This window comes from Monopterus albus, unplaced genomic scaffold (genome assembly GCF_001952655.1).
Source record: "Monopterus albus unplaced genomic scaffold, M_albus_1.0 scaffold546.1, whole genome shotgun sequence".
In the NCBI taxonomy this organism is placed as follows: domain Eukaryota; kingdom Metazoa; phylum Chordata; class Actinopteri; order Synbranchiformes; family Synbranchidae; genus Monopterus; species Monopterus albus.
In genome coordinates, this window is record NW_018128426.1 from 40,110 (window position 1) to 91,969 (window position 51,860).

General features: G+C 40.1%; 2 protein-coding genes across 4 annotated transcripts; both read left to right on the forward strand.

The window, feature by feature from the left end:
- Positions 1-8,238: 8,238 nt before the first annotated feature.
- cldn19 (claudin 19) lies at positions 8,239-19,818 on the forward strand. 3 transcript variants are annotated; one of them, XM_020588507.1, is made up of 5 exons: positions 8,239-8,949; positions 14,192-14,356; positions 14,706-14,790; positions 16,029-16,175; positions 19,089-19,818. In XM_020588507.1, the coding sequence occupies exons 1-5, from the start codon at positions 8,727-8,729 to the stop codon at positions 19,123-19,125; spliced, it is 657 nt and encodes a 218-aa protein (XP_020444163.1). In that variant the 5' UTR covers positions 8,239-8,726; the 3' UTR covers positions 19,126-19,818. The 3 variants fall into 3 exon arrangements, with proteins under 3 accessions (XP_020444163.1, XP_020444161.1, XP_020444164.1); XM_020588505.1 differs by having other exon boundaries at positions 19,605-19,818; XM_020588508.1 differs by lacking the exon at positions 19,089-19,818 and having other exon boundaries at positions 16,029-17,333.
- A 4,256-nt stretch (positions 19,819-24,074) lies between these two features.
- LOC109953105 (prolyl 3-hydroxylase 1-like) lies at positions 24,075-48,211 on the forward strand. Its single transcript, XM_020588504.1, has 12 exons — positions 24,075-24,194; positions 38,563-38,652; positions 38,765-38,817; positions 38,908-38,972; positions 39,050-39,112; positions 40,987-41,114; positions 41,626-41,721; positions 41,923-42,073; positions 44,050-44,167; positions 44,252-44,327; positions 44,442-44,582; positions 45,331-48,211. Exons 1-12 carry the CDS (start codon positions 24,075-24,077, stop codon positions 45,805-45,807), a joined length of 1,578 nt encoding a protein of 525 aa, XP_020444160.1. The 3' UTR covers positions 45,808-48,211.
- The last annotated feature ends 3,649 nt before the right edge of the window (positions 48,212-51,860 follow it).

The following is a 51,860-nucleotide window of genomic DNA, read 5'->3' on the forward strand; positions in this document are numbered from 1 at the left end:
ATATATGTATATATATATATGTATATTGTCCCACTTATCTTTGCTTAAGTTTATTTGGCCCAATGTGGTTCTTCTGCAGTGAAGGTTCAGTAGAGCTTTTTGAAATAGAGCAACTTGAAATATAACTTTTGAATATTAGACACATACATTTTCTGTCTGACTTTTGAAACCCTAACATAAATCTGAAATATGTTTTGAAATTGTTCAAATGAGAATTTCACAAAGTGAAATTCAGACTACATACACTCAGAAAGATATTTTTCAAAGTCAAGATTTTTAGCACATTGATTTCAGTGGTAAGTTCAACACTTACTGTTGCTGATGTAATTTAAATGACTATGTCAGTGATTTATTTGCCTCCATAAATATTTATGTCATGGAATGAAAGGTGAGCCAGCTCTGTGAAACTTCATTTGTGGGGGAACACAATGAGATGTGTTTGAAAAAGCTATTAAATAGACTTAATTTTAAGACAATTATTTATTTATTTTTCAAAAAGAAAAAAATGGTTTATGGTGTGATGCCCCTTTTTGAATAATTCAATAATATCTAAATTTTCCTATGTTAACAGTGCTTCAGATTTCAGAACACAGTACAATTATAATCTTCTACACTTGACTAAAAGATGCACCTCAAAAGGAGTTTGGCCTATATACTACCAATCAACTGTGTATATCATTATTTATTGTATATAGCACTTATCAAAACCATATTTGATTGTTGTTTGCTTGACTGCTACCTGCATTGAACATGCAAAAAACAAACAAACAAAAAACAACACTGCACTTGAACTTATGATAATACTGTGCTTGTGACATAACTGTGGAGTGGCAGCTGAGGAGGAGGTGAAAGAGAGCAGAAGGTTGAGGGCGAAGATAGCAAGAGTGTGATGGGTTTCAAGGGGCAGAGGGCTGGAGTGAATTGGGGTCTAGGGGCTGTTCAGTGTTTGTTTAAGGCCAGATGGCAGGAGAATGGCGTCTGTAGCCCCTGGTCTATGGATTGTGTGGCAAGGGGTTGGAGGAATGTGCATCCTTTCTTTGGTCTTTCTCAGCAAGTGGAGACTCAAAGGACTGCAGTAGATTAAGTTCCACATTCCCTTTTTAATCTCTCTGTAGCCACCCTCAGCTGTTCACCCTGAGGCCTCTGCTCCTACCTCCCACTGCCTATCTGTTGATGTTGGGCTGGCATATGCACACATACCATGACCACAGACACACACCCATCATTTAGGTGAATTTCTCACCAATTGTGATTGAAGTTTAAATCAACAAAACATTTGCCACAAAACAAAACTTGAACTTATTTTAAAGAAAAAGAATGCTATACATCTGCATGATTATGATTTGGCGTTACTAGTCAGCTGATAGACATATGCTACGTAGCTAAAGAAATATCCACTGATGAACGACACAGCTAACATCGATCTCCTAATGCATATGAAGGTTCAGAGCTCTGCCTGAACTAACACCATGCTTCATCTGAACATAGTGTTTCTGTACAACGCATATTAATGACATTTCAGATGTGCTCACTTTGTGTCTAACTCCTCCTGAACTGGTTAAAGTAACCTGGCTAAACAGTTCAACAGTTTTTGATCATCTGGCTGCTTGTGTTGTTTTAAGACTATGCTGTAGTAATTCCAGTTGCAATGATGAACAGTTTTACACATCAGATTATTCAATTCTTTTTATTATGCAAAGCCTATGTAATCGTTTATTTAGCTAAACAATTTCAGTTGATGTGTATTGTGTCATTTCTTCATTAAATATATTTCCACCTAAAGAGAATAAAGATAATCTTAGAAAATGTGGCAATTTTTTATAATTTAATACGCCACAATTTGTATTGAAATCCTTAGACCAAAACCCAATATGCTCCTAGATTGCTCAGACTTTATAACCTGTGTGGGCCTACTCCAGGGTTAGAGAGAGCTGTACTGCTACAGTGAAACAAGGATCTCGGAGGCCCCACTCCAGACCAGAGAGGGCTTTTCTGAGGGCCCCCTAAAAGCCATCATTTTCCTGAACCCAGGTGAACCTTATAATAAAGCTTCTTCTGGCTCCATATAAATGCACACCCATAAGAGGAGCCCTCCCCACAGTCACCCTCACTGCAGCACCATTAATAGGGTTCCTGGTCTCCTCTACATCCCTCCTACTTTTTATCTTCCCCCACATCCCTGATTTACTTTTAGGGTCAGATCAGTACAGTCCTTTTAGGAATTCAGGGCCACACCGAAGCATGAAGATAACAAAACACAGGAAAACTTTGACATTGAGAGTTTTCAAGTGTAGAAATTACAATCGTGGTGCATTCTGATGCCTCTGTTACTCCACATGTAACCGCATATGTATGTGTAAAGAGGTTAACAGCATGATTAGCAGTGTTAGGCTACTACTCTTACTAGTTTGACTATGGTAAACAGTCTTATACTTGTACAGCACTTTTCTATGCTTTACAACACACTCAAAGCGCTTTCACACTACTTGGCCATTCACCCATTCACAATCCCAAATGCTCACATGTTCATCACCGGGGGTTCAGTGTCTTGCTCAAGGACACTTCAACATGTTGACTGGATAAGCTAGGAATCAAACCGCTAATCTTGTGATTAGAAGATGACTTGCTCTACCTCCTGAGCCACAGCTGCCCCCAATGCCACTGCACAATATTGCCTGATAAACAAAAGACTTAACATCACACACTGAGATCTAGCAAATGAGAGTGCAGCACACACTCATGTGACCAGCCAAAAATGCAGTTTTCCCTGTCCACACAACAACACTGAAAATGGTTTTCTAAAAATCTTCACCCTGGCTGGAATTTTCCAAAAGCTCAGTTTTCAGTGACCTAAAACCCCATTTGTGTGTGGACAAAAGGCCAAAAGGCATAGGAAGAGCTTTAAAAAAATACCAGTGTACGTGTGGACAGGGCCTTCATCTTGCTGCACTTCCTCCCTGTGGCTGTACCTGCCACTGCTATATCCATGAAGTCTGACAGAGTCATCTCCAATCTAGCTTTTGTACATTTAATCTCCTCTGTTTAACTGGAGCTCCAGAATCTCTTTGCATACAAGGTCACACTGCTGAGGCAGCTTAGGGTTTCCCAGTCACTTTCTAGAGTAAGTGCTCAACTGGCTCTAATTTTCTTCATTCTCTACTTTGAAATACTGTGGATGCATCATACACGATCAGTAGCCATGACAGCCCAGAGGTTAATGTGAGGAGAAGAGAGAGAGAGAAACAAGGGCATGGGGGTGGCGGTAGGGAGGAGGTTGTGAAAGTACCTGGGCCTTCCTCATTCTATGGGGATGTTGAGTAATGGAGGGTAGATGGCTCTTTCTCACTGGCAAAATGTCTCATGGACCTGGGATCAACCTCTATGGGACAAATACATTTTCTCAGGAAAACCACCAGCCATCTGTGTACACCTACCATACAACTATTCAAACTGTCATGCAGGCACTGTGCATAATCTGCTTGCATCCCTCCATGTCATTTCTAGTTACACTAGGTCTATGGAAACCCCTGGGAGGTCCTGTGTCGTTGGGAACTCTCGCCTCTTGTTTGCCACTACATGGTTATGGTCTTTGATCAGCTCAGCTGACTTTTAAGCTCAGCTTAGTGCAGCAGGGGTCTGGAAAATCTGGGGAGAGAGGGAGAGAGGTGGGGAGAGACGACAGAGAGGCAGTATGGCACCCTCTGAGCCATGTATCCTCTGGTGAGGAGTTGTAAGGAAGAGGAGGAAGAAAAGAGGGAAAAGTGATGGAGAGATTAACAGGTTGCAGGGTAAATGGGTGGAGAGGATGGAAAAAGGAAGGGCCTCCTTTTATTCCTCCCCACGTCACTGTAAGACTCACCACCAAAGAATATGCTTACCCAACAGCTGAACAGTCATGAAAGCAAGGTCCATCATATTGAGTTTAGGAAACAGAGGATGAAAAGAATTCATATATCATCCATTTGAAACATTTCTGGAAAGTTCTTCCATCAACTGCTCACAGAAATTTTAAGATTTAAGCACCCAAAATGACATAATCAAAGCAATTAGGAGAACAGTCAACAACAATGACTTTGCCAAACTCTTAAACAGCATTTCTCCTCCACATTCTTAAAGTTGCTTTTTTCTGTCAGAGCACTCAGTGCTGCTGTCTACTTTGGGGAAAAGACGTCCTGTTCAACTCGGTAATGAGCAGAGCCAACAGTCTCTTCAGGGGCACTTGAGCTTGACCAGAGGATCTCTCCTTAGGATGCAGACATACATTATTCATTTCTGTGCTTAGTTAGCATTCATTCAGACACCACCTTCTTATGTTGGCTCTCTGGGTGAAAAACATTAACAGGAAAGGCTTGACATAGTGTAATTATAGTGTACTGGAGAGCACTGCAAGGTCTCTGGGAATACTGCTAACTTGTGTACACACTCACATCCAAAGTGATATCAGTTATATGGTGTAGTATTTTCCAGATGTATGACTGCCTTCTGAATTTGCTTCATGTGACATCAAAGTGAAGCTGGTTCACTGAATAATCCCTACGTGATACTTCAAACAGATGAATCCATAACCTGCCTATTGTGTTATATAACTTTTCACTAGTACTGTTTACATGTCCACATTGTGTCTGATGGTAACCCTGACAACAGGGGCTAATCTGATGGGTGCCTAAAGTCTTAACAGTGTGTGCATGGGTACGAGGCTATGCTAAGCACATGTCTTGGGACATGCTGAGGAAAGTCATATCAAAAAAATAAGAGCTGCAAGAAGCAAAGGGGGGGTATCCACATTGGTAATGGGGGTGGAGCACAGACTGACAGTGCTGGGCAAGAGTCAGAGATGATGATGGACTTCTTCAGTTATTTTAGAAACAAGGTTTACACTTTCTTTTAGCCAATGGAGATTACAGCTGTATTGAACCAGTAAAGTGAAAGAAACATGACAATGGAGAAACATTTTTTTTTACCAACAGTGAAATTTTTGTTTCACCTAAAAAGAATGGTTTACTCAAACATTCAGTACTTACTAAAAAGGCAGTCTATATGAAAACAGTTGACAAAGTCTGTATGCAGAGATCGAGATGTTGAATATATGTAATTTCTCAGCAATGTGAGCAGCTTGAACAAAATTACATTCACATCCATTCAACAAAGTCAGAGAACTATCAGTGAATTGCCTTAAAATCTAGACTAATAAAAAATAACTAGGTATCCCATAAAAGGTATTACAGTGTTAATATAAACCTCCACCACAGCATCATCTACTTCACTGCTCACCATGTTTCAAACTGTCATATTTTTGCCAAAATACTTTTAATACACAGCTTACATTAATGTTTAGCTAAGACAATTTTGCATTCGTAGTTCATTATTACTTTCGACACATATGCCTAGAATTATAGCAACTTGTAATTTTTGACTTAGAATCTTATAAATAAAATTGCTGTTCAAGGCTATGATTCAAACAAAAAAAGAAACTTGTAAATAATATGAAATATGATGTGCTGGACAGGAATGAAACCTTTGGTTTCACCTAAAAATTACTATTTATATTTAAGCAATCCATACAATTGATTTGTTGCTGAAGATACATTTGAATTGGAAATAATAATTTAATAATTAATTATTCCTGATCTCATGTGAATCTCAGATTATGATATTAAACAGGATGCAGTTTATTTTACACTATAATATACTGTAGTATCTTTACCTTTCTTTTAGCTTGCATAGCATAAACTTCCTCTGTGTTGTATAGCCTTTGTATTTTGCCACCTCAGGATTTTCAATGGCCTCATCTGGCCCCCAACTTTATATATTCTAGGTCACTAATGGGCTCATACAGTTTTTATACAAAAAGCTTATTTGTACCATTGCCTCCTTCTCAGAACTGTTTGCAAACCATTGCTCTTTTGCTGCACAATTAACACTCTGATGGAGGAGGTTAGGAAAAGTGGATGGTGCAACACAGCAGCAACAGCCTCCTCCATTTTCAACTCTGATGCTGGAGCTGGGCTATGAAGTCATTTTGTGCACATGCCAAAAACACCAAAACATGGATGTATCAAGGAGAACTGGATATTGGATTAAAATATGGTGTTCAGTTCATTTCTTTGAAAGCTGCTATTGGTGCATTCTCTGAAAAAATTCATCATGCTTCCAAATTCACTATTCTGCACACTTTGAGTTTTTGGGCCCACAGAGCATGTGCACTAGTGCCTCGTCAGCTGACTTTGTATTGGTTTCCCGCACACATTTTTCAAATGATATTTTATCCAGTAGATAAAATTCTGATAATAAAAAGATTAATTTCACTGAGTTTATGATGCTCAGAAAAAATATTCATCATTTAACAATTGTTCTTCTTCTTACTACAGAAACCTCTTTGGGAAAAGTGCTTTTTGGCCAGTGTGAATCATGTGATGAAAGCAGAAGTTGCAGTAACAGTCTGACCACTACTTCAAAACTGCTTCACGGTTGTTCCTGTGGGTTGGGAGGAAGCCTTTGTGAACATGGTATACACTTTTTGGAGTGTGCACAACATGAGGAATTTTCAGAGAAATGAGCGGGGTGCCATCTTTTAATGCATCGTCCATTTCTCCTTAATACATTCACAGTCAGCACTATCAAGCTGAAAAGTTTGTCTGTGTTCATTTGGCCTTTGTGTACAAATCCATTGGCAGTGATCCCATTGGAAGGAAGTTCTACATCTTGCAGAGCCACATTTCAAGGAGACTACCCTCACCTGAAAACCATTTGGTGACAAGCCTATCTTTTTATCAAAAATGAATTGAGGAGGAGAGTTTCTTTTTAAAACTTGGACTCACACCACTTTAATCCTACCAATAGCAGTGTGTTGTTATGGTTCAAGATCAGAAAGACCTCTAGAAACCTTGATAAACCCCCCACCCCTCCACCAGGCCTGCACGCTTGTTTTGCCTCTCTTTCATCTCTTTTCGCCTCTCAGGCCCAGCTGACTTCTGTGCGCTGGTTACAACTCACCCAATATCTCAAGCCCCTCATTAAACACACAGTGGCATTGGTCATACAAACTCTGACTATTTAAAAGACAAATGTGGCTTGGATTAGACCTAGACCTGCATGTATACTTCTTTCTAGTTATATTTCTGCAGATTTGTGTGTGTAACTTGGTGCTGGAAAATTGAGATCACAAGATCACATACATGGTCACCTGTTTTCTTGATGTTACAGAAAATCAAGTTGAAGTTCAAGTTCAAGGTTGAATGGAGGTAAGAAAAGGAACAAAAGGGCAAACCGAAAATACAAAGGACTCAAGTGAGAAAAATAGGTGAGGATAAATGTATGTTCATTAAAATAGAACAATTGTTTTTCATCGTGTTTCTGCTGTTTCTTTTTACATAACTTCACATTTTTACAGCTCAAGTCCACTGAAGACAACTGTGGGAGTGTGGGCAAAAACATGCTTGGTGAGTAGACAGGGTGTGAGCGTGTGTTTGAGTGAGACATGTCTCTTACAGATGTGAGAAAATGGCCGTGTCTCTGGGAGCCAGTGTGTTGACAGTCTAATTGGCAGAATAGAATTACTGAGTTAGTCTGTGAATTGAAAGTAATTTAATGAGTCAAGTTGAAGGAGAGCTGATAGGGTGCGCAACTGTGGGAAAACAGGTTTCTGCTCTCTCCACAGACACAAAAGACTGGAGTGTGTCTGCAGCTTGTAAGGATGCACAGTACGGTGAACTCCCGCTTGCTGTCTCTTTCTCTCTCTTCATTTGTCAGAGTTGCCATGGTGATGAGGGAGGTTTGCCTTGGTAGCCCATAATTTTTAGAGAGCCTGTCTGGATGTGACATGTCCTTTTCAGCCTGGCATTGTTTAAATGCTGATTTACGTGTGTTTGTTGCACTTTACCACCACCTTCTACACACCCCCAACAGCTGAGGCAAGCTTTTAAAGGAGTAACGTGTCCTATACCTGGTAAAAGAGCACCATGAAGTTTTGTTGATTTTACCAGTGTTTAAATTTTTGTTATGAACTTGTCTTTCTGAATTCACCTCTGTTTTTTCTTCTTTTTCTTTTTTCTAACCAACCCGGCCATCTTCCCTCCCAGTGGGCGTTCCTACAACACAGAGGAGTCCAATCACAGGCCAGCCCTTTGCCCCATCCCTTTGTGGTCAGCCTGTTAAGGACTTTTGTGTTCACGTGTTTTCGTTTTTTTTTTTTTTTTTTTTTTTTAACTTTTTTTTGCTACCCCTCATTGAACCACTTGAGCTGAGAGCAGATGGAAAGATTGTAGTGTGTGTGGGGGGAGTAAGCAAGCAGCAGAGAGAGAGAGAGGTGGAAGAAGCCATGCAGAGAGTGAGGCAGCCCAGCGACGATGCTTGATGAACTGTACCACTGACCACCAGAAAGCCTTTCTTCCATTTTGACTGAGCCCCAAGGAATCAGACAGGACAGGGGAAACATTAACTTATCGTCCCAGCTGACGGGCCAAACAAGCCCAGGACGTGGACAGAAACAGAAAGAAAGAGTTAGAGGCGTGAAGAAAGAGGGGAGTTTTACAGATGAGAGTTAAAGTAGAGGGGCAGAAGGAGATGCTCAGAGGGACCAGAGAGTGAAGAGAACAGTGAAACACATAACAGGATTGCTACAGGTGTGTCTACACAGCCTGCTCGAAGAAAGGGCGATAAACCGGGGTCACCTGAACAGAGACAAAGAGCAAGCTCAGACAAAATTAGATAGACAGAACTAGATACGGATGGCCAACTCAGGTCTACAGCTGCTGGGCTATTTCCTGGCTTTGGGTGGCTGGATTGGCATCATCTCCACCACCGCCTTGCCCCAGTGGAAGCAGTCGTCATACGCTGGTGATGCCATCATCACGGCTGTAGGTCTGTACGAGGGGCTGTGGATGAGCTGCGCCTCGCAGAGTACAGGACAGGTGCAGTGCAAGATCTTTGACTCCATGCTTTCACTGGATAGTGAGTACAATGTTTGACTTTGCTTCGACAAAACCTTACACTTCTATTGCCTTGTGCTGTCTGTGCTCACACTTGTGTCCCCACACTTGGAATATATTGATAAAATTAAAACATCTTTTAAAGAGATTATATTGGGATTTTGTGAGTTGAATGTTAACATACTTGAAGCATAATATAACTAAGAAAATATGCAGACTCCTTAGAGATTTGATTAAAGACATTATGGGGCTGATTAACTGATATCCATTGGATAATTTGTCAGATGATGGAAAAGCACAATTAAAATTCAAGTAAGCCAGTAATCTGCTCGTAATACATCACCAAGAAAGGCTTCTCTAATCCTTAATTAGCCTCTATTCTTCCCACTGTATTCTTTCATGCTCAAATTACTTTCTTGACTGCCCTCATTTAATTTTCTTTGAAATTTGTCTTTTTGATAAGACAGTTCTGTTTGAGAAAGACCCTGTGAAAACACTTGCCTTCACTTTGTCTTCCCAAGTGTTCTAAAGAAATAACTAATGTGTTGCATTACAAATCACAGTTATAAAAGTGGTCTCATTCTTTTGACCACATGTATTAATCAGCAGCAAAAACAGAAAGAACCCCTCCCCAGCCCTCTCTATCTGGGACATATTAAATTGCAAAGCTGTAAATCTTACTTAAAACACTGCTGTTTGCTTCTATCATAAAGTTTAATTAGGTCTTAAAACTCTAAAACATCCTGAAACATAATGTGTAAGGAGTGGGAGGCAGTGAGGAATGTAGGGTTCAGACATAAATTAGCTCAGAATATGAGGCTGCTGTTGTCTCCAATCCTGTAAGCAGGATCTGGGGACTCATAATTAATAGCACACAGATTATATGATTCCACCCCTCTACTGTCTGCTTAAATCATCCTAGCAGAGATTCTAATGAAAGACTACGAGGGATGGGGGTAGGCTCAGATAGAAGTTGTTTTCACTAAACACCTGAACACTTTGAGCTTGTTTATCTCTGTGGTTATGATCTTGGCTGGTCCATACTCGCACTGGAGCAACAAACCAGGCACTTTGTAAACATTTTGGTGTTTTGGTGAATCATTATATCAAAAGCTTTTCTGTGGCATGCTGTGTGATGGGGTGTCCGAGCTGATCTCCCATCTCCTTTGGTTAATTGCAGCAATAAAAACAACGTATTGTCCTCATGGATGAATAGGGGCTGTTAGGAGAAGAAAAGGGCAGTGTTGAGCCGAACACCAGAGATATTCTCAGAATGTGCTCTGTCTCCCCCCCCCCCACACACACATTGTTCCATTTGTCCATTAACACACCCAGTGAATGCAGATTTAGACTGAAGATAAACACTGAAGACAATTTTTACAAGAGCTAGCTATATGTTACTCTGAAATGAAAAGTTGAGACCAAGCATTCTTTATCAGCCACGGGTTTGTTCAGGTGCTTGTTCAGATTGTGAAACGGAGCAGATCGACATCCAATCATGTGTCCGAGGTCAGGTCTGAATCCTGATGAAACACCCCTCTGGTGTTGGTTTGATCCACTGGTAAAAATTACGAGTGAAATGTTCTCTGTGGTAGATTTGCAGCAGGCGCAGCATGTGACGGTGGCTGTAACTGTTCACCAGACTGTGCTGTGCTCCATGACGCGGCCAAGCAAGTGAAAACTGTTGGATCTGCTGCAGGTTTATTGAGCACTCTGCTAAAAAAGGAGCCAGTGATTAACATAACACACAGCTGAGAAGGTTGGCTATTATAATCAGAAAGGTAGGTGGTGGTGGTGCTGAGAGGACAGGTGTTTGAGACCAGAAACACCTGAGTATGATACTAAAGACACACTGAACTGGCCCTACCAATTTGTCTGTAACATGACATCATTTCCTTTTATTCATTTAAAACATATCTTATGCTGTTTCTTGTAGACAAATGTAGTTCTCATTCTGCAGTGTACATTCATGTAAAACTGCAACTCTGCTTGCTGAAGGCAGCTTGAGATTCAGTAGATGAGGACACTTCACATTGTAAAACTGTCATGGTTATTAGTGTTTCTCTCAGTTTACACTCCCTACAGTTGATTTAACAGTTTAACTACTTTGGATCAGCTGATGCTCAATAACTGGAAAAGAAACTACCTAATAAATTCAATCAATCAATTCAAACTCCCACGAATTGTTTCTTATTAACGGATAAGTGGTGTTATTCAATATCTTTTTATAGTCGTTAAAAAACAAATAACAATAAAATCAAAACCAACAATCTGTTAGCTAACTGTCTAATACTTTCTGACTTTCCCATCTCATCTGTGGCACTCTACCCCAACTCCTTAAAAAAGGCTCAGTAAGTTCCAAAAACAGCTGGGTACTGTAGTTTTCAGCAAATGTTACTGAAGCTGGAACAAACTGTGCATTTGGTGACTGTTTTCACCTGCAGATTAATACACATTTGATGTGCTACTGAGTACGACAGCCAGATGACTGGATGTGCTTTTTATTTTTTGGACAACACTGGAGCTCTATGACACAGCAGAATAAGATACTGCATATCAGGCTAGGTATACACATGCATTGCTAGTAGGATCAAGGCACTGTTGGTTTTATTATTTTTATAGGATTTGATGACAGTAACAATATATAGATTGAGCCAGACCTAATCCTTTAATACTGGAAAATGATTTGTGAAGGGTTGGTGTAGTGTTGCCACAACGATAAATATAAAGTGTGAGGTTATACCACATGCCAGTGAGGTGGTGTGATGTTCATCAGCCCACAGAGCATTCATTCCACTTTCACTGGAAGAAATCCTTGTATCATTCATTAGCTTTAAGAGTTTGGTGAGTTACGATAACTGAGATACTACCCTGTATACTTAAAACTGAACTAAACAAAGGGAGATTGGTTAAGGAAAATGTAGTTGTCGCCAAATAAAAATAAAATAAAAGTTTACAATTTCAGTTTGAGGCAAAACTGGATTTGAAAAGGTCAACAGTGGTCACATACTGCATGAATTTAGTTTTATAATTGAGTAGTAAGTGAGCAAAGAAGTATTATGTATGAAAGAGTCACAAGTGACCTCACAATGGGACTTTACATAGCCTACACACACAACAGAAAGCACATGCACTCACTGAAAGCTTGTGGCTGGCACTGCCAACCTTGGTACTGGAAAGAAAGGGCCGGTGAGCCAGGCTACTCCCACTTCCCTCCTTCCTTTTACCCTCTCTATCACCTCCGAACACCCTGAATGCCCTTCTGATTTGTCACTGACCGAAACTGGTCAGAGTGGTAGCTTTTAGAATTGGCCTTAAACCCCACACACCCTCAGAAGAAAAGCAGAATGTCCAAAGTAGATGAAAGAAGGAACAAAATCAAACCACTCTCACTATTCAGACACTCCATCAAAAGCTGCAGAGGAGCCATAAATCAGACTTCAAAGATTGCTCCATCCTCTTCCCCCCCCATCATAAGTCCCCTCAGATGAGCCTCTGAAATGCTACTTCACTGCTGCACTGTGAATGATGGTGTGTGTGTATTCCTGCCACAATGAAAAATGATGACTTTATGTTCCTGCTCAGGCTGTTGCTCAACAGCTCTTTCTGAAGCAGTTTTATGTATTTTTTCTAAAACAGTCACATTCTATTTTATTCTAATTTCTAATCTGTTCAGTATAAATTTTTATTTGTCACTGAATATTTTTTATTATAACAGTAGTTAGAAAAACATAATAATAATAATAATAATAATCATAAGAAGAAAAAGAGGAAGAGGAAGAGGAAGAGGAAGAGGAAGACGTATTCCCTTACTTGCCTTTTCCCATGGTTTTATGGTTGAAAACCTCAACAACAAACAATTTTTAAAAATTATTTATTTTAAATATGAAATTTCATTGTTGAACATGGACACAATGTTTTGACAAAGCCATGAACTCACTAGCTAGAACATTAGATACATTTGAGAGCTAGTAAACACAAATGTTGCTAGTAAGTGGACTGAGTTAATACATTTTAAATTTTTTGTAATCTCTGTCTAAACTATCATATTTCATTCAAGACAAAACTTTTAACTCAAAGTCCACCTACTTCTTTCTTTTAAGACCCTGCTATGTGGTTAAAAGCAGCAAAAAACAAAACTGGCTAGCAACTACTTGAATTTTAACTTAAGGTCCATTTATAAGTCTTTTGTAGAGCTTTGTTTGTAATGTGGTCAAAAGCTTCTACTGTATTCGTGTTTCTTCTCTAGTCCATTCAGTAATGCTGTGCTTGTGACTTTGATGCAATTTAATTTCGAATGCTGTCCTGTGATGTGTTAACACCAGCTTACACTTCAAGCCATTTTTATTTGAAGCTAATGCCTGACCTTGGATGCACAGACCTGTGCAAACACCTCTTGTTTTGTTTACTATAATTACCATAGTTGTCAGCTCAGTCAGATATCACAATCAGGAAATTGGAATTTGCATGTTTTTCACTGCTGCTGGGATTCCAACAGTCCTTGTAAATGAAAGAATTCCCCATCAGTGTTTTGACAGTATCATTAAGTGCTTAGTGTTGCTTTTGCATTGCAGTATTGGTGAATGCCTGTGTTTGAGGCAGTAATGTCTGATCACTGTGGCGACAGCCCCATGAAAACAATCTTACTTTGTGACAAAGCCACACTAATCCTACTGTGTGAAACATGTAAGGCAGGCCCTCCTACAGCTGCTCTGCTCTGTGTGAGAGATGCGGTTGTGTTTCATCTGTGTCTATTCCACCTACAGTATTGGTGTGTGTGCTGATATTGTGTACTCATACATAGTAGTGTGTGTAAATATGTGTAAATATGTTCCTCCCACTAAGTTATGTGTGTGCTGAGTCCTGTGTGGGCGGTACATTAGATTTCTGAGAAGGCAAAACCCCAGTGGACTGATATAGAGAAGATCACTTAAGCTCTCAAAGCCTGGCCAAGAAAGCCATCTCTGAACAATATAAAGTTGAAATTATCCTGCTCAGTGGTGGACTCCCCCTAACGAGGTTGCTGTCATAAATGCATGTGGTTTCCCATCAATCATGCATGACTTGTGTAGCTTCATTCCATTATAATTATCACTTTTATGCCCAGAAATGTCTGTATCATTTTAAGTGATAGACTGAAAGTCTCCCCAACACTTTTCACCTTCTCCTTTTTTGCCATTGCTTTCTATCATTACTTCTATTGTGCCACTGTCATTCACCATTCTGGTCTCCCTTCCTTGCATCCTCTCCTCTTCTTTACCTAGTCCACATCCAGACATGTCGGGCACTTATGGTGGTGTCAGTTCTGCTGGGCTTTATCGGCATCATTGTCAGCGTGGTGGGCATGAAGTGCACTAAGGTGGGAGACAACAACCCAGCCACCAAGACCCGTGTCGCTGTGACCGGTGGAGCCCTCTTCCTGCTTGCAGGTGTGACCTCTGCTGTGTTCTATTAATGTTTTGTTTAGTTTGCAGCCAGAAATATACTGCTGTACCTCCTGCAATAAGTGTACTTAGCAAGAGTGGGTTGGCATTTTTCTAGCCTGAATCTCAGTGGGAGTTTATGGGTAATTAGAGCCCCTGCTGTAAACAGGAAGTGGTCATTTTAGAGACATTAGCTGCTGACCTCAGACATAAAGCATAAACCCAGGGGAGAATATTAACTAAGCAAGTATTCTGCAATTAATTTGTGTGCTGTTGGAACTCGGGTGAATGTTTGTAAGATTAATTGGATACAGGAGATCTAATATATGCTTCTTTTTCTGTTCTCCCTCCACAGGTCTATGTACACTGGTGTCTGTGTCCTGGTATGCCACGCAGGTGTCCTATCAGTTCTTCAACCCAAATACACCGCTCAATGCCAAGTATGTAGATCACCTGATGCCAAATGCTTGAATTCTTGAACACCTGCAACCTTAATTACTACAGAGGAGCCAACCTTCTGTGGCACAGAAATTCTGAAAGACCTGTTTTACTCTCATTATTATTAATACTTGCTTGGAAAAATGCACCTTTTTTCTCCATATAATTTGTGTATTAGGCTGTTATGAGGCAAAACATTTAATTGTTGCCAGCTGCATGATGCAGTCCAAACCTATCAAATCAACCATCTGAGGTTCTGTCATTAAACTACCCTGTCTGGATGGCTGCTGTCATACGTACAGTGCGATGTGGGATTGGGTTGCTCACAGGGAGAGTACACCTTGTTTGATCTGTTGTCTACAAGATGCTTCAGAAAAACCCAATGAACATGTCACAAAACATTGCCAATGGTTACAGTATACTCAGTGTTCTGAAAACCACAAATAGCACATTAAAAATTCAACTTAATTTCAGATATCATTTTGCATGTAATAAGACAAAGTGTTTTGCAATTGTGTAATGTTAGTTTGAACTGATATTGAAAAGAGGATGTGTGGACGAGAAAAAGGAAGCTTAAGGGCAAGATGCCTGCTCCCAAAAAAATGCTGATCTCAGTGTTTTCATAACAACACTGAAACAACAAAAACCTAATGTATATAAATTGTATTTATCTGGCTCTCTGCACTTGTACTCCATCTTGTTTACTGACATTGTTGAGAACCTGTCTCATACAGTATATTTATACAGAAATTGGATATGTTTTACTTGAAAAAAAAATTGCCATTCTCATCTTGATATGTTACAGGCAGCCAGAGATTGCAGCCTAAATGAATGTTCTAATTACAACAGTTATGAGCCTTATGTTTGGCCATCATTAAATAGCCAGACGTCTTTCTAAACATATCAAGGCCACTTTTTGTTGGGCTATACAAAACTGCAAAAATATTGGCAATTTTATTTCAAAGCTCTGATTACTTATATCTAATATATTATAATCTATACCATGCCATTATTTTCCATTTTGAGCTTTAGTATTATATTGAGATAAGAAAAAAGATAGTTAAAAGATTCCAGGTTATCTCCTTTTGCCTGCCCCCTGTAGTGGGTCTACTAAAAATTTAAATACATTCTTGTGATGTTTTTCAGCTGATGCTAACCACTAAAAATGAATGGGGAAAGTAGGAGTAAAACCTTCACTGTGTATGTGTTCACGTCCTTGTCCTCCCTGTTTGCTGCACAGGTATGAGTTCGGCTCGGCCCTGTTTGTGGGCTGGGCCGCGGCCAGTCTGACGGTACTGGGCGGCTCCTTGCTGTGCTGCTCCTGCTCCAAAGAAGACCTGCGAGGACAGCAATATTACCGCCAATCACAGCCTTCCACAGCCAGGGAGTACGTGTAAACCCCATCCCCTTCCAGCAGCCACCCAAACAGAGAGCAGAGGACACATTTGGCACCACCCTTTCACTCAGATTATGCCTGCTAAAACAAAACCAGAAGACTATCATGCAATACAAACACACACACACAGTCAAGTAGTACTCACACACTGGCATTCACTACAAGTACTCATACACACCACATACAGAATTACACACAGACACATTATTCACCAGTAGGATTTATTTCTGTGGCTAAAACAACTACAGACAACCTACATATTTCACATTAATCATCACTTACAGTATATAGCTTGTATTGTCAATGAAAACCTCTCATGTGCCTTAATGGCATTAAATACTGCAGCTGCTTAAATCTAACTCCAACAATCACAGCTGCTCACTTTGAGTCACCCATTCTCAAAGAGATCAAAAGAAAAACAATTTTAAAAAAGTTTCTTGGTAGAGCAAAAGTGTATTTAAAGTGAACCCAGTGGCAAATTATAAATTGTATCTCAGCAGACACCAAAAGACAATGGACATGGAGCTAAAAATACTAGTACTGAAAAACTTGAACTTTTATTAGCATGCCCAGTGCTTCCTGGTTGGAGCTGCATCTGTGTTTGCTTCCATATTGCTTTGTGGTTTCACACTCCACTGGTGCAGTTAGGTTGTGTAAAGGGAGAGCCCAAACCACTGTACAAAACACAGAAAGGTTACTGAGCAGCTCCTCTGCTGCTGTGGGAGAAACAGAGGTTGGCTTGTACAACCTCACCCAAGAAAACAGGCCTTTTAGGGTGTGATCGCAGAGGACTCTGATTTCTCCTGCTTAGACCTAAAGCACAGCTGTGTGAAAGTAGGCAACAAAAGGCATGAGGCAAAGGAGCTCTGACAGGCTTACTGTGGCGCAGCTGTCCAATTAGTAGCAGCTACCCTGAAGAAGAAGGATATTTTTGAAGATAAAAATAAGGGAGATCAAATTAACTGCCTAATTGCTCTTGATAAAAAAGGTGAAAAGCCCACTCTAAAACCCAAAATATTGATTAAGTTTAATTTGCTTTACATATAATGAGATCAGGGAAGTAGCCAGAATTTTAGAAATACATATATACTTGATCACTTATAATATTTCTAAATGTTATTGGCTTTCAAAACAAAATCTTTCATTTCAAGATCTAAAAGTAGCCAGATTTAAATTTATGGAGCCTAATGAATACTAAAATCGACTCATAAATGTAGTTTAAATGATAAAAATGTAACCCTCACCCAAAAAACTACCCCAAAACCTCTAGATAAAATAGTATACATGATATTAGCTTCAGCCCTGATTAAAACAGTTTAATCAATGACTCAGGCAGCCATTTTAACCACTGAAGAACTTCACTTAAGGTAGTTCTATTTTACATAACAGTCACTTTACAGGAGTAGCACACAGACAGTCTGAACAGCAGCTGTGGAGGTGAACTGTTAGCAAAAGGTGTCTGCTTAGTTTGTTCTGAGAATGAATGAATGAATTTCACATATTACTCATCACTAAGAGAAAGTTCTCTCCATCATATATCATCACGCTCTGTACTACTACCTGATTCATACGCTCCTTCATCTAATCTCTTGTCTAACCAAATACCTAATCACACCTACTCACATACCTAATAGCCTACTCACACAAATCTAATCTTACAGGGAACCATAAGCTAAGACACCAGCACAGTATTACTCATTGCTTTACTGTGGAACATAAGCTAACATGATATTTGAAAATGAGGTGTAAATAATATAAACCATATTTGACATTACTGGAGTAGGCACTATTTGATTTACTGTAAATTGAGTACAGGTCTATTGCAAACCACTCACTGCTCCATGGGGATCAAATGTAATAGATAACTACAACAATTTTAAAGCCTGAAGACCTCAACATGAGTCTAAACTGACTCTTGGGTCTCCCCATTGATGCCCGAACATCACTTTGCCCTCATTTGTGTTTCAAAAATGGCTGGTCCATCACTGTTCCAGATAATAAAGCCATTAACTTTTCTTAGAATAGGTCCCAGTCCCCCCTTTCCCAGTTATATGGCATCTCCTCCTGGTAGACACGCATGTGTTGAGTGCTCTGTTATTCTCAGATTGTGGGGTTGTAAGTCCATAGGAAATTCCTTGTGCTCTTTAAATAAAGGGGGATGCCAGGCATCTGTCAGCAGCAGCTGTATTTTGAATCAGAATTGCTCAACACAACCTTTTATAGAACTTGTTGTATTGTCCAAAGATTTAGAAAATATACAAAAGTAGTTTCACATTTTGGGAATTGCTTGTTAGGTGTTAGATGGCAAGAACGATACTACTATGATATCCATGTTTTTATTATGAAGCTACAGCCAGGAGATGTTAGCTTAGCTTAGCACAAACACCGGAAACGAGGAAACAGGTGTGTCTAAAGGTAAAATACAAAACAAGATATGTCTTAATTTTTGAGCTTTAAAGATGCATTTAGCTAATTTTGGACAGACCTGCTAATGCTTATTATGCAAACCTATGCAGTGGTATCAAACTTGTCTAACATTCACCCAAAATTTCATACGCTTCCTTAACATAGATGATGAAATACCAGCTAACTTAAGTTCAGCCAGTAAAATCTATAAATTATTATAATGTTTCATGTTTATCAATCAGTTCGTCCATCATTATTAAAATGCATTTGGTACCTGTAATATTTTTGATGTGTAGATTACTAGCAAGCTAACATGTAGCCTCACCTCCCATGCTCCTTCACACTGACTTTCCACCACTTTTGCTAACATCTTTACAATTATTTCTATCACTCCATAGCTGTTGTGAGAATCTGAGAGGTCTTGATGTGTCTCTGATTTCCCCTCCTGTCCTCTAATCCTGTTCTTCTCTGACTGTCTTCTTCTCTCCTCTAATTCAGGGCAGAGTTGTTGAGTGAAACTAGTTTCCCTGACTGATCAGCCCCTGCCTTTTTATCGAGGACTGTCCGACTGTCCAACTACTGTCTTCCCCCTTTCCTCCTGTTACCTCTTAGACCTCAGATTTGGACCTCTTGTTGTAGAATATTCCTCTTTTCTCAGTACTACAATGGCACCTTATCAGTTTTAATGGAGACCAAGATGTACTGTTTTCTCCCATTTCCCCACCTACTGAGCCGTTTCAATAACTATAGACACTTAAAGGATATGTGATCAGACATTTTCTTTAAGAAATGAGGTGGCTTCCAACATGTAAACACTCTACTACAACTTCCACACCCCCTCTCCCCCATTATCGACTGAAAGTTAACAATGAGTTGTGGTTGTATTGATTTGTTGCTTCACTTATATCCTATGACTTCTGGGTTTTTTTGTAAATGTGTCTTTTGGGTTTATTTTGTTTTTCAGTGTGACTGTACTTTGACTGAAACATGTCTTTTTTCCCTTTTGAATTGCAGACCAAATGTTAAAAGTACCCCACCAGAGAAAAGGGAGCAGTACTTGTAGTTTGGGAGAGTCTTCTGGCCTTACCATGGTTTAGATTCTGTCAACAGACCAAACCCTCTCACTGAGGAACACAAAACAGACAAATAGACACCTTTAAAGAATGACATTATGAACAACCTTCCAAGCATATTGCAGAAACATAAATTTGAGTGTTTGTTGAAGTTTAAAAAAAAATGGTAATGGAGGTTTTCATAAAAATATTGATATCCTTGTCTGGTCTGTTTTGTTGACTTTGGGAGAGACAGTTGTTCAGGGTATGTTTTCTATAACATGATAAAATGCCCAGGTGTATACACCACCTCCTGTATTTTTATTTTAGTTTTTTTTACTGCATACAATATAATGTTTTACTACAGTGCCTTATAACACGTTTGTGCACATGTATGTCTTTCACTACAAGGACTGTTCATAGTCTCCCATCCCATCTGAGGGATGTGTATTCATACTTTTGTCTGCCAGCAGTTCAATATGCCTTTTCTACTGTTCTGCAAATGAATGTGAAGCTACTCTACAGTGCCACTTACACAACAACAAAGACATACATATGATAAATCTTCAGCATAATGCCTTAGGCGACAGTTTTTACAGAACAGCCGCAGTGTGCCTGCTTTCAAGTAGCCTGGATTGAGGATATACAGAGTACATTCATTTTGTTTTGTTTGCCACTATGATTTTGAGTGAATGACAGAGTCGCATTATTGACTCCAAAGGATGTACTGTACTGTGTGCTGTCTCCTCCTGTACTAAGGAACACCAGTTTGCTGAGTGTTCAAATACCCTTCTGATGCCTGCATTTATTTACAAAGTTGTTCCTTTCTCTAATATTTACCTCTTCTGTGTTGTGTATCATCTCATTTACAGAATACCCCTGTCTGTTTCTTTTAGAATAAAGTAAACAGACATAAAAATGGATTTGGCCATTTGTCAGTGCTTTATCAGTTGTTTCCTAACTTTTCACCCTTGCCTGACTTTTTGCCCACTCTCACCACCCTTTCCTCCTTTCCAGCTCAAATTCTTGATTTGCACCCTGTTGTTCAATAATTGCAGACGTGAAATTCCACTTCTGCTCCACTGGACTGTGGCACATTCTCAGAGGTGGACACACAAATCTAACTTGCTCACCCCTGCTACAACTGACAACAAAGCTTGAAGTCTCTTGTTTTGTTGAGTTTCAACCATGAAACATTTGGTAAATCATGGGCTTGGAATTAAAGGTTAACTTTTGTCTGGATGGACCCAGTTTTGTGAGCTTCAAAGCTTTTACATCCCCAGCTGTTAAAATTGATATAGTGATATTTAAACTCAAAAAACATCTCTAAAGGTTTGGTTTAAACAAGCACTAAAGGCATGACAGGATGCCCTTCACTGATAAATGAGCATCAAAAATGCCAAAGGTGGAAGTGGGGAAGTTGAAAAAGATTAAACTGTATATAAATATAATCATGTTAATTTTGATTCCCTCACTAGATTTGGAATACATGTATGGATGATTTGAAGGATTTAATATTGCTCAATCATATCATAAACACTCAGTTTCAGGTACTGCAATAAATGATTATTAGCAGAGAGACAGGCTGCCTCAGAGTTTGTATACAGAGCAGGTTGGGAAAAGACAACAGTGGTGGGACTAGAGTGTGGATGTGAAATCTCACATGCACCTGACATGTATGGACACACCTACTATGCAGTACAGATGTGTACCATTCGCACAACTTTAGACTATCATGTAAAAAAAAAAATCTACAAGGACACTTGGCTCCAACTGCACACAGTGCACAGAAGCACAACAACAAGTTTGATTTTTGAGCACTTTCATAAAACTGTCATCTAAATTAAACACACATCGGCCTCTGTCTCTTTCTACATCATTACTAGTAAGCCCATTTTACATTAGTCATTTCATCCATTCATAATATGAAAAGATTGACTAGAGGAGCTTTAAACTGATCACATTATGGGCTTTATTTTCCTGCCAGTGCAATTTCTGCATCGCCCCATTCACAGATATTATGCCAGTCTGACCTCACTGTGGCAGATGTCACTGTTAAGCTACAGTTTCTGCAAACGAACAAGTTTCACACAGACATACAGTACCTTCACTACCACAGGGTTATATGTGGTGTCTGCTTTTGCTTTTTATTGCTGTTTGATCAGCTTTGAAAGCAGCTGTAGGTGGAGATAAAGTTGGCAACACATCCACTGGCTGTGCACTGTGAAGGACCACAGTCAGTTTCACCACAAACACAGTGATTACAATGTGATTTTATTGTATTATTTTAAAAACAGTGAAACATTTATAAAGTTACATGTGAGACGCCATGGATTTTGTGCACTGGATCCAGCCGGTCAGTGATATTAGCAGACTACTGAGTGAATATTTATGCCAAAGCCACCACCAAAGCTCACAATTTATTCCTCCCTATAATAATGCATTCCACCCCCATACAAAACGTGCCTTCTGAGGTCACCAAATTTGCAAAACACCATTGAATACGCCCAAATTCATGTTGTGCCTAGAGTTTAACACTGCACCCTGATGCAGGAAAATAGAACCCAGTGTCTCTCACACACTGTTATCTTATTAAGATGGGCTGTATTTTGAATAAAGTTACTTGTTTTTTCTTGCATGTGTTTTAGATGAATGACATTTCTACTCCCTGAAAAATATTATATTAGATAAAAATAAAAACATTACTGAGGAAGATTCATTTAAACACTTTATTACTGATGAACATAAGAGAGGGATGGTTACAAATTTTGTATTTGTGCTGAAAATGGTTGCAGACAGATTTATTTTATTTGTCATGCACCAAAGTGCCCAGCCCACATGGACTTACAAGACACCGCAAAACAGTTGTTTCCATGAAAAAGATACATTTTCACTCTACCATAACCTCCTTATATTACAGACCATACAAAAAGCTTTGTCTTCTGTCCCAGGCTCTACAAATAAACTCCACCACATAAAAAGTTCTCTTTTTAAAAGACAATTCAAGTTTCTTATAAGCATCAATCAAAAAAAAAAGGCAGATATTGAAGACATTTTACAAAAAAAGAGTATCCCTCAAGTCATCAAACAGTGGACAATAAAATATAAAATGGATTTCATCTTCAGTCTCCCTCAATTCACATAACACATATCAGTTTTTATCTTCCAATAAACCAGTCAAGCTATTTCAGTAGCTAAAGGAACAGTACCACAGTGTAACTGAGCACAGACCTCTGGCTTTTGATCAGGTTCTACCTCATATAAGACTCTACCTCATAGCTGTCCTTTATTTGACAATATTTTTAATTTAGGTTTAGATCAGATGCCAGCAAACCATCTTTCTTTATACATCAAAAATAGTTCGTGTTGGGCATCAGAAATATTACACTGTTACGCATCAATTTTGGAAAATATAAAGAGAATCAATCATAAAAAACAATGATTTCATCTCACTAATTCATGGAACCCCCAGATGTCATAGTCAGACACAGGATATAGACATGATTTATTCATTTGTAAGTACAAAACACACATTTTTACCCTGTTAAGCACTGGCCCTAAAGCTCTGAGTTAGCCAGAATGCTGATGCCATCTTTAAAAGTGAGATGTTTATGTTGTTGAGCATATAACAATACTGTTGAACCACAGCGAAAAATAACTTTTTTGGAAGTGAGTTATTTAAAAAATGTACCACATGGGTTTTATTCTGATTTATTTTTAATCTCCATTTCCAGCAGACTCAGCCACAATGTAAAGCATTTTCTGCATCTTTTTCATCCTCAGAAAAAATAATATTTTAACCAACAAATCATCTATCTTAACAACAGTCCTTAGGGAATATTGAATTAATTGAGCTGTGATGCCACAGACCATTTTGCATTATCTTCTAACCCATGTTCCACACCTGAGTCATGTAATGACAGCTGAACAGCTTCACTTGCTAATGAAGTCTGTATTGTTGGTCTATTGTTATGTTAATATTAGCTTAATGGCAGAAAGACATGAAACTAAGATACTGATTGGACAAGAAAGGATAATATTCTGCTTTTATTAAGACAATATAATCACAATTTATGAATGGGAGATGATTTTGATTTTGCTAAAGCTTTATGAGCTGGGTGATGAAACCTACTTCCTGTCTGTATTTGGTGTTAAGTGTTCGCTCTGTACCACAGCAGGCCCACTACAGCACACACACACACAAACACACACACACACACAAAGATTAAACAACTCATAAATATGAGTTCAACATTACGACTGCTACACTATGAAGTGTAAGTGTCAAACATAATTGTGTGGGAAAACAGAAATGAGAATCTCGAGTAGTCATGTGCAGAAACCACAAACCAAACAAACTGTTTGGGGCTGGATGTGATTAAGGCTGTTATTGAGAATAAGGAGCTGCAGTACTGACCTCCACACAGGCACAATGTACCAGGGATCTGCAGCAGCCTGTACCCTGGGGATGAGCGTTGTGCACCTCAGGCTGGGTATCATGATGAGTAAAGAACTCGCACACATCCCCATCAATGTGATTCTCATAGCCAACGTAACAGCTGGGAAGAAAAACACACCTGACAAAACTTGGTCTCAAAAGAATTCTCTGTTTGAGAGATCAATATGTGAAACTCCTTACCCATACAACTCACCATGAAGTCATAAATAACTCTCACATAAGTTTTCAAGAGGAATTAGTCATGTATAAAGGACCATCTAAGGATGTGTGTTACAAACTAGAGTGAAATGCAAATGAAAAACACACACCCTTATGATTTACCTTGGCCAAATTACTTAGCCTTTTTCCATCTGCGTGGAAATTTTTCAACAGCCTAAGAAAGTGATAATTTCTCTTTCTTATACGATATATAATAAAAAAAAAGCTATCTGGGTTTTGCGTGTTAAAATGTATGGTTTGCAAGGTCCCACATGCAGATGCCAGAGACAGAACAGTAAGTTAAAAAGTTTAATACCAAGATACAGCAGTTGACACCACTAAAACTGAGTAGGGATCTTAATTCACTAGCAGAGAAAGCTCCAGACTATAGCACTTGGTGCTCCCAGGTAGTTTCTCATCCAGGTAACGACCAGACCCAGCCCTGCTCAGCTTCAGAGAACAGACAAGATCTGGTGCACCAGAATGGTGTGGCTGCAGAACCCTGGGGAGAAACGGGACTCAGGAGTCTGACAAGGATGGAGTGGCAGGCAAGATCTGGTCAACGTCAGACAATAGTGAACCATAAGACAATGATGTCAGAGGGGACCCAGCGGCTTGGGCTGATGATGGAGGAGAGCTTAACTAGGTAAGAAACACCTAAAGCAGCGGGAGAAACAGTGAAAAGAAACTGTCAGGGTAATAAAATTCAGGGACGCCGGGTACTGCCACACAGGGCAACAAAAAAAAAAAAAAAAAAAGAAAAGAAAAGTCACTCCTGTATCTGGAGGGAGAACAGCCAGACCTAAACAAAAGATGCTTCAGAGTGCACATAAGTAAAAATATCACTGAGCTCAGAACAAAAATGGGCAGCCTGGTTGGGATGGGGTCTAAGAGACATGTTGATGGTTTAGATGAAACAATTGTTGAGGTCAACCCAGAGAGATTTATGGGAGAGAAGCAGTCTAAATATAAATGAGGTCTTACTGATGTTTCTAAAGCTGTTATTCTTGAGGGCACGTCTGTGAGAGTTGTGGAAAGGGTCTGATAATTTTTCTGTCTAATGATTTTGTGTGGTTCAGTGGGTAGAGCAGTTATCTCCCAACCAGCGGGTTAGAGGTTCAAATCTCGGTGCCTGTAGTCCATGTGTTCAAGTGTCCTTGGGCAAGACACTGAATTGGTGCCGCAGATGACTGCCTCAGTTCTGTACTGGAAACAAATTCCTTGTGTGTAACATACTTGGCCAAACAAAGTAGATTATCCTTATTATATTTGCAAAGAAGCTCATGAAGTCAATGATGTTGAGATCTAAGGGAATGTTAAGCTCAACAGCACTGTGGCTCTTTGTCAGCCTGGCTACAGTGCTGAAAAGAAACCTGGGGTTGTTCTTATTTTCCTCAATCAGTGATGAATAAAATGCGGTTCTGGCACTACGAAGGGCTTTTTTAATGTTATTAAACTATCTTTCCAGGCTATGAAAAACTCTTCTGACTTAATGGTGTGCCACCTCCTTTCCAGTTTTCATGATGTCTGCGTTAGGGAGTATCAAATGTTTTACACAGGGAGGCTGCAGCACTGCCAACAAGATTATTGACTTGTGTGGGAGTAAAGTTAAGGTGGACGCCCTCCATTTTGTTGGCAAATGGCACTGAAGTAAATAATGATGGAATTATTTAATTATGTTTGGTAACAGCATTGTCAGATAGACATCTACTGTAGTGGAATTGTTTCCCACATACTGCATAATACATCAATGTAAATACAAAAGTTATTAGAACTTGGTCAGAAAACGGGGAAAATCTATTAAGTGTTCAGTTTCGATGCCATATGTCAGAACAAGATCAAGGGTGTGATTACAACAGTGAGTGGGTTTATTTATAGTTTGAGAAAAGCCAATCGAGTCTAATAATGAATTATATTAGAAAGGCCTTTGTCTGAGGCTAGGAGGAGATTGTTGGTTAAATCACAACTTGTACATTTGAATAAGGTAAGAAGAAGCTTTATTTTATTGTAACACATACAATGAAATTTTGTTTGGAGCCGTGCCGATGCATACAGTGTTTGGAGCCACTGCATGCGTATGCGCTGCTATCACAGGCAACTCGGGGGGTTCATTGTCTTGCCCAAGGACACTTTGACATGTGGACTGCAGGCAGTGAGATTTGAATGTTCAACCTCCTGGTTGAGAGGTGACCGCTCTACCCACAGCAGCACTGTTGCCCCCGACAGTAACAGCTCAGCAGCAGCAGCAATTAAACACCTCTGCATTAATATTTATGGATGGGGAAGATAACATGATAGCGGTGAATGTACATGGCAGATGCTCCATGTAAGACCCTGGCATGTCACATGTCCTCAGACCCACCATGCTCTCATGTGAACACACTGCCCCACTCACGCCTCGACAACAAGGGGCTAAAGACAGCTGGTCTTTAGCCCCTTGCTGGACTAGGAGATACATTAAATTGTGTCAAAGTCCTTATTGATAAAATGGACATGCCAATTAAATTGAGAAAATCACACACTTTCCATGACTTTTTTTGACCTTGTGCTAAATACACAGGAAAGCTCAGAGTTCACCCAGCAGTCAGACAGACAACACAGCAGTGCAGCCTAGTGGCTATTCAACATTTTTTCTACCTATCAGGATTAGCAGTGATTGCAGATGTGTGTATGTGTGTGTGTGTGTGTGCAGACACATGTTCCTACCCTCCAACAGTCCTTTCCAGCAGCAGCGATTAGCAACAGCCGGCTTGTCAGCAGCTATCAGCAGCCTCAGGAGCTCAGTGTGTACTCTGCTCATCCTGTCTTCCAGTTAGCTGATGGAAAAAATAATTTTACATCAAATATAATTAATTCCATCATAAAAATATTACAATAAAAAGTGACTTCGCAAATACTATACAAGTGCATGGAAAGGCCAGTGTTTCAGTGACAAGGAGAGGCAGTCATGTTCTCAGATGGAGTTGCCAAGCATTTCTGAAATAATCAGGTTTAAATGAATTAATTACTTGTACACTCATGGCAACCAGTAGAAGCAGTGGAAAAGTATGTAGATCCTAAATAGCAATAGGTAGTAATAGAACAATGGAAAAATACTTTGGTGCATGTGAAAGCTTTTTATTTGGAATCCTGTGTAGGTAGGAGTACATAAATATTACCACTATAAAAGCAGTCATTCTGTAGAAGAATGGCTTGTGTAAGAGATACACTGTATATACCCATGGCTGTAGATAATGTATACTGTATATATTCTCTGTGTTTTGATTGCAGTATATGTAGATTTTAGTAATCATTCTGCAATTAAAAACTGATACCTAATGGGTGTTTTATGAGGTGAGCCCAGTCCTGTTAGACTCACTGTGTTTAAACATTTCTGCTTTGAACCTTAAGACCTTCATATTAGGAAATGAAATTTAAATGAATAAATAAAACATAAAAAAGCTCAAGTAATAAAAGAACTTCTGAGACAACTCTCATAAATTAATTATACATATTAGCTTAGGTCCTCATAAAGGCCTCAAACAGTAGGAAACAGCTCAGATACATGTACATTGTGTAAGTGTAAAAATTATTTTAGAAGTATAAAGTAGCACAAAATGGAAATACTTTGACCTTCAGTTGTACTTAATAGCAATTTCCTCACATAACAATCAACAATCAATTAACAATAAATAAATAACAAAAAACTTTTGTTTTTACAAATGCTTTTTTGTAAGAAGGATAAATATTTGTGAGACAAGATACACTGTGGTAAATCTGAAGAAGCACATTTTACAACACAAAAGAAAATAAAAGAAGTTTGATATTGTACAACTCAGATTTAGCATAATAAGAAAGACTGCCTTTATGCAACTTCCATAACTTCAAGACAGATACTATACTTCTAAAAAAAGTCTGTTTTCAAAGAAGTGCATTATCTTTTAATGAGCAAAATTTCTTCCACTGTTAAAATTATCTCCTCCTGTGGTGAAACAGCCTTTCTTTAAATATCTTGAAAAAAAAAAAAACAATCATAGCAGTAATCTTGCAGCTGTCACGAGGGTAATGAACAGTGCTGTGGAGCTATTGAAAAACACTTACCCCTTAGAAAATGCTTTACTTCTGATTCTCAAAGTGGCTCTGTTCATTTCCCAAAAAGAGAAACAGGGGAGAAATTCGGTGCAAAGCACTACCTCAGAGTGTGTATACCAGTGTGTGTCTTTGCCCTTGATCATTCCCAATGTAAGTGTGGTAGGCCTGTTTCAGTGGGACTTGGCAAAGTGCTGAAATTAAGAATCTTAGCACACTAACCACACAGGACCTTCATAACTGCACTGACTTCCCACTTTGCTCTCCTCTTTCTTTGCCCTTTAAGAAGTTTCACCCTCCTCTCACCTTTGACTGTTTAAAAGAACCCCTCCCCCCTTTCAAGACACATTCTACTATTTAAAACTGCTCAGATGGTGCAGAGAGGTTTGCACTGAGATTATAAGATAAAAAGGAAACATTCACATGCACCACAGAGAAACAAGAGTGCGCAAGAGACAAAGAGCCAGACAGAGACACAGACAGAGCCATATTGAAATGTTCAGATGGATTATTCTGGAGTGAAAATGCCAGTGGGCTTGGTGCCAGCTGTCTTCGAGCTGCTGCCGACAGGCTCAAGAGGGCAGTGTTTGTCTTCCTACTTCACCTCACAGGCAAAAAAGCTCTTATCCATAATTACTTCCAGTGATGTATACTGAATCCAGAAAGCTCTCTGCATATTAATAGGGAGCATTTATAGGTTTCACAATAATTAAAAGTGAAAAAAAATTAGAATTTACACAGATTAGTTTAGGTCTTATAAATACATGTGCTTCGAGAAAAAAAGAAGGATTTGGTTGCAAGAATTTCTGCTGGGCATTCATTAGTAATGGTGTTTAACACAGAGACTTACGGTGACAAGTTGGCAACCCCTATGTGTGTGTATATACAGTACTGTGTGCATGTGTGTGTGTGTGTGTGTGTAAAAAATAATCATTTGAGTTTGTGTGTGATTATTCAAAGTTCTTATTTATCTGTGTGTGTGTGTGTGTGTTAGTGTGTGTGTTTGTGTTTCACCTGTGTTTTGTCAGGCATTCACATAACATTTTTACATGAATGTGTGCATGCCCTGGTGTTAATTGCTTTTATGCATGGCTGTTTCTGTGTGTGTCCTCAATAGTTTCAGGTCTCCTCACCTTCTCTGCACTACCTGCCTCCATCTCATAACAATACATCTTAAAGCACCATAACCACCTATTGATTCCTCATCATCATTACCATAGTTAGTGTTGTGTATGATGCCTTATCTGAATGGGAGGCAAAAGCGGAGCTGCACGAGACCATCGCACCACTGCCTTTGATTCGAACAAGGTCAGAGGAATCGATCCCCTTTGATCCAAGACTTGCTCAGAGAAACAACTGTTTCCGCAGGCACTGCCTGCACAGTCTGGAGCATCCCGGTTCAAACGTCTGCTAGTACAAGATGACACATGGATGTTTATTAGGTTGTCGTTTTGTGAAGCTCTCTGGGTACACTTTGCTTTGCTGTCTGGAGTACCAGTGTCCATGATACAGTAAATGCTGATTAGTTTCCTTTTAAATCCTTTTGCTGTGACTTTAAAGCGAGACGAGTAATGTACTATACAACATAGCTGAGCTGAAAATGGTGCTCTCAATCACCAGTGATTTGGTCAGTTACAACAGTGACTAAGTAGTCAGTTTACAGATTCCTAGATAGAGATCCATTCATGTATGGAGTGAATACATGCAACTGCTACTACTATCCTGCTAACATTTATTTTAAAGGTACACTGTAAAAATGGCAATATATATTCTTTGGCATAAATAACAGTTCCCAGGGGACTTCACAGGCCAGCTGCTTGTAGGTTAGACCTGGTCAGGTAAAACAGTGTCCCTGTACAGGAACATTCCTGGACATGCAGTAACCTCAGGCCCTTTATTTTTCTCCACATCCTCTGGTCACAGTGCAGCAGCAGGAGGTAAAATATATCCACAAAACCACGTGCAGTTGAAAAAGTCTGCTTTTACAATGGCACCAGTGGATGTCAGGCAAGCTCACATAAATGCACAACTGCCTGGAGATTATGATCATTCAAGGAAATCCTTAAACTATCATGTTTATTGTGTTAGAAAAAAAGTCTTGAGAGCAAGAGTTTGCAAGATGTGTATAAACCGACTTGCTTCTGCAGAGAAGTACTAGAATGTACACACACCTCATTTTTAGGTCATGTCTAAGATGATAATTCACTGTTGTAACATTATAGATAAGTCAGAAAACAAGGAAAACATGCCATGGGCTGTTTAAAGTGTAAAATGGCATAATTCCAAAACTGCTGCACAATCCAAAACAAATGAAACACCCTTTTGTTATGTTCACAGTGTGGCAGAGACTGAACTTCTCACCCACTGTTCTCCTGGTGTGCTCAGGTCCAGTATGCTGTGCATGTGATTTACTATGGTGTAATCTGTATCGCCAGTGCCGAAACTCCAATCCCTCATGCTGCATCTACCACATGCTGGCAGCCTATGATACATGACAGGACAAAAACACAACTAGCAGATCTAAATTAACATGTTATATCCTGTTTATTTAATACAAGAAACATTGTTTTCCATGTTGGTTTTTGTATGAAATAAACAAATGGGATATAATGTGTTAATAGTTAAGCTTTAGACGGGTTAACTAGGTGGATTTTGTTATCACTGGACCATGCGCGTTGCAGCCGTGGGGGATGTGGGCGATGTAACACCCACACTTTTTCTAAAAACATCCTCCACTCTTTTTGGCGAGGTGTAATGAAACTAAATAGCCAATATATATAAAACGACATCAGCGAAAGAGTATGAACAACCCCACACACGCAAACACATAGGTCAAGTTAGTTTGAGCGACAATCACAGCAAATCCACCAGTGAGCGGGTGAAGAGGCAAACACAAATCATTACGTTAGCATTGAGGACGACTGGAGACAGCTAAGGAGACGTGTAGAGAAACAAACGTTATGGAACATTCTAAAGGTGAGGCAGTAAATGTGAAGAACACTGCATCACAGTAATTTAGTGAAGCCAAACTCGCTGTCACAATATCTGCTGAAAAATACTTAATATCCATCATGTACCATGTTCACCACCAAAGCTAGTATTACGTTGTTAATAAAGTTAGATAGGGAGCTGTATGATGCTAGCACAAGTAGGCTATTTTTTAAGCAGTCTCACAGTCCTATCTGACTTTCCTACCACTTACTACTACTGTCTGTTATGCCACACAGTATTAAGATGCAGAAAACCAAATTGAAACAGTTGCTCGTCTCCTCCTAGTTGTGCCTGTGTCATCAGCAGAGTCAGAAAGGAGTTTCAGCAGCCTCCGGAGGCTGAAAACATGGCTACGCAGCACCATGACCCAAACCCACCTCAACAGTGTTGCTGTGTACCATGTACATAAAGACAAGCTGGATAGGGTGAACAGAAAAATGATTGCTGATCAGTTTGTCTCTTGTAAAGAAAACTGGTTCTTTTTGAACTGAGTGAAAGTTCAAATGTTCATATATCCATTGTTAAATGTTCAGGCCATTTGGTTTTCATGCCATGTTGGCAATATCCAACATTTTCTGTGCAATTGTAACCAACTATAAACAATGCTTTAAGCATTAAGCTTCATCAGTTTATTGTTTAAATAAAATATTTAAAATCATATGTCATAAATCATATCATATGAAACACTAAGCTATAACTGTGTTGCACTGATAATGATAGCAAGCAGAATATTGAATGTCCTGGTTGAATTTGGTGCATAAACCCTATTTTAGAGATAGGTAAACTCTATATGTCATAAATAAGAGAGGTGTAAAACACATTTAGTTACGTTCAGCTTCAGTCTTGCTCAGACACACCCACCCTAGACAAACCTCATCCCCCACACTTTTAAAAAGCTTAATACGCCCCTGCACTGGACAGAGCTAGGCTAGCTTTTTCCCTTATTTGCACTATGCTATGCAAAGTTAACCATCTGTTAGCTGTAGCTTCATGTTTAACATTTAGACATTAGCCCAGTGTTTTCTTATATACCCCTGCCAGAAAGCGGATACGGATATTTCCCTAAACATCAAACTTATATTTATTACATCCTCTATTTGAGATACTGCCACTAGAGTCACCAAAGTCAGAAATGTACAGATTGACCTTTAATTTCTACAGAAAATACAAACTGTTAGCTGTTTTTTAGTGCATTCATTTTTCTATTCATTAAATTTATATGTAAAGACAGTGCATCTCAACCTGAAGCTGAAAAATTCTAGTAGTTCAGGAGCATCAGAAAAAAACAGTCCTCAAGAAACTAATAATCAGCAACCCAATCCAGTCCAATGCCAGAGGACCCTGGAAGGTGAAAGCTGGTGCCAAGAAACACCTTCCTCTTTCACTCCCCCCTCCCATCAGCCATGGAGAATCAAACAATTAGAGGATTCAAAGGACTGTAAAGTAATGAAGTCCTTCAAACTTTCGCAATTCAGTGTGTCATTGCTGCTTGCAGCGGTGTTGCCTTGGGCTGCATCACAAATAAAGCCATCTCTGCATCAGCGCTGTTGTCTCGCTGATCTTTGAAGTCTTTCCATTGGGAGACGACAACACAGAAAATGTATGCTTGTTTTTGCTTATCATACTCTTGTTTCTGTGTTGAGATTTGCCTCAGATCTAATTTGTGTTCTTCTGTAGAGATGGCTGAAGGCTGGGCTGTGCCTACCATGCTGCACTGCACCTATACAATCTAAAATAGCCTGAGGATTTGGGAATAATTATCTAAATTTGCCTGCAGTTGTTGAGCTGGACCACAGGCCCTGTGTTTCTCTATTACACCTAATAGAAATAAAGCAGTATTTTCTCACACAACTGTTACCTACTGCCGAACTCTGATGCTTTCACTGTGAAGTTGGCTGTATTCGGGACTGCTTTTCATTTCTTCCTTCAGGTTAGTGCGGGCTCAGAGCGCTCTATCATTATATTAACAGCACATGAGTGATTGCTTGCAGCTGCAATCACCAGAATCAAACATTGGCATGCGTTCATGCACAGATGCATGTACACCCAGAAATAAAAACACATCTGAACCCACAAAAAGTCAGAGATCCAGTTAAAAGTATGTTTTGGAGATCTCCACAGCTGCACGCCCAGCAGCTGACAGCTGGAGTGTTGTGTGACACAGAGTGTTCGTCAGTGTGTGTGATGTGTGCCCATGTGTGGGTGATAAGTTGCGAGTGATTATCATTGTTGTTGTATCACAGTTTTATCACACCACGGGAGAACAGTTACACTCACCTGGCCATGTTTTCCCTGGAAGCATCATCACTCTGCTACACCCACACACACAAAACTTAAGTGTCTGTGTGTTTTCTCTCTGCTGCAGTAACACAGCAGCCTAATTGGCTCTGACAACTTGGCCAGCTCAATTCCACCCAGTTTTGTCCAGAATGCCTCTCTATGTCTCTAATTAGGTCCAATCAGTTGGAGTGATATTTATCGATTCACCTCATCCCTCTCTTTCTCTCTCACAGACAAACACACTCTCTCTCCTTCACACTGGCCTCCTTTCACTCTTCCTGCAATGCTTTCTGAAGGAGACTGTTCTTCTTCTCTTCAGCTAATTTTAGTATGTGTAAAATAATTATGATTGATGCAGGTGCCTCTCTCTCCCTTCAAACGTTTTAAATAGATAAACCCCGATCCTCGAAAAATAAATAAATAAATAAATAAATAATAGAAGTAAGAAGCTAATTAGTGTGTGAGGATGAGCGAGGAGAGAGGCCTTATCGAGCTGTTATCAGTTTGCCTGCCTCACAGTTTTAAACATCATATTAGACATCTTAATCATTCACTCTGACAGGGCATCAGGGACAAACGTTCTCATTTTCCTGGCCAGTTGATGTGCTCTATTTTTCCCCTCTTTTTTCCTGACAGACACACAGCTGTCAGCTATATGTCAGGAATGCTTGATGCTTTAATTTATCTAAACAACCTTTTAACTGCACTCCGAATGTAATGCTACACCTTAGCAAAGTTGTGTGACTTCAGCCTCGCTGATGAAAACAGGTTTGCAATGACATTGGAGCCTATGGCTGTTTCTCTAAGTCTCTGATGGGACAATAGCCAGATGCAGACAAAAAGGAACAGGGCAGCAGATAGATTAACTGCATATACAGCATGTCAGAATGCAGCACTGGCTATGTGTTTGATTAGGGTAAAATCATTTTGCATTTGACGTTCATTTAGCTGTGATCCAAGCCTCTCACACTCCATCACAGCTCTGAATGCCAACATGATTGGTCTAGTATGACCAGTAGCTGGAGGGAACCTGAACATTTCCGTCACTCAGGCATTCATTATTATTCATTATGGAAGGAATGTTAAATATATGAAGGTATCAGACCCCTTTGTAAATGTGTAATGAATATATATTATGTTATGGTTGCCAGAGGCTATGCTGCAACAAAACAAGAGTTTAGAGCTGCACCAATCGATATTTTGCATATAATAAGAGACCATAAACTGAGCTAGAGTGAATACTGGACTTACAATTATCAACTGACCTGAAACATGACTCTGTTACTGTTAATGTTGCTCGGTGTCTGCTGGAACTGTCTGCTAACACATTCGCTACAGCAACATTCAATATCAAGTGTGTGATATTGAAAATGGTCAATTTGTTATAGTGTTGTCATTTGTGTAGCTGAGCAAACTGCTGCTGAGAAGCACTCCAGTCAGAGGGTGAGAAATAAATCCTATATACTGGCTTTAATGGAAGCCGCTGCCTTTCTGTCACAGTAGGTCATGTTTCTGCCACATTAAACTCAACTGGCATTGTTTTTATTCTTTCTTACAGGCCACCTTATAGATTTCCTAATGTTGGATGAGTGAATGTTTTCAACATTTTTCCTGTAACAAATTTTATATATGTATGAATGACACATTTCCTCTGACTATAACATGCAGTGTGACAATTTGGAACCAGGACAGGATGAACATATACAATATATAGAAGACAAACATATATAGAAAAACATATTCCTCCTTAATCAGGATAAGAATTGTGAAAATACAGTATATAATATATATAGCCAAGCTTCAAATAGGAAACATCAACATTCCTGCCATGGTCTAATTTTGAAGGTTGATAAAACAAGGTCTTGTCATCCTTTTAATAAAGCGGTAGGTTGCTGTCATCACTTTCTCCCGGGTGGGAGAGTCCAACCTTTAACTCAGTTGGCACTCCTTCTTCCTTGCTCTTTCATACTTCCTCTTTCATACAGAGGTGAGCAAGAAGTAGTGCTTGCTGAGGCATTCTGACCTCCACATAACCCTGATTTAAGACAGAATGATGCTTTCTGATCTCTGCAGCTCTACCCACACCTCCTCCTGTGTCAGTGTCTCTCTGCCACTCTCTCTCCCTCTCTGTTCTGTGCAGTGTGTGTACAGGCTGGCTGTTTGTGTACCTGCAAACTGACAGACTCCGCTTTGATCAGGTCCAAAACCGGGGGGGAACACACCACTGGCCCTCCTCTCTAGATGTCTGACACACACACACACACACACACTCAACATTCACACACTCATTCATGCACACATCACAGAGGCAGAGTGAGATGATGTGATGCAGATAGGGAGAGAAAGAAGAAGAGAGCAAAGTCTTTGATGTGCTCAACACTTTCTGTGTTCATGGTTCAAACAGCAGCTATTAGAATGCATCAGAATGTAAGAGAAGAGGCTCAGAAAAGATGGGTTGAAGACAGATTGACCCTTCAAACCTGGCCAGTCTTAACAGGGGCTGATGAGAAAAAACACAGGGGCAGGCTCGTTGTCTCATTTCCTTTCGACTTCGAGACCTGGCCCCCGCTCACTCTTCCGACTGACAGACATACTGTGCCTGACTCTTAAAGTGAACACCCTGCTATGGTGATGAACAGTTTCCAGTTACCCTGCCAGTGAGTGCATGAGAAACAGCACGGGTACTTGACGAGATTTTAAAGTGCCAAAATTGGCTGCTGAGATGCCCCGGCTCTGACCCCTCTCCAGCAAGCCAACAAGCAGATGGAAATCAAGTGGTTAGACTGCGGGTGGATGGAGCGGAGGTTGAAGGCGTGGTTGGTACACTGAAGTGGCGGGTTACCTCACTTCTCCTTTCCAGTCCTTTTATGACAGGCATGGAGAGCCGCCTTAAGTGATTTTTTATTTGGGCGATTAAACTGTCTATTCAGTGAGCCAGCTGAATTCCGCTGTCCAGACACGATTATGGAGGTTACGGATGTCACTTTTCTCTCTGCAGATCATCTCCCACTATCATCTCAAATATCTGCTCATCCTTCCTTCATCACATCAGCTCAACACACACACGTGTCATTTATTCCCCATGGCAGATGTAAAAATGATTTTGTGTCCAGGTAAATGTTTCACGGTCAGGACATGGATCTCATAGGGGAAATTAGGTAAAAATGTCTCCCTAGACCTTTTTCCTGGCCGGTGAAACACTTGAACGGCCCAATCAGAAATAATGATCCCCTGAGCCGTATTGAGCCTACATGACTGTGATTTGGTGTTATCTATCTGCCATGGAGCAATGCTTCCTCCCAGGTTGCTGGTTATTAACTGACAACACAAGGCGATGAGAAATGAATTATATCCAAAGCTTCCATATTGGAAGTAGGTCAGGCTAAAGCTAGATGGGAAAGAACGTTCTGGTACGATATATGGTGTTGGAAGGGAGGGGGGAAGGCAAGGCCCAGATAATGTGGGGTTTTATTTATTTATTTTACATTTTCCTGCTCAGTAAACCACTCACAGCAGAAAAAAAATCAGGTGTCTACTGTTTGACGCTCTGCTGCAGTAACACACGTCTATCTCGCTCACAATTACACTCTGTTTGGGTGAGCTCCTGTGTTTTCTAACAATTAGAAATTAAGGGACGAAGGCTGTGCTGAAACAGTTTAACTTTTCCAGATGCAACACAATGACTGACAGCATGCCATTGTCTCTGTTGACCTTCTGGATACTGGTCAAATCAACTATTGTCCTACTGAGGACTGTATTCAGTGCCCACACTGAATAGTGTCATTTAGCAAAAAATATTTGTTTTCAATGGAGCGAGAATTCACCTGTGCCATCCTGAGACATGTAGACAGACATGTAGGATCCTCTCACCAGCACATTTACTGTACCAGAGCTTTGTCATCATGGTAAAAACTCTCAGTTACAGTTATAGAACTGACAAGGTTTCATTAGGTTTAGGAACAAACTATTGAATAGTCTTAGAAAAAGTTTGTTTAAGTTTAAAATTGCCTTTATTGTCATAGTCACAATAATAAATGTGACTGAGGATGTGGAATGGTCCTGTATTTTCTGAACCAACCATCCACCACAACCCCTTCCTATTGTAACTATGCAGTCATGGTGAAAAATATGGGCACCCCTACATTTCTGTTGGATAATGCACTGCTTCTTTTGGAAAACTGTTGCAATCACAAATTATTTGGTATTGTCATGTTTATTTCTTTTGTTTGCATTGGAACAACACAAAAAAGCAGAAAAAAGCCAAATCTGACATTGTAAAAGTAGGGGATTACCACCTGTAGCTTATCCAAGCTTTTACCAGAACTTCCACTTGGATCTCATGGTTTTTATCTGTGGCTGGAGTTTGTTCAGTTGTCAGTTCCTCAAAGTCAGAGATTACTTAGTGCAGCCTTAAGTGTCACTTTGTTTTTTGCAGTTGAACACATACACACACACACACAGTTTATGTTTCGTAGTCCATGGGGACTTTACATTGACTTACATGCATTTCCTGTAGACTAACCCTAACCTTAACCAGAACCACTACTTGCCTAACCCTAACCCTGACCCTAACCTTAACCTAAACCTAACCTCATCTTAACCGTAAACCATGTTGCCATCCTAAAATTCAATTTCTTGCCCATGGGGACCTCAATTTAGGTCCCCACCGTGAAATGGGTCCTCATGAGTTGGTATGGAGTCAGGAAGAAGTCCCCACATAGCAGGAAAAACACGCCCACACACACACACACACACACACACACACACACACACACACACACACACACACACACTCGTACCCAGTTTTATTAAAAACCTTGTCATATACAATAAAAACTAATTGGAGTTTATTATTGAGGATCTTTTTACAAGTGATAGGTTTCAACAGATTCAGTTAACATAAAACTGATTTTTTCACCTCCAGGCAGTGAAACAATACATTCAGCAGTCCTTACTGGAGAAAGAGCTGCTCTACTTTGGATATGAAGCCTTTGGAATCACCTTTGTAGATCCAGTGAGTGAATAAACCATTTGTTTTTCATCAAACCCTGCTCATTTCATTCATGGTGAAAGATAAAGGGTTTGTGTTTGCTATTTTACTGGACTGTACTGTCATTTATATTCAGGACACATGGACTCCTGAGGATGTCATGCCTCAGAAACTGAGAGAAAAACAGAAGTAAGGTTTAGAACACTGCCACAAACACATCTGTGCAGGGTAAGTATGAATTTTCAGTTCAAGTGATGTTCTGTACTTGGTGTGTCTCAGAGCTGACAGAGAGACTGCAGCGAGGATCACAGAGGAAATAGGAAACCTGATGAAGGAGATTGAGACTCTGGTTGAGGAGAAGAAGAAGGACTCTTTTGATGAGGCGAAAATGATAGTACCAGAGGAAGGTAAACATTTCACCCCCTGGTCGAGGAGAAGAAGAAGGACTCTTCAGATATGGCGAAAATGATGGTACCAGAGGAAGGTAAACATTTCACCCAAAGAACAAGTCAAGCAATTAGATGTTAATGAGATGCAGGGCTGTGCCCGACTAAGAATCTTCAGTCGACCCGGATTCGGCTTTTCAGTGCAACTATTCATTCTTTTATATATACAGTCATGGCCAAAAATATTGGCACCCTTGTATTTCTGTCAGATAACACATCACTTCTCCTAGAAAACTGTTGCAATCACAAATTCTTTGGTTTTTCATGTTTATTTGTTGTGTAAAAAAGCCAGATCTGATCAATTCCACACAGAGATCCAAACATGGACTGGACAGAATTATTGACACCTTTTCAAAACCATCAGAAATGATTGTATTTCAACCATGTGATGCTCCTTTAATTTGTAATGAAACTCACCTGTAGCAACCAACAAGTGTTGGCAACTTAGAAATCAGACTTGCAGCCAGATAAAATGGAGAAAAGTTACCTTTGTGTCATATGGACCACACTGAGCATGGAGAAAAGAAGGAAGAGCAAAGAACTGTCTGAGGATCTGAAAACCACAATAGTGGAAAAGCCTGGATGATCTCAAGGCTCCAAGTCCATCTCCAAAGATCTGGCTGTTCCTGTGTCCACTGTGTGCAGCATTGTCAGGAAGGTTACAGCCCATGGCGCTATAGCTGACCTACAGGACCAGGGTGTAACAGTGTCAGCTCGCACTATCCATCGTCATCTGAATGACAAGGGACACCATGGTAGGAGACCCAGGGGGACCCATTGCTGAAACAGAGACATAAAAAAGCCAGACTGGAGTTTGCCAAAACTTACCTGAGGAAGCCACAGTCCTTCTGGGAGAATGTTCTGTGGACAAATGAGACTAAAATAGAGCTTTTTTGGTGAGCACATCATTCTACTGTTTTCAGAAAACAAAATGAGGCCTTCAAAGAAAAGAACATGGTCCCTACAGTCAAACATGGTGGAGGTTCACTGATGTTTTGGGGTTGATTTGCTGCTTAAACCACTGGATGTCTTAACTGTGCGTTTGGCTTTATGAAACCTGAAGACTACCAATGAATTCTGGGACACAATGTGGGGCCCAGTGTCAGAAAGTTGGGTCTTACAGCAGGACAATGACCCAAAGCAGACTTCAAAAAGCAGAAATGGTTTCAGACAATGAGCTGGAGAGGTCTGAAGTGGCCAGCAATGAGTTCAGATCTAAATCTCATAGAGCCCCCATGGAGAGATCTCAAACAGCAGCTGGGAGAAGGAACCCTTCAAATCTGAGACCTGGAGCAGTTGGCAGAAGAAGAGTGGCCCAAAATGGTGGAAGAAACTCACTGATGGTTACAGGAAGTGACTGATTTCAGTGATTTTGTCCAAAGGGTGGGCTACCAAATATTATATATATATAATAGTAAAAGTCTTTTCGCTTGTAAAAGCAGACCACAATGTTTCCACAACTTTCTTTCCTCATTCTAGGCAGCAGTTTGCTAAATAGTGTTGTTGGCCCTTACACTGTACATTCATGCATCAGACAGTGTCACCCTTGAAGTGGGTATTCCCCCCCAACCACAGGGGGAAAGTATTGAGCAAATTGGTGCTTGGGACACCAAAATGAGGAGAAGAAGATGACAAACTAATAGGGGCATGGAGCTGGGGCTACCTTCTGTTGTAATGCACACTGGCTGACAAAAAATAAAATATAATAAAATAAAAACAAAGATTTGACTAGAAGACTGTTGGGCTTCGCGACCAATAATTCGACGGGTTGATTTCTGGGGGCAGCCCTAGTGAGATGATGGTGTATTTGTTCTGAATAGTCATGATTTTGCATTTGCATTTTAGAAGAGAGGTTTAAGTCTCTGATAGGCCAAATTGTACCGTGCTTGAGCTCGTGGCCCTTTTCCTCTAGGTGGCGCTGTGTTGTATGATGACATCAAAGTGACCATGACGTCCACGCAGCTAAATGGCTCTCAGCGGGTGCTGCTCGATGGAGTGATCAGTGATGACGAGTGCAGGGAGCTGCACCGCCTCTCCAATGTGAGTTATCTGAAGAATGACGCTGTTCACAACTTACTGTGCTTAATAACTTAACTGCCATAAAAACTAAAGTTGCTAGGAACAAGACAGATAGGACAAAATAACTACATTGCATACTAGTAAAACAGGCGATATAAATGGATTAAAAATATTCAAAATACCAGAAGTATGGAGAAGACAGTAAGCTAAAGCATGTCCTTAAAAGTGCCACTATCACCATACCGGGACACCATCTTTCCAATGCATAATATATAATAATTATTGATTGAAAAGTTTTATATAAGCTAACTGAGACACATCTAATACGAAATGAGCCAAATAAAGCCAACTAAATTTCAAGATTTGTATTAATGTGTAATTTTAGTTATAGATATTGTCTTTATTTTATTTTCAAAAATAACAAGAGAAACTCATGTAACCTGGGCTCTGTTTTTGCTCTACATCCATGTGTCTTCCATTGTGTGTGTCAGCCCATCATGTCTTAAGTGTTCATGTTGTGAACATTTCACAGGCAGCTGCTCTGAAAGGTGATGGCTACAGGGGGCGCGTTTCCCCCCACACCCCCAGTGAGATGTTCCAGGGAGTCACCATCCTGAAGGCTGTCAAGGTCAGTAGCTCAGCTGCAGCTGAAGCACTAAACATCACCTCATCGTATCTAAAGTGTTTAGTCAAACCTGTGATGTTCTACTTACGTAACAGTCACAGTTTTTACAGTCCAGCTGGTGCAACTTTTCATGAATGCAATCTGATTTAAAGACTCGGACCCATGTTGGATTCCTTCATGTAAACATCTTTCCACCTCCCACAGCTCGGACAGGAAGGGAAGGTTCCGCTGAAGAGCGCTCGTCTGTTCTTCGACTTGAGCGAGAAGGTGAGGAAGGTGTTGGAGTCGTACTTCCACCTGGACACTCCACTCTACTTCTCTTACTCCCACCTGGTCTGTCGCTCCGCCATCGATGGTAAGTCAGCCAGGGTGTTACGGTTGCAACAAATCAAGGCTCAGAGGAACACATAACACAAGAAAGTTCTGTTAACTGGTGCAAAAGAACACAATTCACTAACAAAACCTACAAAACAAGAAAGTTGGAGCCCCGGGTAAAAGAAACAAAAGCAAAGGGAAAACCGTGAGCCAGCCACGCAGTGGGCTGTCGGACTCGGGTTTCCACTCCTATCCTAAATCAAACCATTAACCTAACAAAACAAAACTGAAAACAGCACTGCCTGTTACTCCCCACAGCTAAAGATTAACTAAACATACTGTAACATAAGTCAAATGACTGGTGGTGGTGAGGAGGTTGAAGAAATGACCAGCACAGCAGTCGCCCAGCAGCGAGCAGCAGACCTCTGACCTCTACTGGCGGCCAACTGCTCTCCTTTTATCCACTCCTCCTCCTTTCTCAGGTGTGGCCATTCCCTTCATTACTGACTGCGGGAGGAAGACAGGCAGGTTAATCATACTCATTTAGAAGTGGAGACGCTGTAACACAGGGGCAGTATGCAGTACACTACTGCATACTGAGAATACAGAATTCCCATTTGTATTCCAAGTGAGGATAGTGAGGCAGTTATGTTTGCTATTATTTATTCATTTGATCATGAAATATATCAATCATTAGAGCACATTCAGGTTTATAGAGTAGTGGAGTATTTTTCACCTTTGTAAATTTGTATTTGAATGCTTCCTTATCCCAGTGTCTTTTTTTATTGTATTGATGTAAACAACAAGAGCAACAACAAAAACAACTACATGAACACAGGAATAATTTATCCACCCATACACCAATCCAGCACATAAATAAACTCTGATGGGAGCTGCAGAGGTGGGGATAACTCATAGTGCAGTATGCTGAAAGAAAAGAAAATGGGTTAAACTGTGTTGTTAGTGAGATAGATGCCTACACTACTAATGAAAACCCCCTCTTGTCTAACTCTGCCCACAGTGCAGTTTATTTCATTCTGACATACAGACATTATTTAAACACAGTAAGCCAAAGGAAACGAGCGATGGTGTGGTCAGAGGGAGACACACTGAAAGGTTGCTTTCTGTGTACAGACCAGGACAATTTTTATATAATGGGCACGTATCCAAACAATAAACCATACATTACTAAAAAGATAAAGGAATGTATTAGATAAGGAAATGGCATTCAGAACCCTGTATGGGCCTGGCTAAACACAATACAAAGGGAGCTTAATCAGCTGCTTAAAGAGGCCAGGAAACAACAAAAAAGACATTACTGAGCAACACCTCTGTACAGCGAACACCAAAAAAGTCATGGGACTAATATGGAACCAAGCAGAAAGCACATTTCAACTACAGTCGATCTTCAAAAAGCCAGCGAGATGAATCATTTTTACCTCCGGTTCCACACTCAGGATTTTATTGAGCAGTGTAACAGTGTTGTGGATTCTATTTCCTCTGACCTGGGCACTAGGCTTGTGGTGGATAAACAAAGTTATGTCTGTTGTCACCAGATACCACTCCCTTCAGTATTTTATGAGGTGTGCTCAGAGAGCCACATAAAATTATAAACGATCCATGCCACATCCCTCACTCTGAATATGAGCTCCTACCCTCTGGCTGACAATTTGGATTTCCAAAATGCAGACTGAACTGTTATGTGAGAACTCATGTGTCCCAGTAGCCATTAAGATTTTAGATAGCAGCAGTCAGCCACTAATGGTCATAGCAGGTTTTACATGGGCATGGGAAATATTTTAATTGTTGGCTCATTATGCAATATTTTGGTACAATGTGCAATATCACTTGAATATTATTTATTGATTATTTCAGGTGTTTATTGATTTTATTGCTCCATAATCAATATAAAGTGATTGGTTAGCACAGTTTTTAGTTCTGTTTGACTAAAAAGAAGCTGACTGTTTTGATCAGGGACTAAAATGTTCCTCCTCTTTCTATACTGTTTCTACTCAGAGAAACAGGAGGACCGTGAGGATATGAGTCACCCTGTTCATGTGGACAACTGTCTGCTGGTCTCTGAGTTCAACGAGTGTACGAAGGAACCTCCTGCATACACACACAGAGACTACAGGTGAGCACACGCACACACTATTCATCAACTGGGCGACCCTGATGTTGAGCACCCACATCACATCCTAATGTTTTCCTTCTGCAGTGCCATCCTTTATTTAAATGATGATTTTGAAGGAGGAGATTTCATTTTCACCGAGTTGGATGCTAAAACCGTCATGGTAAATATTCAACTGTTACTTCAATACTCCATTTCAGTACTTAATTAATACGTGTGAATAAAAGCAGCAGTACATTTTAAGCTTCATCACTATTAAACATCATATCTTCTCCAGGCTGAGGTGCGTCCACAGTGTGGCCGTGTGGTTGGGTTTGGAGCGGGGAAAGAAAACCCCCATGGTGTCAGAGCCGTCACTAAGGGCCAGAGGTGTGCTGTAGCACTGTGGTTCACCCTGGATCCAACTCACGAAGAAAAGGTATGGATCATCTCTGTACTAACATCCAGTGGCGCCTGCAGGATTGTATTCTATAGTGCACACAAGAACCACCTATGGCAGCGCATTGCTGCCACCGTGACACGTGTTTTTTGTTATATATTTAGGTGTTAAAGCTTTTCACTGAGTTTTTATCTAACACTGTAACTGTAATGTGACCACCTTCAAAAGTGTTAGTTTAACACATTTTAGTGGTTCACATATACACACTAGGAAAGTGTTAATTTTAACTCTAAAGGTGATAAATTTGCTTTTCCAAATTTGCAGTGGAACTGATATTGTACAGTCTGACACAGAGTACAAAGCATGATTTTATTTTTAGACCCATCCTGCACAGTGTGACATACAGTAAACATAAACTGTTGTTGTTGATGCACAGCCTAAAGGTGCCCTTAATCTAAAATCTGATGTAATATACACAGCGGATTATTGCTGCTACAAAGAAATATAATGGCTCGTAGCTGTAAAGTAAACACACCTGCAGATCATGATGAAATGATTTTTGACTGCCAGCAGAAATTTGAAGGAATCTGTTAATTCTGCATGGGACGTTTTCTGGAAAACACACCTAGCTTAAAAAAAATACAAATTACAGAACTTCCCTTGCCCAGTGTAACTAATCCAACAGGAGTATACATTTTATATTTGTTGCTGGTTTTGGAAATCAGATTCCCCATTTGGTCATTTTGTGTTCTGTTTATCCTCAAATGTTTTTTTTTTGGGTCTGTAGGAGAGAATCCAAGCTCAGGATATGCTGAAGATGTTCTCTACCCCTGTGAATGCCGACTTCATCAAGAAGGAGGGGACAGACATCTCAGAGCCCCAACCAGCTACAGCAGAGCCTCCTGCACAGGCTGACCAAGAGACAACAGATAAGCAAGATGATAAACGAGCTGACAAACCAAAGGGCAAAATAGAAACAAAACCAGTCAACAAAACAAAAACAGGCACTGAAGCCAAAACTGCCCCTAAAGCAAAGGCCAAAGCTAGAGACCAGGCAAAGGCCAAGACAACAGACAAAGCCAAACCTGCTGCTAAAATAGATAAAAAACCTGCAGTTAAAACACAAGCCAAGCAAGTAGACAAAAAGGATACAAAGCCAGCGGCAAAAAAGACAGGAAAAGTTGTTACCAAAAAGGACCCCAAAAAAGCTAAAGCTGACGGCACATCAGCCTCAGACTCTCAGAATGGCAAGGATGAGCTGTGATTGAAAAGCACCTGTGAAGGTCAACGTGGTGTCTGTTTTTCTGTTTTCTACAAGGTGTTCTCTGTGAGCGGTTGAACAAAAATTGAGTGAAAGGTCAAGTTATTAAAATATTCTTTGTCTTTTAATGAATTGGTTTCAGTGGATGATGGTCAGCCATAACTGAGTACTTCCATCTTTCTGTGGCTTCCAAAACTCTCTATCTGTATAGATAGTACACATTTTCATTTTCAGTTTGTTTATTTTTTGTTTATTTGTGATGTCATATTGTGAAACCAGAGACATAATGGGGTAAAGTGGGGGGAGGACTTTTCTGTTGAGAAACTCAAATCACCAGTGTGAGTCAATTAAATAAAAGTGATGTTTCTAAATTTTGGTGAGTTTTCATACAAAAGCAAAATATGCAGTACTCACAGCAGACACTGGGTGGCAGCATGGTAGCATTCTTAAGAAATCTGTCACACATTCACTGCTCATTACCAAACCTTAACAAATTCACCTTTGTGAGATTGTGGGAAATCCTGCTTCTGTCCTGCTGTGATTTATTTTAAATCTGAAATATTCAAATTCCAAGCTCATTGTCTCTACAGCTAACTGCTAAAGTTGAAGCTAAGTACATGTCAGTGTTGTCTTTTTATTAATCTCAGTGCACTTAGGGGAAAATGTATGTGTTTGTGTATATGTGTGTGTGGAGCTATATATTGTGAGGACCGGTTTGAGTTTTATACCATGGGAATGAAGACATTTTGGCCAGTCAGCACTTTCTGACAATCCCTTCAAAGGGCTGTTTGAGGGTTAAGACTAGGTTTTATGGTTAAGGGAAGAATTAGGGTAAGGGTAGGGGTTAGGCATATACTTATGTGTGATTGTTGAGGTTTAATTAAGGGGCTAGGGAAGTCATTACATCAGTGTCCTCACAATGATAGAAGTACAGATGTATGTATGCAGTCCCACAATAATGAATCTATTTTCTCTTTAACCACAGCTGTTGACTTACTATAATTTAGTTTAGATTGCTACTCTCTCACATGTCATATTACTGTTTCTCACATGGTTGGTTTTCTCACACAGCTAAACCTGGTAGAAATCGATAATTGTCTCCAGTGGTGGAAAGTAAATACATTACTCAAGCACTGTACTGAAGTACACTTTTGAGGTTCCTGTACTTCCCATTTTATTGCACTTATACTATATTTAATAATGTTTGATACATTTGCCATGGATATTTGACAGATGTATTTACTGCTAACTTTGCATAATACCATTTAACATTCAGAATTTATGACCAACTTTAAACATGATGCATTGATGGAAAACCACCCAGTCCCTATACCGTTCATAGCCTACAGTATACATTTAAAGTGGTTTAGTAGAATGTCTTTTCAGCTGCTATAGAGAGTTTACTGAGACTCAAAACAAACTCTGTCCTGTTTTCTAAAGCTATGATGTGAACTATGGATGCCCCACTCTCTCTGTGCAAAAGAATGCAACCTCTTTGGTCTGGCAGCCGCTGTTTTGGACTTTTATCAAATGAGAGGTACTCGGTGGCTGGCTGTTTGAAATGGCCACTTGAGTTCTGAAAAATGCTTCTTATAGCTTTTGCTAGATGTCACGTGGTGACATCACATGGGGTAGAGAAGCTGGAATAACAACAGAAGGGCAGAGCACTGTGGTTTTATGTCCACCTGAAATCCAATATCCACTTCAGGTTTGTTTTTGGTCTTCACCAACACCTGAAGGAAATATCAAGCTAGAACTTATTCCTGATCCAGATTAACGTTAACTTTACATCTACATCAACAGCACTTAATTATAAATTATCTCACCTTTTCAGAAATGCCAGCAGGCTGCCTGCATTTACATAGTTTTAGGTATGTTTGTTTATTTATTTATTTTGCATCTTCATGTCTAATTCTTTGTGGACAGTAGATGAATTTAGCTAATAAACACATTTCTTCTAAGAAGCTGTAACACAAGAGACAGAACATTACTGGATGTAAGATGTAAAATTTGGGCAGTAGAATAAATTGTTTTACTTATAAAGAGCTACAGATGCTGCAGGTTCATTTTCCTTCATCTGTCTTTCAAATATAGGTTACTGTAGGCCTAGTAGGTTGTCACTATAAAGCTCAGTAAAGCTGAGGGGAGCTGCTGATTCAGGTGATAATTCTCTGTAGGTAAATCACTACAAGCCTTTCACAGTGTCAATATCATTTAAAGCTGATTTAAGTATTTAAAATCTCACAAGAAAAAGATAGAATGAGACAAAATTATTTGGGCCATCATAGTGGGGTCCCAGCCCCCAGATATTTTGGGGGCTGATCAGCAAATTTTCAACTTGATGAGCCACTGCACCAGAGTCTAAATCCATGTGTGTTCAACACATCTGGCCAATACAGCTTATTCTGATTCTAAATGTCCAAGTCTAGATTGTCCAATCAAAGTGTAAATTCATGTAGCCACATGTTATTCTTCCTGTTTACATGTTGGTCTTTTTATAAATGTATGCTGCATCTGTTGTACTTCTGTGATGTGTAGTGTGTGGGCACCTATGACTCTGGGATATGTGGTGTGATGTCTGTGTAGGTTTAGCATGTGGATGAAGTCATACCAGCACAGAGAGGCCATCTGCGCATGCACACACACACACACACACACACACACACACACACACACACACACACACACACACACACACACACCCATGCGATTGTCACTTACAGGGTCCGTACATAGACTTATCCTGACCTTAACCAGAACACCTACTTGCCTAAACTTAACCCTTCCCCTAACCTTAACCAAAGCCAACACTTGATCTAACCTTACACCCTGTCATTTTTCTAAAATTTGACAAATTAGTCATAGGGCCCAACCTCCGGTTCTCACAGGGGACTTCTGGTTCTCGCAAAGCAGTGTGTTCCCAGTGTTCTGTCCCCACAAGTATATATAAACAAGGCCACACACACGCTGCAATTTTTTTTGGAAGTCCAAATAATAAACACAGAACCTTAATAGCTGTAGTGTCCAAGTCATTCAGAGAGCAGCATGGAGGAGGTGTGTGACCGCTCCACTGCTGTCCTGCATGTAACCCCTGTGCAAACTGTGTGCGAGTGTGTGTGCCTGAGCCAGCTGGTGAGTGAAATATTCCATCAACTTTATTCAAACACTGTAGTTGGAGCTGACACAGGACCTTTCCTCTGAAACACGAGTGTAATTCAAAGTTACATATGCTATGCCCTCCTTTCCACCAGCACAAAGACACATGTACTGTTCACAGTACACGGTAGGCTGGAGGAAAGTGTGTCCTAAAATTTGACTGGTAGTGTAAATAAAGACACACACACACACATACACACTTTTGTTTCCATTAGTGGTCATTACATTTACTTACAGTACCCTTAACCCTAACCATACCCTCAGGCTAACCTAAAACCAAGTCATCACTCTAAAAGGAAACGATTTTCATTTTGGGGACGCATAAGGATGTCCAGTCCCTGCAATGTGACTATATAAATATATTTACATCCCCACAACATACGTAATACCAGGCCACACACACAACACTTATAAACCCAAAGAATTTGAAAAATGTCCCTTGTTGGTTTACCTTCAGAAAATTCAAAATTTTTGTTCAATTGATCTTGTAGTGTGATTAATGTGAAGGGCAGATGAACTCCCAGCCTCCTACAGCACAAAATACATGAGGACCGCTCTGTGTTGCTGCAATGTGTGGTGAACTGTCAGTGCTTTCTTTATGTCTTCTTACTCTGGTTTGACTCAGAGAGGGAGAGACTCACACAGGCCACTTTGTTTGTCTGTGTGTTTGAGGCCTATGGTTTCGACTATTCTTTCTATAAAGAAAGTGGAAGAGAAAAAGGGGTGAGGAGGTGGGGGTCAAGAGTACAGTAGACAACAGAGGTCTAATCCGTGATTGGTACAGTCGTCTCTGACTGTTCTGCCTACACACAACACATTTCAATACATTTTCATAAGTATCCAAAGCCAGAATTTCTTTATTATTACTCTCTAACACCACAGAGTGGTTGTGTGTGTATTGTAGCTTATTCAACATGTGTGCGCCACATGGTTGGTCCTTGTTGCCATGGTGATCTAGCAGGATTGGAGACAGAGGTGGCAGGTTGGGGTTGGGCACAGCAGGGCGCGGAACTGAGATTAACTGTGACTGTGACTCTGGAGAGCGGAAAATCAAACAGCAGGCTATGAAGGACTGACATTACCTCAGCGTCTCTGCTCCTCCAGCTACTGGTGGCACATCCAAAAGCACTTTGTCCAGTGTTTTGGCTACAACTTTCAAGATCAGCCTCTCACTTATCTCTATGTACACCCTTGCTTACTGCTCTGGGAGATATGTGTGTCCGTGTGTAGTATTATGCCTTAATAGCTTTTTAGGCTCGTATAATACACTTTCAATTGCCACGTTGAACTGATTGACTTGTGGAGACACCCCAGTAATCATCAGACAGACTCCCTCTCACCATGGATGACTATGGGGTGTTAAAGTATAAGACAAGGTCAAACTAGCTGTCAGTTTGATTGCTGCTGCCAGTCCATCTCAGCGCTGTGCGGCCTCTTGTCTAAAACCAACCTTGTGTTAGCAGGACAGAGGGATGTATTGTTTTGGTGGCTGTTCTGACGGATGCCTGGCGGATGACTTCAGCTCCGCCATGAAGTGTCTCCTTATTCTCCTATAGGACAAGGACTGCAGTCGTACTGGTCTGGACATGGGACCACAGCTGAGAGGGAAGCACAGGTCTAGTAAGGTGTCAAACAGTGGCATCTGAACACATAAATGACTGGTATATTGTATTTATCCAAACTGAAAAGTTGTTAGCTTGTGTGTGTTTCAGTTGATCATAATTCAAAATAAAAGCCTGTTTTACTGACATTTTGAACCATACTGATACAGATTTATCTATAGACTTGCAAAGAAGCCTGTCAGTAAGTTTTCTAATGATTTCAATCCCATGTTTTAATATCTAATGGTACCCTGTGGTTTACATCTGGATCATGGATGATGTCATTATGACAAACAGTCCATCAGCAGCACAGGTCAGGATCTGGTTAAAGTTATGTTTCTGGCTAGGGATTAGCTTGAATGTTAGTTTAGCGCTGTGTGCAGGAGCTAATGGGCCGGAATAAACTACAGCGCTAATGGGCGAATGACATTTTTATAGGCTCTCATAAAAAGAATGTAGAAATAATGATTCTTCATGCATTCCTTATTATCACACAAAGGCACCGTTTCACTGTGACTGAGAGCAGAGACAGTGTGTGTGGAGGGTTCATACTCTAAGTACCAGGATGTATGAAGGGCATTAGCTGTTTTAGGGAGAAGTTCACAGTGCTAAACAGTGTTTCAAGGCTGTTAAATGTCACATTGATAAACTCTGTACAGGAATTTCCACCTCCCTTTCTTCCACTCCAAATCTCCAGCTCTAACCCTGTAGGTTGCTTGCACCTGTAAGCACCCATGAAAGCAGCATTGATTCTTGAAGGCCCTTTTGTCCCATCAATTGAAGACATCTCCACTAGTTGTTATGGCGAGGGCAGGCCGGCTGATGCTTGGCTCACTGCCACCTACTTACAGGGAGAAAAGTGGGAAAATAAAGTTAATGGAAGGGAGAGGGAAAGGAAAGGAAGTCAGGTAGGAAAGGATGTCAGCATGGAAACAGACGAGAGAATGTAGGATGAGCAGAAGAAGCATTGTTACATGTGATATAAGGCAAATAAGCTGGTGAGATGTGAAAGGTACAGAGGGAGATTATTTTTCACGAGACAGCAGGCACATGAGACATTTCTGGAATCGCAGCCAATAAAAAAGTGCTAAAAAGTGTGAGAAAGGTTTTGTAAACACTAGTAGCGAAACACTGAGCTAACTGCTCAAAGCCAGTGATAGCACCTTATTATGTTCAGGGTGGAGTGGGCTTATGTTTATTTATTAGTCTCATTAATTCTACCTACTCTATCTTTTATTTTCAATGCTTGCCCTTTCTGATTTGCTTTGGCTTTCCTTTGGGGCGGTCTTGTATTCCTTC

What these genes read in the sequence shown, in the direction of transcription:
- cldn19 (XM_020588505.1), top strand. Translation starts at nt 8,727, where the DNA reads ATGGCCAACTCAGGTCTACAGCTGCTGGGCTATTTCCTGGCTTTGGGT. An exon ending in CTCCATGCTTTCACTGGATA is followed by an intron (nt 8,950 to 14,191) that starts GTGAGTACAATG and finishes TTCTTTACCTAG; the next exon opens with TCCACATCCAGACATGTCGG. An exon ending in AGCCCTCTTCCTGCTTGCAG is followed by an intron (nt 14,357 to 14,705) that starts GTGTGACCTCTG and finishes CTCCCTCCACAG; the next exon opens with GTCTATGTACACTGGTGTCT.
- LOC109953105 (XM_020588504.1), top strand. Translation starts at nt 24,075, where the DNA reads ATGTACCAGGGATCTGCAGCAGCCTGTACCCTGGGGATGAGCGTTGTG. An exon ending in TACACACACAGAGACTACAG is followed by an intron (nt 44,168 to 44,251) that starts GTGAGCACACGC and finishes TTCCTTCTGCAG; the next exon opens with TGCCATCCTTTATTTAAATG. An exon ending in TGGATGCTAAAACCGTCATG is followed by an intron (nt 44,328 to 44,441) that starts GTAAATATTCAA and finishes TATCTTCTCCAG; the next exon opens with GCTGAGGTGCGTCCACAGTG.